The 71,808-nt window shown below is 42.4% G+C and overlaps 2 protein-coding genes across 6 annotated transcripts; both read right to left on the reverse strand.

Annotated features, from left to right (window-relative positions):
• Positions 1-6,287: 6,287 nt before the first annotated feature.
• On the reverse strand, positions 6,288-14,192 carry LOC116242379 (3 beta-hydroxysteroid dehydrogenase/Delta 5-->4-isomerase-like). 4 transcript variants are annotated; one of them, XM_090149850.1, is made up of 4 exons: positions 14,096-14,192; positions 13,657-13,868; positions 9,455-9,619; positions 6,288-7,209 (listed from the first exon to the last, which is right to left on the reverse strand). In XM_090149850.1, exons 2-4 carry the CDS (start codon positions 13,808-13,810, stop codon positions 6,395-6,397), a joined length of 1,134 nt encoding a protein of 377 aa, XP_090005976.1. In that variant the 5' UTR covers positions 13,811-13,868; positions 14,096-14,192; the 3' UTR covers positions 6,288-6,394. The 4 variants fall into 4 exon arrangements, with proteins under 4 accessions (XP_090005976.1, XP_090005993.1, XP_090005971.1 ...); XM_090149867.1 differs by having other exon boundaries at positions 13,657-13,864; positions 14,096-14,156; XM_090149845.1 differs by having other exon boundaries at positions 13,956-14,153.
• A 6,380-nt stretch (positions 14,193-20,572) lies between these two features.
• Positions 20,573-30,563, reverse strand: HAO2 (hydroxyacid oxidase 2). 2 transcript variants are annotated; one of them, XM_090134465.1, is made up of 7 exons: positions 30,418-30,563; positions 29,522-29,673; positions 27,900-28,183; positions 27,324-27,539; positions 25,460-25,618; positions 22,529-22,603; positions 20,573-21,256 (listed from the first exon to the last, which is right to left on the reverse strand). In XM_090134465.1, the coding sequence occupies exons 1-6, from the start codon at positions 30,546-30,548 to the stop codon at positions 22,571-22,573; spliced, it is 975 nt and encodes a 324-aa protein (XP_089990591.1). In that variant the 5' UTR covers positions 30,549-30,563; the 3' UTR covers positions 20,573-21,256; positions 22,529-22,570. The 2 variants fall into 2 exon arrangements, with proteins under 2 accessions (XP_089990591.1, XP_031468950.1); XM_031613090.2 differs by having other exon boundaries at positions 20,574-21,256; positions 22,529-22,598.
• Between the last annotated feature and the right edge of the window lie 41,245 nt (positions 30,564-71,808).

Consider the following 71,808-nt stretch of genomic DNA (forward strand, 5'->3'; position numbering starts at 1 on the left):
CCCCATCTTACCGCCACGCACGGGGTCCCCTCCTCAGGCGGAGGGCACCCCAGCTCCACCCGCACGCAAGGGGAACCCTCGAAAACTCGAGGGCTAAGCCCCATCTGACCGCGACACACGGGGTCCCCTCCTCAGGCGGAGGGCACCCCAGCTCCACCCGCACGCAAGGGGAACCCTCGAAAACTCGAGGGCTAAGCCCCATCTGACCGCCACGCACGGGGTCCCCTCCTCAGGCGGAGGGCACCCCAGCTCCACCCGCACGCAAGGGGAACCCTCGAAAACTCGAGGGCTAAGCCCCATCTCACCGCCACGCACGGGGTCCCCTCCTCAGGCGGAGGGCACCCCAGCTCCACCCGCACGCAAGGGGATCCCTCGAAAACTCGAGGGCTAAGCCCCATCTCACCGCCACGCACGGGGTCCCCTCCTCAGGCGGAGGGCACCCCAGCTCCACCCGCACGCAAGGGGAACCCTCGAAAACTCGAGGGCTAAGCCCCATCTCACCGCCACACACGGGGTCCCCTCCTCAGGCGGAGGGCACCCCAGCTCCACCCGCACGCAAGGGGAACTCTCGAAAACTCGAGGGCTAAGCCCCATCTCACCGCCACGCACGGGGTCCCCTCCTCAGGCGGAGGGCACCCCAGCTCCACCGGCACGCAAGGGGAACCCTCGAAAACTCGAGGGCTAAGCCCCATCTGACCGCCACGCACGGGGTCCCCTCCTCAGGCGGAGGGCACCCCAGCTCCACCCGCACGCAAGGGGAACCCTCGAAAACTCGAGGGCTAAGCCCCATCTGACCGCCACGCACGGGGTCCCCTCCTCAGGCGGAGGGCACCCCAGCTCCACCCGCACGCAAGGGGATCCCTCGAAAACTCGAGGGCTAAGCCCCATCTGACCGCCACGCACGGGGTCCCCTCCACAGGCGGAGGGCACCCCAGCTCCACCCGCAAGCAAGGGGAACCCTCGAAAACTCGAGGGCTAAGCCCCATCTGACCGCCACGCACGGGGTCCCCTCCTCAGGCGGAGGGCACCCCAGCTCCACCCGCACGCAAGGGGAACCCTCGAAAACTCGAGGGCTAAGCCCCATCTCACCGCCACGCACGGGGTCCCCTCCTCAGGCGGAGGGCACCCCAGCTCCACCCGCACGCAAGGGGAACCCTCGAAAACTCGAGGGCTAAGCCCCATCTCACCGCCACGCACGGGGTCCCCTCCACAGGCGGAGGGCACCCCAGCTCCACCCGCAAGCAAGGGGAACCCTCGAAAACTCGAGGGCTAAGCCCCATCTCACCGCCACGCACGGGGTCCCCTCCACAGGCGGAGGGCACCCCAGCTCCACCCGCACGCAAGGGGAACCCTCGAAAACTCGAGGGCTAAGCCCCATCTCACCGCCACGCACGGGGTCCCCTCCTCAGGCGGAGGGCACCCCAGCTCCACCCGCACGCAAGGGGAACTCTCGAAAACTCGAGGGCTAAGCCCCATCTGACCGCCACGCACGGGGTCCCCTCCTCAGGCGGAGGGCACCCCAGCTCCACCCGCACGCAAGGGGAACCCTCGAAAACTCGAGGGCTAAGCCCCATCTGACCGCCACGCACGGGGTCCCCTCCTCAGGCGGAGGGCACCCCAGCTCCACCGGCACGCAAGGGGAACCCTCGAAAACTCGAGGGCTAAGCCCCATCTGACCGCCACGCACGGGGTCCCCTCCTCAGGCGGAGGGCACCCCAGCTCCACCCGCACGCAAGGGGAACCCTCGAAAACTCGAGGGCTAAGCCCCATCTCACCGCCACGCACGGGGTCCCCTCCTCAGGCGGAGGGCACCCCAGCTCCACCCGCACGCAAGGGGATCCCTCGAAAACTCGAGGGCTAAGCCCCATCTCACCGCCACGCACGGGGTCCCCTCCTCAGGCGGAGGGCACCCCAGCTCCACCCGCACGCAAGGGGATCCCTCGAAAACTCGAGGGCTAAGCCCCATCTGACCGCCACGCACGGGGTCCCCTCCTCAGGCAGAGGGCACCCCAGCTCCACCCGCACGCAAGGAGAACCCTCGAAAACTCGAGGGCTAAGCCCCATCTCACCGCCAGGCACGGGGTCCCCTCCTCAGGCGGAGGGCACCCCAGCTCCACCCGCACGCAAGGGGAACCCTCGAAAACTCGAGGGCTAAGCCCCATCTCACCGCCACGCACGGGGTCCCCTCCTCAGGCGGAGGGCACCCCAGCTCCACCCGCACGCAAGGGGAACCCTCGAAAACTCGAGGGCTAAGCCCCATCTCACCGCCACGCACGGGGTCCCCTCCTCAGGCGGAGGGCACCCCAGCTCCACCCGCACGCAAGGGGAACCCTCGAAAACTCGAGGGCTAAGCCCCATCTGACCGCCACGCACGGGGTCCCCTCCTCAGGCGGAGGGCACCCCAGCTCCACCCGCACGCAAGGGGAACCCTCGAAAACTCGAGGGCTAAGCCCCATCTGACCGCCACGCACGGGGTCCCCTCCTCAGGCGGAGGGCACCCCAGCTCCACCCGCACGCAAGGGGAACCCTCGAAAACTCGAGGGCTAAGCCCCATCTCACCGCCACGCACGGGGTCCCCTCCTCAGGCAGAGGGCACCCCAGCTCCACCCGCACGCAAGGGGAACCCTCGAAAACTCGAGGGCTAGGCCCCATCTCACCGCCACGCACGGGGTCCCCTCCTCAGGCGGAGGGCACCCCAGCTCCACCCGCACGCAAGGGGAACCCTCGAAAACTCGAGGGCTAAGCCCCATCTGACCGCCACGCACGGGGTCCCCTCCTCAGGCAAAGGGCACCCCAGCTCCACCCGCACGCAAGGGGAACCCTCGAAAACTCGAGGGCTAAGCCCCATCTCACCGCCACGCTCGGGGTCCCCTCCTCAGGCGGAGGGCACCCCAGCTCCACCCGCACGCAAGGGGAACCCTCGAAAACTCGAGGGCTAAGCCCCATCTGACCGCCACGCACGGGGTCCCCTCCTCAGGCGGAGGGCACCCCAGCTCCACCCGCACGCAAGGGGAACCCTCGAAAACTCGAGGGCTAAGCCCCATCTGACCGCCACGCACGGGGTCCCCTCCTCAGGCGGAGGGCACCCCAGCTCCACCCGCACGCAAGGAGAACCCTCGAAAACTCGAGGGCTAAGCCCCATCTCACCGCCACGCACGGGGTCCCCTCCACAGGCGGAGGGCACCCCAGCTCCACCCGCACGCAAGGGGAACCCTCGAAAACTCGAGGGCTAAGCCCCATCTCACAGCCACGCACGGGGTCCCCTCCTCAGGCGGAGGGCACCCCAGCTCCACCCGCACGCAAGGAGAACCCTCGAAAACTCGAGGGCTAAGCCCCATCTCACCGCCACGCACGGGGTCCCCTCCACAGGCGGAGGGCACCCCAGCTCCACCCGCACGCAAGGGGAACCCTCGAAAACTCGAGGGCTAAGCCCCATCTGACCGCCACGCACGGGGTCCCCTCCTCAGGCGGAGGGCTCCCCTCTTCCCCCATTCTTTTTTTTTCCTCAACAGGGTGCTCCGCGTTATGGTCTGCTGTTTTCTTCGTCGTCCCTTCTTCTTCTCGTATTGAAGGACCTGTCTGAAGACACGCCGAGCACATATCTGCCAGCATATCTGCACGAACACCTGGAAAATAAAAAGTTCTGCTCACCACTGTTGTCCTGCTCTTCTTTGCACCATGGAAATCAGGCTGGATTGGGGAGGGCACTGCAGGTCTCCCTCCCCCTGTGGGAGATTTCAAGCACTCCCAATGTGCAGCCCCCAGCCAAGCAGCTGCACCCTGGGAGGCTTCATCCTCAGCGTCGAGCTGGTGCACAAGCAGGGGCTCAAGATCTGAGCAGGGCCCCAGGGAACAGAGAACTGTTGTGTTTTTTCTGGGGGGTTCCGCCACGTGCCAGGGACCACCGACACTGCGCTTAGCAGAACAGAGCACTTCACACTGTTGGGCAGCTTCTGCCATTTCTTGCTCACAACCTCCAGCAGCTCCCAGCTGCTGCATCACTGCACCTTCACTGCCGCTGGAGGAGGGCAGGCAAGATGCTGCTGCCCCCAGGATGCCCTGTCCCCAGGCAGCCCCTACCCTCGCGGGGGTGGGGAGGGGCCCCACAGCAGGAAGCAGCACCAGGACCCCAACTCCTGTTAGGAAGGAAGTGCTGATGGCACCCCAGCACCCCTGCACCACTGCTCCCCGTACCTCTCCGTTCCCTTCCCAGCCGCTCCATCTTCCTGGAGAGCAGTGGGCGTGTGCCTTCAGCGCTGGAAGACAAGAATAAAGCTGCAGGTTGGGGGCGCAACTTCGGGGGGAACGTGGCACGGCACGGCAGGCCGAGACCAAAAAAGAAGATGGGGAGCCCCCAGCAGCCTCCTGAGATGGATCTAGCAATTGGACAGAGACTGATGCATGCTCATGTGCAGCGGCACAGGCAGGCAGTTCCATCTGTAAGCCTCAGCAAGGGGAAGAGGGAAAACAGGCTTCCAACCCTGAGGACACGGATGGCAAATGCATGTGACATGAGGCAGACTGGACCCTGGTCTCTCTGCAGAGCAGAAGGAAGTGCCTGCCCCTTGCCCCTGAAATTGCTCTAACCAACAGCTATGAAGCGCTGGGGGTACAAGGAGGAGGAGGTGTGGATTCCTTTCTGCACAACCAGAAAGGAATAACCATGGGAAGGCAGTCCAACCAACGAACCAACTCAGATCCAGTGCCACCAAAGAAGGACTCATACAGCCCAAAGTTAAAAATATTAGAAAGATACACATCGTACCCTCTAAAACCAATAGTAAGTGATGAAAAATAAGATTGGTAGTTGTGTAGTGAAGAGAAAATGGAGTAGAAGACAAATTCTCATAGCAGGACGTGTATTGCCAGGGGTTTGGAACAGGAGAAAAATATCGCGCAGATTATCTTGACAATCAAGTTCCTCTGTCCTGAAATCTGTACTCAGCCTCGTGCTGTGGTTTCGGGTAAACTATGCGGCACACAAAGGAAAACAGAGACAAAAAGTGCTACGGCACTTACTAAATTCTGCGTGGTAAAATGAACACAAATTATCACAGAAAACTCAGCGTACTCCAAATAAACTCTAACTGTGTGTATTGATCTGGCTAAATCTCTACAAATCTGTCCCACCTCAAGTTACCAGGGCACTGCACATTGCTGATTACAGCATGTCTTACTTACATCACACCACATCTCTGCATGTTGCTCCAAAGTGAGATATGAATAGAATTTTCCTTTTGAGCATTTCCAACGCAGTTCAAATGCTGAGAGATATGCACTACTTTGGCAAGTTCAAGTACTGTTATAATCTGTAGAACTTCCACAGGATAGTGTGTGTAGGGTGCCCCACCATACAAACTGTGAGAGGAGTACTACCACAGGCATACACGTTCTTATCCAAAATCACAAAGGCCTCACAAAGCTATGTTTGAGCAAAAAAAAAAAAGAAAAGAAACCACAACAAAACAAAATGAACCAGTTGTTTTCTTTCAGAACACAAGCTGCACAGAGCCAGAAGGAAAAAACACAGGAACAGGATACATGCACCTAGCGGCTAATGCTGACCTTTGCTCCCAGGTGAAACCTGAAAATACTGTTACATTTCTTTTCAGCCATGTTTGTCATTTCTCCAGCCTTCTCAAACATCTTTAATCTGCAGTGGAATGTCTCCAGTGACCAAGGCTGTCCTGCAGTATTTTTCTCCTTTCCATCACGTTGCAGCTCTAGTTCTCCTAGGCTGCCATCAAGTTTGATCAATCTTAACTAAGAAAACGAGAAGGAATGAAGAACAGACATAACTTGGTTCCTTTCCCCCTACACAGCTGCCTTCATTAAGGATAATGTTGCACCAAATACTGTTGACTGTTGCCTTACCCTGCCCATATTTCCTCTCAGCTTGTACTGTCAGCACTGCAGAAAGCCGGGCAACAGTTTTGAAAAAGTGAGCAAGATTAGTAACTGCTTTTGCTATCAAGTGGCTTCTGCCTGCTGTGTAATGCTGTGTAATGAATGAGTTGGGGACAGCTCAACAAGGCATGCTGGTAAATTGTAGTCATCGTTCGAGGGCCAACTGTACCTTTATTACTCTAAAAAGCCTTAAAGAGTATGTGGGGTCAAAAGAAGGGCTGTGTGAAGTCTTATTCAACATCCTCATGCTGCCCAAGTGTAGGAGTGCACAATAACATTACCCTGATCAGACTGTTCTTGACAAACAAACGGACATTTCACCTTTATTTATTTTGGTTCTGGGGATGACTGAGGGTGCTGTTGCACTTTCTTTTTCTCTCCTTTCAATTAAACACTGGGTAGACATCTGCCGTTGCTGTTTACCCAGCTGCCCCCTAGCTCATGAGGGGCCAGCCTTGGTGAGGCAGGCCTCAGCTCTTCTTAGCATTTAGGCTTTCTTGCTTTTTAAGTACTCCCTCCTCTGTGGGACAATGGAGGCAATCCACTGGCTGGTGTACCTCTTTGCCTCTTCCCACGTGTAACGGGGCACGTAGCCAAAATCCCTTTGTGCCTTTCTGTAGGAGAAAGTGAAGGGGGTGTTCAGCAGAGTGACCAGGTGGCGGTTGGTTGAGGGGATGTACCTGACAAAGGGCCTGAGCACGAAGCTCACCATCTCCAGCAGCAGTGAGAAGTAATACAGCATTGTCAGAGGCATGGGGAGCCAGGGCTCAATTCCAAAGCCCAGCTCCTTGGTCAGCTCGTAATTTAGGTCTGCGTAGCTCATGTGAGGAGTGTCATCTGAGATGTAGTAGAACTGCCCCCTGATGTGTCTGGCTTTCTGTGGGACCTGCAAAGCTTTGGCCACCTGCACGTGTGCCCAGGCAATGTTCCCCACGTACACAGGGTTTACTAAAGCCTCCTTCCTGGAGAAACGCAGGTAGACGTTTTTATTCAGTAGACACTTATCCAAATGACCTTGAAGAAATGGACATCCTTCTCCAAAAATGTACATGGATCTCAGGGCACAGGTCACGAGCACGCCTCCATCCTTCAACATCTGGCCGTCTGCCTTCAGCACAGATTCCTCGGCCAGCCTCTTGCTCTGAGCATAAGGAAATTGGGATGTACTCTCATAAGGTGTATCTTCATCACCGTTGAAAATTGGGTCACCCTTGCAGTTTGGGCCTGCCACCTCTATGGTGCTGGTGTAGATGAAGTGCTGAACATTACCACGAGCACATGCCTCCAGCAGCATCTGAGTACCTTCAAAAGAGAAACATGGAAGTTAGGAGGCATGTAGCTGAGTCAACTGAAAAAGGCTCCAGCCTGGAGCTTCCCGGGTCAAGAAAGGTGGACCTCTTAGGTCAAGAACAGCACCTCTGGCCCGAGCTCCGCCACATCTCCCCTCTCTGCAGCAGTAGGAATCCTGTCCTGAGCTGGACACGTTCAGTGAAACTAGGCCTGCCCTGAACCTGTTCTTAAGTGGTGTGTCAGCGTAGCTGCAAAAGTTTTACAGGAATGAACATTTCATTTTAATTCTGTGGGTTGCTTCTTTATGCTTGAGTAAAATGTTGCTCTTTCTGGCACCAACACGGACACAAAGTAATTTCACCCACCCTAAAGGCAGGGTCTTGTGCCTGTGGATTGGACTGGCCTGAGGCTGAAAACCCTCACAGCTCTCCATCTCATCAGTTTTCTATGGCGTATGCTGAATACTTTGCTTTCCAGGCTTAAGGATGCTCGTGGGTGGTTTCCTACGCAGGGGCAGAATTAATGTGGGACCTGATGGTTTGCTTCAAAACTTCACCCAATGGGAGTTCATCCATCATTCAACAGGAATTGGAGAGAAAGACCTTATGTCAGAACAACACATGATACCAGGTAGTCAAAAACCACGGACCAATGTGCATGCTTCCATTTCTGGAAGATCCCGGCTTTTGCTTTTAACTTCACTGCAGCTGCTCGTAATGTGACTTTTTGCATAATATTCTCAAAATGTGGGATTTCTTATTTTCAGCATCCTATCCTAACGCTTGTCTCAAGGGTAGGATAGGTAAGAGATATTTTGGTAATTTGTTTAAATTGCAAATTAACTCTTTTTTCTTTGAGTTTTGAGGCAGAAATCACCTTATCTGTTGTGCATGGTGTAATGAGAGACATTATAGATGAAAGAGACAGTGCCTTTGAAACAGAAGATACAGCTCAGAGGCATTTGAAAATCTATGAAAACAAAACAGTAAACCAAAATCAGAAAGGTACTGATAAAAACCCAGGGGACAAAATCCAGGGTTGGCAGTAAGGCACACAGGTACGTTCACAAGTCTTCTCAGTCTATTAGAACAACAACCAAAGGCAGCACAAAGCATTGCAAAGGAAAATATAATGATAAAAGTGGTTCAAAGGAGTGAGAAATGTTGCCAGCAAAATACAGCTCCATTAAGGAAGAAGGAATGGGAAGAATTTAAACTATGAGGGCACAGAAATTCTGTTTTCCAACTTGAACAAGAAGATAAGAGATGTTGAAAGAAATGCAGTGTGAATCTGGGTGAGGCTGTAGGAAAAACTAAAGCGGTACAAAGAAAGAAAAGGTACACAGCCAGGAATAAAATCACATGAAAAGTAATTGCAAGCAAATCACTGTGTTGAGGTAACACACAAGCCAGGCTCTCCTCAAAAAGTAATGAGTAAATTACATTAACTTAAGAATTCACAGTTTAATGAACTATTCCTGCTATCAGCGCTGTTTGAAAAACATAGGAAAGTGGAATGGTACGGATGAGCTGGGTAAAATCAAATGGAAAGCAAGTTAAACAGAACAAACATAGCGTTATCATGGCAGTTGCTATCGTTTTGGGTTCCATTTCACACAAATAAAAGGTGCTTTATTTGAAAATAAAAGTTGCGTGGTCAAACATGAAAAGCTTCTTACAGGAATGAGAATTTAAGCATCTTTCATTTATCATGTAAAAAAGTAAGCCTTCCAGGGACCTGGTCTGCAAATTGGAATTGCGCAAAGTCCTTCTTTCTTCTGAGTCAACACTGCAAGAACAAAGGCTGAACATAGACCTGAAGATCTGATTCACAGAGAGCACATTTTTGGAGTTCGCTTACTTACTTTTTTCATTCCTTGTCTCCTAAAAATTTAATCCTTCTCTTCCTAAAAGGATACTTTATCCTTCAGGCTTTGTGTAAAATGTGAGACTGAGACGATCTCCACATCATGGCAAATTTAACTCACTGCTTACTGATCTTCTCACACCTCGACCTGAGATTGGAATTTGGAGATGCCGCATGGGCTTTCTTTGTTGCATTTCTTTCTTGAGATCCCATTCCAAAAGCCTGTAGTGGGCAGGTTCCCTCTGGAGAATGTGGCTGCCAAAAGAAGGCCAACTTCTCGGAGGGATTGATCCCATCCCTTACATGTTCTCAGGATTTGCCACTTCTTTTAGGGAATATATTGAAATATTGTGACAGGCAGTGGCCTGAGAAAGGCGTTTTGCTCTCTTACCTGTCACGTTGACTTCCCAGAGCAGCTGCTTCTCCACCAGGCCCAGGGTATCAATGATGGATGCTGTGTGGATGACAAGCGAGACCCCCTGACAGGCACGGTGCAGGAACTCCACATCTCGGATGTCCCCTTCCAGGATTTTCACCTCAGTCTTGCCCTGGAACTCTGCAGAGGCAGCAGAAAATAAAGCAAAGCCCTTCCAGGGGTCCTAATGTGAGTGCTGGCAGAAGTGATGAAGGGCTGTGTGCTTGCTGAAGCTGGTGAAACAGAAGGCATTTTCCAATGGCGGTAATGGCAGGGGCGAACTGCAGAGCTATAAGGCCTATGTTGCATCACTTACCATACTTTCAGAGCCATGTTCAACGTAATGCCTTATAGATATATTTAAAAAAAAAAAAGAAAAATAACAACAAGAAACCCTTTCCAGTGCCAGCAGGGACCTTCAGGTATGAAACTGATCTATTTTAAATTTCACAAGGTGAGCAGCTCTAGTTACATACGTTCTAGAAGCTGGCTTCTTATTAAACTATTAACCCAAGCACCAAACAGCCAGACACTGCTGCTCAGGTCTTGAAGGTGAAGAATGATCCCTCTCCACCCACAGGAGGCTAATGGCACAGAGGAACTTACAGACTGAAGCCACGCTGCTCTGCTGGGATTCTGGTGGCCTGCCTGCAGCTTTGTCATGGGAGAAGGTTTTCTCAGTGCAAACTGCGTCTTCTAAGGATGTGGTGTCTTCACAGAAAGTGCTCTCCCAGACTTGCTGTGCATGCACTAGAGGGCTCCCCAGCCACAGACAGGTGCTGTGTCTTCTAGCTTCCGTGAATGTACATAAGGCAAGGACTTGATTAATTTACACAGCTTATCATCAGCCATGGCTAAAATTGTGTGTACTCTACTGTTTTGTCACTGGGTCTGAAGCAGGCAGGATTTCACCCCATATCTTTAATGAAGAAGCACTGACAGACACAGCTGCTAAGTCATGGAACTGAGTGTGAGATACCATTTACAGTGGTTTTCTTTTTCATCTTATAACCTGACAGGATTTAATCCTGCCTAAGTTTAAAAATTGTTCTTACACAGCAAGTCTGAGGGCCTTATTTTTTTCTTTACATCCTCTCGATCTGGAATACGGAACAAGAGCCTAATTGCTTAGGGTTTCCAAAAACTCACTAAATCTAAAGCTGCTGTTCTCCCACCACAATCACTACCATGCACCATCCCGTGCTCCTTTATTTTACAGAGTGCACTTATTAGGAAATAATAGGGCTCTGTTTTTAGGTGGTTTACACTGATCTCTACCTGTATGGATGGAGATAGGGTTTTTGTGAAGCATATGATACATTTGCTAGAACAAATATTGGTCTTTGCACAGTCCATGGAGGGATGCCCTCCACAAGTAATACTTTGTGGGGATGCAGTAATCCAAAGGACTGAACTATGTGATTTTCACAATGTAAATTCTGACATACATGTACTTTAGAGTGGTTACTGTGGCTGGGCAGGAGCTAGGCAAATTGAGGGTTTTACACACGAAAATCAAAGCTTTCAGGAAAAATATAAAAGGAACTGCCTTTTATAAATCTGATCACAGAGATGGAGGGTATCAGTCATTGGAAAGCTGTGGTCCAGCTGCTTTGTGCCTTGCTTGGGCTTGCAATTGAAGTTGTGGTTATAAGAAGCTGAGTTGTAAACAATGCTCTCCACTTGCTACATGGTAGTTTTTGTTTGGAAATGTAATGTTTACTTAGTAAAATACAATGTCCTGTTGTGAGCAGTTTCTGACTCACCAATCCAGTCAGATTATTTGTCCTAAACTCTCTTTCTTTTTTTCTATGATGCCCTGTACAAGAGAGCTTTCCACTTTCCCGGGTAAATGGATGGTTCATTAAAGTGATCGAAATTCACTCATTCACGGGACAAAATTGAAAACTGCATCGTATTTTCATACATAAAATACAAGGCTATTATTTTCTTTAGCCCTTAGGGAGGCTGAGATGTTTATTCTGTTCCCATTTCAGCTGCTGAGTTTTTCCACAACTACTTTACATTTCTTTTTGAATACGGTGAAAAAGGCAAATCTACTACATTAAACTAAAAGCCAGGAGACTTCCCAACTTTCTCCCAACAAAAGTACAGGGGGAAGAAGAAAAAAACAACACCACATCAAGCCAAAACAAAAAAAGAAAAAAAAAAAAAAAAAAAAACCTCCTTCTCCCTCTACTTTTCTTCTACTTTGGAGCAGCTCTGGGTTAGTAGTGCAAAAACCTGAGCTGCACACGTATTTGTAAACAAAAAGAACTGCATAACTGAAACCAGAGAAATGGTGTAATGGAAATGAGAGGTAGAAAACCTGTGGCACCAACTACCTTGTTCCATACCACATTAATTCTCAACCACACAGTACAACTGGGCAGGCCCCAGCTTGCAGCACATTGCATTGAGGGGACTCTGCCAGACTCCCTGTGGGTGTGGAAGACAGCAAATGCCACTGTTCTATACGGACTGAGTGTGATTGTGTAAGTCTCAGCTGGAAACTTGCTTCAGTAAAAGACAAGTGTCCTTGAGTGCCCTCAGCAGAAGCTGGCACAAAGAGCTGCAACTTGCACATGCTCCTGTGTCTTATTAACCATGAACCTGACTCTGCAAAATATTCCAAATATAAGGTACTTGGAGAGCTCAGTCAGACAGAAAATGACTCGGTTCTGCTCCCGGGTGTTCAATATATATCTAAATGTGTGCCAGTAAACCAAAGTCACTGCTGTGAAAATATTGGAGGTGAGAAGACTTCAGCCCCACGTCTGCAGCAGCTTTGCGTTTGGAGCAGGGATTGCTGTGCTGGGGAAGGGCTTGAAGGGGAATAGCAGGAAGCTACATCAGATGTCCTGGGCACAGGCACTTGAAGACATTTAGCTACAGAAGCTGATAGAAACAGAAGGACAAAGTGCAGCAGCGTTCAGCAGTTAAAACAGAGCTGAACTGCATGCCAGCTGTTTGTGGGGGGAAAAGAAGGGGGAAAGAAAGCTCTGATAATTGATTTTTCCCGAGCTGGTCAGATAGGCAGCAGGAATGCAGCAAGAGCAGGAGAAGGCAGTGACTGGGTAATATTCTGGGGAGGGAAGGGGGAGGAGAGGGAAAGAGGGCACGGCTCTTTTCTGTGAACACAAAAGGAACGGTGAAACCTCTGCTGCAGCCCAGCCAGGACTGTGTTCACACACGCTACTGGTGCTGCTGGAACCTGTGCAGCTGCAGGCTTTGTCATTTGTGGGACCTGCCTGGAAATCAGAGCAGAAAGGGCTGCTGCAAAGCTCAAGGGCATCTAGCAAATCCACAGAGAAATGGTGAATGAGATTTAATGAGAAGGAAGTTTCATAAAGGTCATATAAAACCATTCTAAATGCTTGCACAATTTGCACCAGGTTTATGGTGTACTGTTACTACTTTTCAAGGGCACTTAAGCACTTTGTAGAGAGATAGTGGCTCTTAAGCAAATTATATTGGGGTATTCCATAAAGGTTCCCATAAAGGTAATGTCAGCATGGGGGAAGAATAGCTCTGAGGGTACGATGTGATGGAGGAATGCATGTCAATTAAATGTCCTGTCAGATAGGCACTAAAGAATATGATTAGGTACCCATGTGGCTTGTTATAGAAGTGCTCAAGATCCCAGGAAATGGGGTACAGTGAAGTACAAAATAGTTTTCTGAGCTGCTTTCTCTACCACAGACTGCTGCTGACCGTGAATGTACTTCTCTTTTATGCTGTTTCCAGCCCATTCAAAGAAACAAAGCTCTGGCTTGCCCTTTGAAATGGGTCCTGTCTCTTCTGTGCATATCACAAATTTTCTGCCCTCCAAGCAACTGCAATAATAACAACCAAATTTTAAGCTATATCCACAAAAACCTCAGCCAGTGCTGAGAGTGCAAAGGGAAAGCCAGGCTGAAGGCAGTTTGCTTGCTGCACTATCAGCACATTGGTCTTAGCAAATCCTCAGGACCTGGTGAAGAAAACTCTTGCTATCAAGTCTTATGCCTGATTTCTGTGCTGGAGGGAGAGAGAGATAGGAATAAAACAAAACTTCCTTGAAAGAAAATCTGTGCCCACAAAGCTGGGTTTGAGTGAGAGTTAAGGGCTTCCAACCATCCACCTGAGCCAGAACCATGCATACTCATAGCTCACCATGCTCACAAGATGGTACTCACTTCCAAAGCTCCAGAGTGCCTCCCTGCTGAAGGCTTTGTCCAGCAGCCGGATCTCAGCCAGCGCCTCATCTTCTTCCAGCAGTAAGCAAACAATCCTCCGGCCAAGGAACCCTCCCGCGCCGGTCACCAGGCAGCTTACCCCTGCCAGCGACATTGCTTTGGTTGCTTCTCTTTGTCTCTGTAGAGCTTTGAGTGCTCCAGTAACCTCCTGCCTGAGAAAACAAACATGGGGCGTCAATCTCCGGAGACAGATCAAAAAAATAGAAAGAGAGATTATTGGAAAGCAAATTGACCCTCACATTAAACAACAATTTCTAAAGCATTTCTTCCTTTTGCTATTTCTACCCAGTAGTAGCCTATGCTACTTTCCCTTGCAAAGTAAAATCTATTTATGAGCTATTACAAACCGAGGATGTTAACTTATCTGAAAGTGCTTGACCTCAGTGCTAAATAAACCCCACCAGTGTCCACTTCAGTTCCTCCTCTCTAGCATTCAGAAGGCTGTGAAGGAGATTTGCCTGTATTTATGCACCACACCACTTTGATTCCCCTCCCTCTCACACGTCTCCTTTGCTACAAACAAATATGGTACTTCCACCCCTCCTCTTTCAGAGTGGAATGTCCTTGATGCAATGGGGTCTGAACACCCGATTAGACTTGGCCCTATATCCTAGGAGCAAAAATCCTTGTTCTGATCATTCTCTAGCTGTGATTGCTTCTATAATAGCAATAAGGGAGAGAACATTAGATGTAAATAGGAGTAGCTGTTTATACTGTTTGTGGAGTCTTTCTGGATACTGAGCTCCCCCATTATATTAGGGATTTCTCACTCTGTGCAAAACAGGAGATTTTTTTATTTGTTTGGAGTATGTGAGGCTTTTAGAGTGATGAAATGGTCGAAACTATAGAGTGGTTAAATTTAAGCTGCTGGAAAATATTCAACTCTGAAATGTCTGGTGTGGAATGTCTGTTAAAGTAAGGGTGTGGCTGGCTTCACAGTGAACGGTGTCATTATTTTTCTATGTCACCAGAAAAAGGGGAAAACACTCAGTTACTTCTCCCTAGGGTTTCATCCCAGTTTTAGCAAAATTCTTTCCAAGGGTGGGACCAGGGTAAGGCTTAGGTGCCAGCTTGAAGTGCGTAATGTCCTCATTGCCTTCCCAGGTTGTTGTGTCCTAGCAGGATGCTCTGACTTTTCCTCTTTCTCAAACATGGACAGTAAGACTGAAGCAAAATGTTGAACAGGTAGCCATTTAAAATCTGCCAAGGGATATTATAAAGAAGCCCAGCAACACACCTGATTATGCTGAAATTGCTGAAAAGCTGGAGTGGATCTTTAAAAATGCATAATTATGCTTTTGCAACTTAGCACTCCTAAACTCCCTGTTTTATTCTGTGATTGTGATTTTTGTTCACTTACAAAAGAGATTCTTGAAGAAAAGCTATAGAAACTGTGCCTCCAAATAACAACAGAAAAACAAAACCATCTTTGTTCCAGGAGAAGAGAGTTTCTAGCTGACACAGATGATAAAATTTTTGCAACTGTTTCAATGACACTGTCCTTGAAATCTTTTCCTGACCTCAAAAAGGCTTTAAAAAAAAAAAAAAAATTGTTATCTGTGTTTCTTTCCTTTGCTCTTCTATCCTCTCAGACAGGACCTTGATTTTGTGTCTTCTTATCAGAATGTGGTACAAATTAATTTTGTGCAGCAGGCACAATTTGCAAGAAAAATGTACTGTATAAGGACTCAGAAGTGGTATGTCATAAGGTAAACTTTAGAAAGGAAATAAAATGCCCTAAAGGTGTATAATAAAAAAGAGTCAATCCAGTGAAGCCTCTTAGGGTATGAGACATTTTCCTACACCGTGCTTACCTACCAGTATGCCCAAGCTTAGCTGGAACTTATGGAGCAGCTTCCCTGAGCAGTGAGTTCAGAGCACACCAGACTCCTGACCATCAGGAACAACTTGAAAGAATTCAAGGCTATATTGTGGGTTTGGGATTTGTAAACTAAACCATAATTTAACAGCATGTACCAAGTTTGCCAGCACTGGACTTTGTGTCAAGGCATAGTCATTTTTTAACTATGTTGTCTTCCTCCTCCTTGGCTTTATCACAAAACAAGGCCTTCACAATCTGATGTTTTCCTGCTGTACACAGTCTAAGAGTGGATGTCCAAGAGTCATGTTTCAGAAAATTAGAGCTTGTGGATTTTGGTTCTTCTGGGAGAATTGCTGCTCATATAGACCAAGCAACCTATTGTGTCCCATTGCACCCATGTCCCCCAGTATACTGGCCCAGGAACTGTGTTGGTGCTCCAGGTTTTTTGCTGCTTACCATGACAAAAATACTTTGGGGTAACAGTTGGCTGATGGAGAAATTAAGAAAAAAAAATCACATCAGCAATGAGAATGAACTGACTCAAGATACCAGAAGGAAATAAACACAATAAACTTTGAAATGCACAGAAGTTTTAGGTGGCATAAAATAATTACACTTTTACAGGAGGTTAATTTGTTATTGTGCAATCAGGCAAACGGAGCTATGTAGGAGCAGGAAAAGAAGGACAGATCCCATCCCTTTGGGCAGAAATAAAACCTTAAGGGTTGAGCAAGGAGGTCACTAGATTGTGCCAGGGTGTCCAGAGTGATGACAGCTGAAGCAGAGAAAATCAAAGACACGTGTATTATTTTAACTGGACCTTTTACTGTCTAAACATAGAGTAATTGTGGCCAAGAAAAAAAGCCATGAAAAATCCACATGTTTTTCATATCGAGTGAACACATTTCTTAACATGATATGCCTGTATGCTCAAAATGCCTACATGCTGGCAACTCTGGGAAGGAGGGTATACTTTGAGATGTAGATTTACTTAAGGAAAGCTTCTTCCCTTCCAGACAGGGGGCTCTGTTACCTGGAAATATTTTTCATTCTCTCTGATTACAAATTGAGAAGGAGCAACAATACTTAAATAATTAACTTTCGGACAACTATGCTTAAAGAAATTCTGAGTTACCACAACTTCACACAGTGGAGAACAGTTTTAAGACACATCAATCAAAATCTAATGATCACCACCTTAAGAGGCCTCAAAGTTTCTGTGCATTCGGGCCTGACCAAAAAAAAAAAAAAAATCCTATCTCAGTAGTATCAGTTTCTTTTGGCAGAAGGGAGAAAGTGAATGTAAACTTTTCTTACTTAATCTTCAAGATCACAAAGACTTTAGTATTGTTTGTTCATACGTGTTGCAGCAAATTAGTTGAGCAATTAACTAGAAATTAGCATTTAGTCTCATTTTCCCTTTAATTTTAAGCAGAAGTGTATTTTCTCAAGTATAATTGATGAGTAAATTGCACATTTAAAGGTCATAGGAATTTGCAACATATGCCGAAGGAAAATGTTTAATTTGGATCCATTTTGTAGATAAACATTCTTGTAAATAGCCTGACTGCCCATTTCTGCTATAGCCTTCAGGGATGTTGAGAAGCAGCAGGGTTTGAGTAGGTCTTAACGTACATGTTCACAATCTTTCTGGACAGAGCTTTTTTGGAATATTTGATCTTGCTTGAATTTTTATGAGAGATATTCACAACAGTCACATACAGAAAGCAAAAGGACAGAGTGTGTCTTTGGTATGCATTAGCAAAGATTTATTCCAAACCGTAGAAAACTTCCAAAATCTCAGGAAACTTGAGGAATAGGGTTGTACAACAGAGTCTCAGCCTGATGGAATCCCATGAGCTCTTCTTTTAAGCTCATTCACCAAATATTTTTCTTTTTTTCCTGAGAAAATGCGTTCTCACACCTCTTCAGCAGAGATTTATGTGCTGCCTCAGAAGCTCCATGATAGTAAGGCAGGGTACAGATTTGATATGTTGCTCTTATTTTGTGATTAAATTGATGTTCCCCTACAATTTAGATTGGAAGAAGCCTCTGGAGATCTCAAAGCAGCTTCAGGGGTTGTTCAGGGCCTTGGGGAGTTAAGCTCTGAATACCTCTATGGATGAAGATATCTTGAAGCCTCTGGGCTCCTATTGCAGAATGTGACCACTCTCATGACAAATTTTCCTGCACTAATTTCAAATTGGAATTCCTCTCATTGCAACTTGTACCCACTGCCTTTCATTCTTTTTCTGTGCACACGCAAGAAATTGGGCTGCAGATTCTGTGTCCCCACACTTGTGTAGTAAAAGGCAATGGTAAGATTGCCTCCATCAGCTTTAACCTTCCAAAGCTAAGATTAACAAACTCAGTCCATGTGGTCTCTTCTTGTACAGCCTTGAAGTCCATCAAAGGGTGTGATGTGTTATTATTCGTGAGTCATATCTGCCTGGCTGTGAGTCTGCCCACAAGGTTTGTTTTTACTGGAGCAGAGAGAAAGGCCTCCATGTGAAGGCCTCTGCAAGATTACTGCAGCCACTCTTATCTCTGTGAGAAATGCAAGTCTAAACAGCATGAATCAACATCTCTTTTCTGTCTGCGTAAGGACACTTTTAAGTAGGGCAGATGCAGAAGGTCAGTTCTTGGTAGCTTGGCTCCAAGGGAAGTGGGCAATGTAACTGCTACCAGCTGCACAGCTCACTGCTGTGAACTGGATGAATGTGACCAAATGTGCAATTTCCATTTCTTCTTGGCAACTGCTCTGTGTCCCACTGGAATAAACTGGTGCTCACGGCACTATGGGAGAGTACAGCCAGGGCACTCAGATCCCTTTTCTTCACTACTAGTCACTGTTGTGTGACACTAGCACAAGCTTGACAAGGAAAATCTTCCCTTCTCCTTAGACCTGCATTTGTATATTAAAGAATTAACAGTGAAATTATAGTCTTGATTGATGATACTACTCCGTTCTCAAAATCCTCTTGACTGTGGAGGGGAAGGGATGGCAGGGGACAGCATATATAACAGCCCTGAAGTCTGTTGTCTTAAAAAAGAGAGCTGCACAAAAATGGTGTGGCAGGATGTCGGAAGGTCCAGCAGGTTCCATCATTACTCTGTGTTTTTGTTCCCTGGTTGTACAACTCAGAAAAACCTGGAGAACATCTAGCAGAGAAAAAGTAGAAATGTTGGACCTCCTGAGTCCCAGACCAGCACCCTGAGCAGAACTCTACTCACTCTTCCAGAGTTGTCTTTGGACTGCAACTATATTCATATTAAAATGCACGGCTTTTCTGCAATAACAAGCAAAATAATTACAGAATCTGCTCATTCTGTTGGCTTAAAATCTACTACAGACTATGCACAGAAAAGCGTGGTACAATCCTACTTTTACTTCTTATGTATCATGTGAGTCCTTAAATCCCCTTTTATTTCACCATCAGTTCCTAATCCCTGCACAGTGGGTAGAATGCCAGGGAGCAGGCAGAACGATCTCAGTGTGTGGGCATTACCTGCAGCACTTCTATGTACACCAAAGAGGCAGCAGTGGGGCCTGGTGGGATTTTTTTGAGTCCTGCAGGTTGAGGCACCAGCTGGGTGGTGGAGACTTGGGCAGCAGTTCTGGATTCATGTATCTTCACATCAGCTGAGTCCTGTTTGGCATGACTCAGTCTTTCCTATTCTTGCAAAACCAGGTGCTTAGCAGAGAGGAGAAAGAAGAAAATAGCTGCAGGTGTACAAGAAATGCATTCTTGTGTGCATGGGAAAAATGGGAGGTGCATGAAACAGAGAATGTACCCAGAATCTTGGCACCCCTCTGGCACTAAATGACATTTGGTGTTCTCAGCATACTTCAGCCAAAAAAAAAAACAAACAACAAAACAGTGTCTGTCTGGCCTTAAAATTTCCTTTAGAGAAAGCAAGGAGTCAGATGTCTTAGCAGCTGTTTTTAAGATTCCATTGCATTTTTAAAGATGAAACACATTATCAATTGTCATATGTAGTTTACATAGGCTTATTTAAAAGACTTGATTAAGCCCGAGTAGTTAAATCAGCTGAAGTCTTTACAGAGATTAAGCTTTCATTTCCAGTTATACTGGCCTGATTCCCCATTGATTTACACAACATCACAACATATTTATAGGAAAGACCAAATGGCTATACAGCAATTTCAGCTATTTTAGATGAATTTTGTTTATGGCTATACTTGGACAGCGATACACAAAGATTAATTATTGTTGAGCTCCTCCTAGGCAGATGAGCTCAAACACATCTTTAGTGGTAGTATGTTGTAGCTGGAGTATTTGGGAAAGAAAAATGGTGAAAACCACCTTCTTGGTTCTCCAGAGGCTAAAGCTAATTACAAATAGCTCAAAAATAAGTGTCACTGCTATGTATAAAAATGAAACATGCAAACCACTTCCTATCAGAGCCTGATAGGAATGTGTGATTGAGATAGCAAAAACAGACTGGAAGCATGGAGTCAGAGATAGCAGCCAATTTTAGGAGTTTGGAGAGAGGAGGTTGTGGCCACTTTTCAGAGATCTGCAAAGCTGTGTGACACTGGGGACTTGTGATATCTGGCAATATATAAAAATAGTAGCCTAGGTGAGAACTAAAATATTTCTGAAGAAATACAATCAAAATAATGGAGAGGGGGGATTGACAGGGGTAGTGAGATGATGAGAGGAATGGAATGAAGAACAAAGGGAAAGGAAAGACTTGGTGTCACTGAAGATTGCGTTCTAAGGAATGAGACTGAAAAAGAAATATTCATGTGAAAAAGGACATCACCACCAGTGATGTCCAGTGGGTGGCACAGGCCACGATGTGCTTCCTCATGGGAAGGGACAGGGAACTCTGAGCGACAGGGAACCAATGAACATGCATTTCTGCTCCTCAGAGGTGTATGCTTCTTGCATGGCAGCAGATCTGGGACTGAAAAATGTGTACTGCTGAGGTGGTACCAGCAGCTCCTACCTATCTGCAATAGCTCATCCATAGGCAAAAAGACCAGGAAGCCAGGAACATCTGATCCATTTATTTGATACATTTATGCAATGCCACAAACTTATGCTGTACTTGGAAGATGTGTGCATCCACTGTTCTGACAAGTGTACAGACCGTATTAACCATCTGCATAGGAGCAGAGCCCATTGCTTTGGTCACTAATCACTTTGTTTCTCTACATTCAGAAGAAGACAATACCTACTCCACCTTAAAGGGGAGATACAGTGTCTGTTATCTGATTTATCTAGCTTCCGTATCTGCTATGAATTCTTCCAAGAAAACCCAGGCGATGGAAGATACAGCCACAATACTTCCTGGAGTAGAGAAGTATGTAGCTTGAGCTGCAATCTGGCTGCCAGACAGAACCGATTTTGGGAGTAATGCCCAACGCAGATAATGTCAGGGAATAGTCACTTTAAATGATATGTATTTAAACGGGTATCATCTGTCTGAAGTGTTAAAGAACACACTGGTCTCAAAAAAGCAAATAGTGATTGCTGCTAATACAGAGAGCCTTTCCTAATAGCCTCAAGAGTTTCCTGAAGTCCTTCTCAGTCATGTTATATACTCAATATTTTCACTTCTTTCTCTCTCTTCAGTCTGTTGTGGAACCTCAGTCATTGGCTTCTTATGCTCAGGTGTTGCAGGAGACTGTTTACAGCTTTGAAAACTGAACCAGGTCTTGGCCAATTTCTGAGATGCTGGCACAGCCTGAAATAGATGAAGAAATGAAACACATTAGTGAGAGAGAAAGGTCTGCGGATAAAACGTCTCTGACTCATAGCCTATAGGCCTCATCTTGTGTGAACTGTGTGTGGACAGGTTGGCATCTCAACTGCTCAGGACCCTGTCACTCAATGGCATGAGGTTATGCACTGGGCTTCCAACACAAGAAGAGCTGTACATGGTAAAAAAATAAAAATAAAATTAAAAAATCTTCACCCCAATATGGTCAGGGAACTATGTGATTCAGCCAAAAGTGAAAGAAGACAGAAAGGACAGAGGGCTGAGAGTCAAGTGACTGGAAACGGAGATTTACAGTGTTGTTTCATTTGGTCAAATCTGAGTAGAATTGCACAGTCCTTCCAAAAAGCCCCAACCAACCACTCTTCATGAGTTTGGTGCCCATTTGCAAGTATAAAAGCCTTTTGGAAAAAACCTGTAGTAATCTTTACTAGTGAAAAAGTAGCCACCCAAAAAGCAGACTATGAAGAAACCTCCAGTGGGATTTCAATCTCAGTCTTCTAGTCAGCATTGCTGCCCAATTGAGTTTACAGTCACTGAAAAAATGAAATTCTTTAAAACATTATTAGAATTGCAACAGGACCTTTTTGTTGATGTTTAAATACTTCTGCACTGGAACCTATTGCTCTACTTGTTCATGTACATAACTGGAATCCAGACTGTGCAAATTTGCTTTTCAACACGGGGTCAAACATGGCAGATAGAGGTGGGAGCACAGCTGAGAAACTGAATAGGGACAACAGTAAAATCTCTGAGGAGAGACAGAGGATTTTAAGCATGTGGAATGCATAGATTAGAACCTGTATATATAGGCCATATTCTGTAATAGACAGAAAAAAATCCGTTTTTTTCTGAATTTTTCATGTGTCAAAAAAAAAAAAAGAAAGAAAGAAAAAAGAAATACTGGACAACAGTACTGTTCCCATCAAAACAGAAATCCCAACTTTTGCTCAGCTCTATTTAGCAGTTTTACATTTTATTAGTTTAAATTTGACCAGAAATCTGCTTTAATGTACTTCCTTGTAAACATCATTGCTGTGACACCTCAGATGCAAAATAGTTTTGCAGGAGCTAAAGCATCATCTTAAATATAACAACCAGAACCAGCACAATTTCATTTCACATGGATTCCTTTTCTGTGACCATCAGGCTTATGATTTTAGATGCCTTGCACATGGAGCTCCAGTTGTGTGCCAAACTTCTGTGTCACCAATTACAAACCACCTGCCAAATGCTTACCAGCTAAGGCCATTGACAAACGAAACTCATCATGCAGAATCCTCAGAACATCTTGAAGACCTTCTTCACCCTGCTCTAACAAAGAAAACAGTCAGGGCAAAAAGCACTGGCACAGAGCAGTACTGCAGGATGCTTGCACAATGAGAACTGGGACAGTCCCTCAAGGCAGTGCCAATTCCTGTCTCTCAAGCAGATGAATGATTAAAATGATATGCTGGATGTGCTCAGCTCATCATAGATTAATTCAGATTTTTTTCTTTTGGGATACATCTGAACAGGAAAGGAAAACAAAGTTGTTTATCACTTCTGACATTTTCTAGCTGTTAGAGTTTTTTTTAGTTTTCAGCTAACCTCCACCAGTGGGCTTGTTTTAAAATGTCAAGTCTTGCAATGCTGACAGTATTTTATGATGTAATGAGAGTTTCACATATGATAAAGCTTTAAAAAATTTAATTTAGTCAGGTATATTTTTAATTTTTTATTTCTTGCAAAGAATAATGCTTTGGGTGCAGCCTATGTCACAGCTTTCATATGTCCTCTCTCTTTTGTATGCTAGGATAATGCCACTGAAAAACATTTTTAGAAATACTCTAAGGAATATAATAATAAACACTGAACTATAAAAACAAATCCCATCTCTTGCCTGTTTGCATTATTGAAAAATATAGGTAGGCAAATCACAGCAGCATGAGGCTACACCTCAAGTACTGTGCTCAGTTTTGGGCCCATCACTACAAGAAGGACATCAAGGCCCTGGAGTGTGTGCAGAGGACGGCAATGAAGCACAAGTTTTATGGGGAGTGACTGAGGGAGCTGGGATTGTTCAGTCTGGAGAAGAAGAGGCTCAGGGAAGACCTTATTGTTCACTACAGCTACCTGAAGGGAGGTGGTGGTGAGGTGGGGGTCACCCTCTTCTCCCAGGTAACAGTGATAGGACAAGAGAGAATGGCCTTAAGCTGCACCAGGGGAAGTTCATTTTGGTATTAGGAAACATTTGTTCTTGGAAAGTGTGGTGAGGCACTGGCACAGGCTGCTCAGAGAGGTGGTGGAGTTACCGTCTCTGGAGGTGTTCAAGAAATGTGTAGAGGTGGCACTGAGGGACATGATTTAGTGGTCGTGGTGATGATGGGTTGGACATGATGACATTAGAGGTCTTTTCCAACTTTAATGATTCTATGACCATATGACTCAATGACGGGCCATTTTTTCATTGTTTACTGGCAAAAGAAAGAGAGCTGACACCTATTTCAGATTTCTTGCAAGACTCAAGTGATTTCTTACTTAAAGTCACAGTAATCACACTACTGAATGGAAATCTCGTTTCAAAGACACAAAATATATCTAGATCATAAAAATGCTGTTTTTCCTTCTCAAGATAAAGCTTTAAAGCTGCAATTCATAAGCTAAAAAGCCAAAGCTTATCAAAGCAAATAACACCTGTATAGTTACATTTTAAATATTATTTTAACTTTATATTAACTTTGTATTATTTATATTTATATTTCTGTTAATTTTATACTTATAACTCTATGTTAAATATTATGTCAATGTTAACTTTCTGCATCAGAAGCCTGATTCATGATTCTGGATCATAGCAATATGCTAGTAGTTAAGAAGCAACAAAACTGGAACTGAGACAGTAGTGGTACACTTAGTAACCTACAGGACTTAAGCTGTGCTCTGTCTTGTCCAAAATGCTCTAAGTATCAGTGGAAAAAAACGTTCCATGTGTATTTCTAAAGAATCTATAACACCACTATGAAATTTCTGTATCAAAACCATATATTGTTTTTGAGTTAGCTGGCAGCATAAAAAATTTTCATACTCATTTTTATGGCAGATAAGCCTGCCTCCAGCTTTCAAATGGTCCTGATTCCTACAGTATTTTAACATCAATCTTCAATGCCAAGAAATCAAGGCCCAAAGAACGATTCTATCGGCTTCAAAATCATATTTTAAATCATAAAATCCAGTGTGCTTTTAAATGAAACAAAGTGTCTATGTTTGATTCAATTTGTAGCAATGCCACTTAAAATCCAACAAAAACAAAAAAATACATAAGATTGAACTGTTTCTAAATGACCGTCCAATAACACCTATGGAGTCTAGGGAGTTTGAGGATAGTAGACATGCAACCTGGGACTGTTTAGCATAGAGAAGACTCAAGGGAATCTCATCAGTGTATATAAGTGCCTGAGGAGAGGGTTCAGTGCAGGTAGAGCCAGGCTCTTCTCAGTGGTGTCCAGTGCCAGGCGATGGACACAAACTGGTGCCCCTCTGACCACCACAAAGCACTTCTGTGCTGTGCAAATGACTCAAGTACTGAAAGTCTGCAATGAGGTTTCCCCACAGCCTTCTCTTCTCAAAGCTGAATTAGTCCACCTCCCTCAACCTTTCTTCACAGGAGATGTACTCCAGCCTCAGGTCATCTTCCTGGCCTTCCTTTGGAGCTACTTCAACAATGTCACGTCTTTCTAATATTGAGGGCCTCACTTCAGGTAGAGCTTCACAAGGACAGAGCAGAGGGGGACAAACACCTCCCTCCTTCTGCTGGCCACCCCTCTTTAGGTGGATCCCATGTAGTTGGCTTTCTGGGCTGCAAGTACACACTGCTGGCTCACGTCCAGCTTTTTATCCACCAGGATCCCCAAGTCCTCCTCCACAGAGCTGCTCTCAAGGAGTTTTTCTCCCATTCAGTAACCATATTTGGAGTTGTCCTGACCCAAGAGCAACATCTTGCACTTGGTCTTGTTGGATCTCATTAGGTTCAATAAGATCTCCAGAAGCTACCTGGATGTGGCCCTGGGCACCCTGCTCTACATGTTCCTGTTGGAGTAGGGATTAGATCAGATGGACCCAGAGGGACCCGCCAACACCAACTGTTCTATGATTCTGTGATTCCTTGATGCAGACTCAAACCTCCTTACTCACCTTGTAAGCCAGACCCCATAAAGCTGGTCTTCCAATAAAGACGCATTTGGCTCCCAATGCCAGTGCTTTCAATACATCGCTTCCTTTCCGTATACCACCATCTAAATAAACTTCAACTCTGCCTCGTACTGCCTCCACAACTTCAACCAGAGCATCTATCTGGAAAAAAGAAGCCATTTGCAACTTAGGCTCATCTTTTGGGTTCAAGACAAAGACGTGATATCCCACACAGACAGACAGATATACTAGAACAGAATAAGCTCTCAAAATGAAATATGGAAATGCATCATAAATAACTCAGTACCAAAAACTGTACAATACAGTGCTTGTCCTTGCTTATTTGCCAGATAGTTTTGTTTATATGGACATTCTTTGCTAGCACTTCCGATATATGAAAAAGTAACATTTTCACTTGATTTTGATTTTTTTTTTTTTTTGAGATTTAAACAATAAATTTCAATAGAAATAATATTTTTTAGTATCTTAGTTTCATTTGAGACAATGATGAATTATATGACTGTAAAAAGAGTGTTAGACTTCTCTCTACAACTGTCTAAATTGCCAAACTCACATTTCATCCTAATCCTAGTGACCACCTGTAGAAAGCCTCCTGAAAACCCATAAAGCAGCTACGAAGGATTTCATTTGCTATTCAGCACGGTCAATATACTGTTTCCTTCAAGCTACGTCTCTTGATTCCCTGAGGTCTTTTCTGATGTGCTAGGCTAGTAGCACAGAGCAGTACCATGCAGTCCCAAAGGCACTATCACAGTGGCATGACCATGCACAAAACACAACTAGCCCTCCACAGCAAACTCAAAGATCTCTTTTCTTCAGTCTCTTACATTCTCTTCCTTGATTCTCATCTTCTTAATGAAAGCAGCTACATCTAAGATCACCAAATAGATTTTTCCAATTGGTCATCACTTTTCAGAATTTCAAGCTGAAAATTTTGGGGGATGAAATTTTCCAAGAGTAGCTCACCGAGAGCACTGGCAGTAGCCTCTGTTGCCAGATTTGGTACCAGAGGAGTGCTGAACGAAATATCTACTGTTTTGTCTATGAATGTAAGAAACTTGGACATCATTTCCATTATTATGTCTATAACATTTTGAAAATTTATTATTATCACCCTCAACATAAAAGAGAATTTCCTGGCACTAGTTTTCTTTTACAGAGGAAAACAAAACAAAACAAAAACATACAGAGTATGATACTGTGCAATACAGACATGTAAATTAAGAACAGTTGGAAAAATGGAAACCAAATTAAAGCAGTGAAGTATACATAAGTCCAAAAAGTATTATTTCTTTGTATAGATTAAAAAGAGGGAGAATTTTTCTCTGGATAAATTACCCCTTTTTTTTTTCCCTGGCTTCATGAAGTCAGGATTCCTAATTAGACCTGAGTCTGCAAGGATGCAAACAGCTATCTCACTAAATCTAGTTACACTGTTTGTGCATATTTTGGCATATGTGAACAATGAGAGTACATCATTCTCTCATTTACACATTTTTGGTTCCAGAGCTTTGTTTTATTTTTGATGCAGTGTAAGAAGAACATGTATGCGCTGCATCAGCTCATGATGAAAATTTTTATTTAGTTAGGCCAGCAGTTTTGCTACAGTAATGGGAGCTCAGTGATGGTTAAAGAGCCTTCCTGAGACAATAAGGAAATACTTGAGTAGGCAGCCCATGTCAAGGCAAGCACCTCAGTTGTTTAAATCTATAGTACATCTGCATATGTCCACAGATGTGCAACACATGAGTCTACCAGAAGCACATTTAATAAGATTTGTGTGCCAGTAGCCAAGTTAGCACAAACATGCACACAGTACTCACAGGACATCCATTTTCTCACTTACAGTGGCAGGTGCTCCATCCAGTTGCCTTCCACCATGGTTGGACACGATAATTCCCTGAACTCCATGCCTCACTGCGAGCTCTGCATCTTCTTTTGTCAAGATCCCTTTGATGATGATGGGCAGGTGAGTCAGGCTCCGCAGCCAGTAGATATCATCCCAGGTGACCGAAGGATCCAGGCTGTTGGGTGGCAGTCCGTACTCAGATCGGTCATTTCCCTACAGCCGTGAAACAGAACGAAACCTCATCTGAACTGTAACAACACAGAGATTTGAAGTCTTCCCCTGCCCTAGAAGAGATTAGTTAAACCTCTAGCAATCATGTTTAACAGTGTCGTAAAGCGTGCATTACTAGATGACAACAATGAGGATGAAAATCAGTGTCTTTGAGGAAGCTGCACTGGGATCTTAGAGCCAGTAGCCAGGCTGGCAGGAGGTCAAGCTAGAAGGCTGCAGAAAAAGGAGGGGAGAAGATATGTCCAAGACGCAGCAGATACCGAAGCAGCAGTTACCCAGTGGTTTTGTCTCATGTGGTACACACCAGCACAAGGAATGAAAGAAGGAGATCATTTCACAAACCTCAAAGGCTCCCTCCAAGTTCTTCAGTTTCATGTGGGGAGGAAGTTGGAAGCCATTACGGACATCATTGCGCCTTTTGCCAGTGTAGGGCAGATCCGCGGTAAGGACGAGGCCCTGGAAGCCCAAGGCCTCTGCCTGTTGGACCAATTGCCTAGAGACTGCCCTGTTGCGGTGGATATAGAGCTGGAACCACCGAAAGCCACCAGGAGCAGCTGCAGCAATCTCTTCCAGAGAACAGGTAGAGTAGGTGCTGGCAATGTAACAGGTGCCCATCGCTTTGGCCGCTTTGCGAGGTATTGAAAAATAATCAGAATGAAGGTCACTTGAGCATCGCTGCCAGACAATGGCTATGATTTGCTTTTTGTACATTGTTTACAGAGAAAACCTGAACCTGTTGTTTGTATATCCTACCAAAGATAAAGATCTGACAGCTGGCAAATACATCTCAGACATTAAAAACAGCTGACTTTGCCACATGCTGTTGTAGGATCACGGTTAGGGAGTTAAGGTAAATTACCAACTGTTGCTTTCATTTCTCAAACTTAGTAAACTCTCTGCCCTGGAGAGGATCCATCTGCAGTACTGCATCCAGACCTGGGTCTCCCAGTACAGGAAGGATTAGGAGTCATTGGAGCAGGTTCAGAGAAGGGCCATGAAGATGATTAGAGGGTTGGAGCACCTCTCCTATGAGGAAAGGTTAAGGTAGCTGGGCTTGATCATCCTGGAGAATAGAAGGCTGTGGGGAGAGCTCATTGTGACCTGCCAGTACATAAAAGGATGATTTTTACACAAGCTGATAGTGATAGAAAACAAGATAGAAAACAAGAGTAGTATTAAACTAAAAGAGGGGAGATTTAGCTTAGATGTTAGGGAGAAATTCTTTACTCAGAACATTCTGAGGCACTGGCACAGGCTGTCCAGAGAAGCTATGGGTGTTCAAGGCCAGGTTAGATAGAGCCCTGGCCAGCCTGACCAGGTGGGAGGTGTCCATGTCCATAGCAGGGGGAATTGAAAATGGATGATTTTTAAAGATCCCTTCTGACTTAAGACATTCTATGATTCTATGATTTAAGTAATTTTTTAAAAAACAGGGCCTTCATCCTCATGTCTGCTTCCTTGTAGGAATGCACATACAAATGCTCTCAGTGTACACAGAAATGCACACAGGAGAAAAAAAAACACTTGTTGCTCTCTAAACTTAACATATGATTAAACTGAGACACCCTGCTTTTCTCCAAGGCTGACACTGTTCTGATCAGCACTGAGGAATATGCAGGCTGAGTCTTGTCCATCACTTTATGTCCTACCTAAAGCCCCTGACACTGAAGACCTGCGTAGCCCAACAACGTGTCCACAGTCTCTGACTCAGAAGCAATATAGGACTGATCTGTTAACAGTGGCAGCTGAAGAAGTGCAGCAATACATGGCTTCTCATGCACTCTGTGGTCATTCATAAACAAGGGTGAAATAAGGTTTGCCCTTTGGAATCTGAGCACTTTGCTCAGTCATACTTCAAACTATCCTAACAGCTTCTCACCTGTGAAGCTGGAAAAAACAGTATTGTTTTATTTTATTTTTTTATTTTATTTCACAAATTACATAATAGCAAAGCAGAAGAGTACCTCTGGCTGTGCTTTTCTCTCCATCAGGACATGCTAGCTGGTGGAAGCCAGTTGGGGCAATTCCTACTGGAAAGCTGATTTCAGTCCCCAGGATTTTAGTCCTAGTGTCCAGCATAGATACGTCTCGCAGCATACGTGGCCGAAAACGAATCCTTTAAGGCAACAGAAATAAAACACCCTTCAGGATGGTAACTGCCTGGTGGCTTTTCTGCTTCTGAAGCTGTATGGAAACTAGGTCTACATTTACCGATTGAAATGCAGCAATCAGAGCTAATAAAGAAATCAGCATATAAAAAGGCACTTCATCCATTGTCTTGCTTTCAGAGGTCAATTCAGCTAGTACTTCTGCCACTACCACCTGTCATTAATCCCATACTCTTGCCCACTCGTCACAGTACTTCATTTTTACACTCCCACTTCAGACTGCCACGGTTTACCTCCCTTGTTCTCCTATTGTCCATCCCACAGATTATTTCTACTTGCAGCCAAGTCCCAGGTCTCTGTCTTTCACTTAGCAATCATGCCTGTATTCACTGTACGTTCTACTGACTTCAGTGTCCACAGCATGTTTTCCGAATCTCACACTACTTGCATGTAGGCTTCCTGCAATTGGCCACATGCTACACATTGCATCACATTCTGTTGTAGCCACACATTCCCTTTCCTGTCATACCATATCAAGCACACCATGCCACACCATTTGCCTGCATCCTCAGCATCCCTTGTGTCTTATGCAATTTGAGCCTTATGGAGGCTAGCATCATAGCATACAGCATACATTACTCAGATAAGGGCAGGCAAGGCGTTAGGAATCTTTGCGTATGAAATCCAAACACTTGTACACAAACATAGTTTAAAAATTTCAGCACAACAACCCCACTTCTTCCTGCCATTACCTTTTATATGCCAGGATGTTTTCATCTCGGGTGCTACACTCATCTGCTCCCGCTGCAAAGAAATCCCAAGCAATCTTAGGTAAATATTTTTCAGCATAAGCTTCAAAGTCCAACAGACACACCATAGCCATTGCACAGAGATGCTCTGGAAACCCTGGAGTAAAGAATAACATGGAAATTAGATTCTTGAACTGTTGTTCTGTCTTCCAGAAACACCAGTGTCATTTAATGAAAACCTTGGTCCCCTTTGTCTTGTAGCTTTTTCCTTTCTATTTGGCCTTCTGTGCCAAATACATAACTGGCAAGGGACAGACATCACACACCAACCACATGCTGGTCTGCAATATGTTTGGGTGACTAATAAATGCCCTGTTGCCCTAATAGTCAGGAAACATTCCTATTGGGAATAAAGAGGATGACTGAGGCAGCTCTCATGATCAGGATTATCTTGAGGTAGTACTGCTTCACTTGACACTGGCCCCTGGACACATTTAATTCATCTGCATAACATCCTAAATATCCTGTACTTGTGTCCCAAAATACTGATGAGATTGCTCTTATGCAAGTTTAGAGTCTCAAGGCGACATGTTGAGTTTGCTCTGATCTGTTTTGAAAAATAAGCCCCAAATGACATAAACATCTGCTTAGTTGTCACAGAATTGTGGCAGAGTTAGCAAAAATAAGGGACTTAAGTCAGCTAATCCAACCTCCCACACAAAATGATTTTGAAAGATATATCTGAGTCATCAAGATATATCTGCTTGCTGAACTTGGTCTGTGGTATGTTCTGTCTCCCACATACAATCATTTACATGGCTGATACTTATTTGGGCATTTCCTAAAATGTAAAGTCTTAATCTTGCAAGTGTGATGACCTCAAGAAGCTCCACAAAATTACAGGAGCTAAGAGCAGACTCCAGTCCTTAGCCTGTTGAGATTCCTCTTGAATCAGAACTTCTTTCCAACTCCAGTTATCCCTTATTCAGGCTATGATTACCCAGTACAAATAACTATTTTATCTAATTGCAGGCAAATCTTGCTGTCTGTCCTCTGCTATAGAGAAAACTGGCAGATGCAGATGTAAGGGTAGGAAGAAGCTTGCATCTTTATGCCTCTCTTCATTCTGTCTTAATATACACAAGCCTAAAAGAGGACACTTGAAGTCCCTCGCTATTTTAAGACACAGCAGTTATCTAATTTCATCATAAATTCCATCTTAAAGCTATCTGGATTATTTATTCCAGTAATTTTCAAAGGCAGTCCCATAACATCATTTGCTGGATTCCCTCAGGATGGCTGCCTGACCAAACAATTAGTTATGGAGAGCAGTGACTAAGTGCAAGCCCATAAAATTCAGAAGCATGTAAATACAGAGTCTACATCTATCCTGCTCCAGCATGAACACATTGCAAAACTATGTCCATACTCATTGTCAAGGTCATAGCTGGGGAAAAAACACAAAGTATTTTCTACAGATCTTTGGTTCTCTTTTGTAACAAATACCTTCTGGGCTGCATTGCATACTAGAGCACAGATACACACTAGAAAGGAAGCATGCAAAATTCAGACAATCTTAGCACTCACAAAAACCAAATTCCACAACAGGAAAAATAATTCTAAGTATTGCCCTCAATCTTTCAGGGACTAGAAGAGACATTGTGTGGCCCAGATGTCTCAGCAAACTGGCAGAATTATTATGACTATTAAATGCCTGCACTTACATACTTGTGATCTAGCCAGGTCTAAAAACTATGCAAATTCATGTTTTAGCCAACTGTACCCATATGCAAGGAAACATATAAAGAATATAAGACAAAGTCAATCTTCTGTATTGTTTGTTGCAGTTACTTCCATGGCTCTCATTAAATAGGTATTATTCAAGGTATACAAAAGCATGAAGTTTTAAAACACCTGTGTTTTTGATCTGATTTCTCTACAAACGTACAGGAAAAAGTAAATATCCTAGTTTCCAGATTGGCCTCCCACAGCAGATTACCAGGTCTGCAAGCTTCACCAAAACCCATCCCACGATTCTGAGGTTGTGCGCTCCTGACATAGGTATAGTTGTGGATTCATTACATTAACCCAACCTGTAACACTATATACTATATATATATATATATATATATATATATATACACTATATATATATATTCAAGTGTGTACACTTGAAAATTAGGGCTTAATTCTCTGCTAGCAAAAAGTCAAAGATGAGGGAATCCCTGAAAAAAGAAGCCTGACTGATTTCTTCAGTGTTTTGTCTCTCCTGGCAGGTATCTGGTGTCAGGTGGTGAAAGTCTCCCAACCCGTCTCCATAAGTTTTCATGACATTCAACCACATCTGACAGCACTAGATTTCATGTACCATATATCTTGATATACCATAAATCACACATCATGATTTTTGCTCTTCCTGTGCTTAGGAAAGCCAAAATCAGGAAGCACTAAAAGATAAATCAAGCAGAATAAATGGGAATTTTAAGCAACCCAGACCCAATCCTTGCTGGCTCTCATTTAAGACTTACGTTGGGTTTTAGAAAGAGCAGCAGTGAGATCCTCTGTTTCAAGGCAGCTTATGAACAGAATGCAGAGAAGGCCTTTTCACTGATCTTCTAATTTTTCTGTTGTCAATAAGCAACCACAAGAGATTAAAGCTCAATCCTGCAATAAACTTTGTACTGTTTGTATAACACTGATGTTTTGTTATCAGATCATTCCAAAAAAAAAGAGCTTCACCTTGTCTACATAGCAATTGCCTGTGAAGGAGGACTGGAACTGTGCTCTTCAGCAGTGGCTGAGGGCTGTGCATTCCCCTAGGGATGTAACAGTATTTCTGCATAGATTTGTTGTGTTTACCTGTTTGTGGCCAACAAAAGCTTTGTTTTCAAGTCTGCAGGCAGTTTACTCCTATATGTGCTACAAACACCGCTCAAGATGATGATCCACAGACAAGGCAAATGGTTACAGCCTGCAGCTACAGAGCCTTGTATCTTTATCCCAATATGTGGAGGAGACATGTTTTGCTTCCTACAATACAGAATCATAGAATAGTTTGAGTTGATCTGTAAAGATCATCTAGTCCAGCTCCCCTTCAATCAATAGTGAATAAGGAAAGCCTGCCTTCTACCATTTTTACACTCTCGTGACCCTGGGCTTTGTTCCCCCAGCCACCTCCAGGAGTTCTGTTTGCCCTCTCTCTTCCTGTGCCTGGGAACTGGTGAGCCTTCTCTGTGCTTCCCTCCCCCTCTATTGCTGAGCATTACAAACCAGCTCTGAGGTGCCAGCGGATTTATGATATTGACTTAAATTTGCAAGATATGAAAAGTAAACACTGGACAGTTTTATTTGTCCTTCATTGTTTTTTTGTGTTTGGGGTTCATGTTTTCAATTCTTCCATGAAAGCATGAGAGCTTGAAACTTATATTTATAACTAACTGAAAACGGAGGTGCTTTTTTTCCCCGTAAGCATGTGATACCAGGTGCAGAAATTGAAGCAGAGTCTTGTGCAAACATTCCTTCAGTCCTACCAGCCTTATCCTCCCAGCCCAACCAGCACAGCACAGGCAGTGAGTGAGCCAAAGGATGGAGAGAACTGCAGGCTGTGCAGCACTGCAGCCTCAGGGGTTGTTCTCCAAGGGGCTGCTGTGATCCAGAACTGCAGATCTAAATCCAACAACACAGCATTTCTGCAGCTGAAGTGAACATTTATTCTGCTATGAGAATGTGTTCCGGGTGCTCTACCCAAACTCTACTAGGCACGATCATCCAGAGCATTGTCTTTTAAAGCCTTTTTTAAAATCCTGCCGTTGGAGCTTTGGACAGCACTGTGAAGCTTCTGGCATTCAGCTACCAATAGACTTGTTACAAATGAGACAAGATCCACGCTTAGCCGGAGTGCCAATGAGCATCTCGTTTTGCTTTCCTGCCCAGGAAAATCCACTTAGTGTGACATTTAGCATGACTTCTGGGGAAAAAAAATAATAATAATAAAAAAAAAAAAGAGCAAAACACCTCTAAAGTTCCAAGGCACCGAGAAATCCGCGCCTGGGAAGAAAAGTCCTGTGACTTCTTTCCACTAGATGTCAGCCTTGGGTCATATATATATCAAGCCGTGCTGGTAAAAACAAAAAGAGAAGATCAGTATTTCACGGCTTGCCAGGCACTGCGGCCTCAAGACTGATAGAATCATTCCATGAGACTGCCTGCTAATATGCTTGGAAATATCTTTGTTTTATGCTTGGAAATCCTCGTTCTCTTTGTTTTCTTCTTAACATTTTCTGATCCACAGCGCAGCAATAAATGTAGCTACATCTGGTCTGGCCTGATTTTCATTTCAGACTACAAGTGATCTGTGGGGCCCTCAGTTATATTCGTCACCATGCTGATCTCAGTTCCCCTCTCCTCTAGGGATGCAGATTGCAGCCAATTTACCAAACCATAAAGTTTATAGTCTCTTGGTTATCGTAACTTTGCATGAATTAAAGATTGTTTGTAGCCATTGTACTTTGGTTCCGAATCTCTACTTTTGTACTGTGACTTTTAGGAGATGGTACATCTGGACATATTTATTTCTTTCAACAATGGACTCAGTTCAAAATAGCAAAGACTCCTTGTCCCATAAGTAGCATTTTCTGTGATGCTTCTGATTTAGCTGGGAAGCTCTAAAGTTCTAAGGAAATCAAATTTTGCCACAGAGATAATATCTATCATGAGAGCTCTTTCTGTGTAATTGAAAAAAAAAAGTGGACAAGTTTTAAAGTTCTGGAGCCTGTTCACTGAAATGCAATAAAAGATTTTAAAAGACTCTCTACAAATTTTACTGGAAGCCTTCCTTGCTTCCTTCTTCAGAGAAGCAAAGAACATAATATACAAAATACTCACACATCTGGTCCAGCCTTGCAGGTAGAGCGTCAAGCAGTCAACGGCCAATGCTTGTTTTTTCCACAGACCTGCACAGCTGGAGTTTTGCAGCTGCTTACTTTTAATAGTAACAGAATCAAAGGCTTGTGAGCCCAAACACAGAGATCCCATGTAAATCCGTGCTCAAATTCCTGCTACAATCACAATGCTCATTACTCTGGTTGGTGATATTTGTTTGCTTTTCAGACATGGCAAATTGCCATGGCTCAAGCTGACATCTATCTCCCTGACACATCCACCAGTGGTGGGGTCAGCTCGGGACTTTACAACAATTCAGTGAAGGATCTGGGGAAGGATAGAGGAGAAAAATAACTCTAAGTAACATAAACCAGATCACATAGCAGCTTGCATACAGTCACCACTGGTTTTCTTGGGCATATGCCCCATGTTTGGAAGGAAAACTCTTTTTGCGTGCATGTCAGTCAATCAAGGAAGCTCTCCCAAAATTAAATATTTAAATAGCCACCCTTCTATTAGAGGTGGAGATGGCAACAAATGTTGTATTTAGCGTCGCCTAACGCTTTTGATTATAAGATCCAGTTTTTGGTTGCTTTTAATTTGGGCTGAATTTTTTTGGGAACACTTCACTGAAAGCTGGTCAGCAACTTCCAAGAATGAGGTTAGGGAAAAATGGTGATTGGCCTATGCTGAAAATGTCTTGCAGTGATTTCACTGCAAAACATAGGCAGTTCAGTGCTCATGCAGGGAACTGAAATTAGCGGGGGCTGATCCCTGGGGGCATCAGCGTGTACTTGCTGGCCATATGAGAAACCAACCAGATCTGGCCTAGCTGTAAATCACTGTGCTCTGCCCGCACATGCTCAGCAGTTTTTGTCTGAAATCCAGATGTTGTCTTTACTGCAGACTTGTTGAGGGCAGAGCATGCTTCTGCCCAGGGCCAAATAAACTCAAACAGTCTCAAACACAGGCAGAGAATAGAGAGCTGCTTCCCTCACGCCACCTGCGCTGGAATTCATGCTTACTTAACACTGGAGGGAGAAGAGAGAGAAAACGGCTCAAAACTGAGCTGCAGAGCAGCCCATGGGAATAGACTGGATGGGATGGGGCAGAGGTAACCAGATAAGGGATAGAGCAGGTAGTACAGCAAGGTAGGAACAGGGCAGGATGGCAGGATTTCAGGGGGACAGAAGAATCTGGAGAAGGAAAATAATAAGGGGACTAGCAGATGAGGACAGTCTATGACATGCTGAGCATAAAGATGGCTACCAAATATTTGGCTGTTTTTTCTGTAACCACTTCCATCTCCAAAGACCCAAAAGCGAGCTTGATTTATTCTCAGTGTTAATCTGCAGAACAGCATATAACTATGAAGCCCTTTGGGAAAATATGTCTCACCTACCCCCTGTGTTAGAGATTCAAAAAGGAAAAGTGTTTCCTGCTAGTAGATGGCTCCACTATGGGTGTCTGGAAGCCAAACCATATAAAGTCTCATATCTCTGGTGCACTGTTAATGTGGAATAAAATGTAATCTCTGAGCTTTTCTTTCAGGCTTACCTAACTTGCTCTAACAATGAGTTTTCATGTAAGGTATCTGCATCTTACTTTGACAGCAGCAGCCCTGTTACAGAAGGTCTGAAACAAGTCGTGTTTGGTCAGCATGCAGCAGGGAGCATAGAGGAAAGATCAGCTAAACCAGGGAACAACAGGGCACAGCACAGTGAGTAGCAAGTTGAAAAAATAGATTGGGTCTGAAAAGAAAAGGTGGGGGTAGAAGCCACAGCCAGTGCTGTGTCAGCACTGCCTCCTTGCTTTTAACCTGTGAGCACTCAGAGTGTTCCTGCAGTTACAGGTGCCCTGGTCCTATCCTCCGTGCTCTTGGGGAGCCCATCCTTCCTCCCACACCATTTCCCTCTTGCCCTCCTTGGATAAACTCTCCAGGTGACCCTTCTCCATAAAGATACTGGAGTTGCAGTCTGACAGACCTCCTCACCAGCAATGCCAAATCAGGCCAAAATGGCATTATGTTGGATGAGAGATCAGAGCGGAGAGTCATTTCCCAGAGTACAAGGAGTCGTGGGCTATGGGTGGCAGGGAGGGAGTGCATAAGCAGGGTCACAGACAGAATACAGCCATTCAAAATTATTTCAGAAGGTGGTTCAAAAGTCAAGTAAGTGTTGCTGAGAACTGCAAAGGGAAGTAGGACAAGGGCTGTCTGCTCTCAGTATGAACATGTACAGCACTGCTCATATTGGACACGTCTATCTCCAAGTAAATAACCTCACAAATAAAGGCTGGTGAAGTACAACGTGCAGCATGCATGTAAAATAGGGAGAAAGGTGTGAAGTCTGCAAGACAAAACGTAGTGCAGAGGGACTGCAGACTGTTTCCCAAAGCACTCTAGCCCTCAGAAAATGCTGCAAAAGCTGCCTCCAAAAGTGCTGAGCTGACACAAAGTAGGGGAGCAGAGGAGCTCAGGCATGACTCAGTCTTGAGTTTTCCTCCTGATTCACATGAGCAGCTGTCCTTGAAGCCAGAGTCATATGTTATGACATTAACCACGTTACACCCTTAAGTAGGGTTGGTTACAAGTTATTTTATCCAAAACTTTACTTGGCTCAATAGTTCAGTTAGGATTGTGTAGATATCTAAACATTTTCTTTCTCCATCATCTTTTCTTTCTTTTTTTTTTTTTTCCCCAATTGCTGTTGTACTGGAAGTGAAAGAAGCAGCTCTCTCAAATCTACAGATTACCATACAAGTGGAAACAAGAAGCACCATGGAGTTATACCCACATAGGAGGAAGAACACTCTGGGCTTGTTGCTCCATTTCCACCTTATAAACTGGGCAAAGTACTTCCACCTGCAGTGGGAATGATGACCACTACACGGGAATCAGTGAGAACTGAGTCTTCATTTGCTGTGGCATACTCATCATAGAAAAATAGAGAAATAGGGCTGAGAGGAGGCCAGAGATGCCATTTAGTCTGCTTCTTTTCCTGAAATCAGATTCACCCAAATCTGTGCCAGATTCCACATCTTCCAGAGAAAACTTATTTGTTCTTTATTACCCTTAACACAAGGAAAATTTACAGAGGTATCACTTGGATCTCTACTGCCATAGTTTAAGTTATTATCCACTCTCAACAGACACAGAGAAAGACTTGCTGTCTTTCTCTTCATATCTATTTTTAAAATACTTAAAGGTGATTACTGGCTAGCCATTCCTTTTTCTCTTTTTCAGATCAAGCTATGCAAGTTTCTTCAGCCTTTCCTCATGAGCCATGTTTTTTACACTTCTCCCCCACTGAAAGCACCAGAAACTTTATGTGGTTCTCCAGCCAAGTCCTCTGCTGCCCTTATCTGAATTAGAGCATGAAAAGTATGGCAATACTCCTGTTTATTCAGCTGTGATGATAGAAAAATATTTTTGTATTCATTACTCTGCACTATATTCCTTAGTTATTTCTTCAGATGTGCCATTCCATCCAAAGATAAAAGAACCAAACCTTTTTGCTCATCTCTTTGAGACAAAGTAATTTCATTGCTTTTCCAACTCATATCCTTATTAAAGCAAAAATACATGGTACTGCTATTCTCCGTTATCCATAGTTCCTCTCACAGACACATATTAGATGGGTCTGATATGATTTGTTCTTGATAGACTGATACTGGATGTTACTCACTTTGCAGTTAACTTCTGAAGGCTCAGCCATTACTTCCTCTGCCCCCTCATCATTTGAAAAAATGATTCCTCAAAGATAATAACTAATACTTCTAGCATTGCTTCAGATGCTTCAGAGGCTTCTCTTGGTCTTCTACGAGGAATTTCATCAAATCCAGCTGATTTGAAAATATCCAGCATATCTAACTCTCTGCCATGACACTGCTTGGTTTCGGAGAACTTAGAAAGCATTCTCAGACATATTCAGCAAAATAAAGGTCCTAGATAGAATTCTGAAATAAAAATACTCCCTTACCAGATGGAAAAACTGAGTAGTTGGAAAATCTGACAGGTGTGGAAAAGTCCAGATTCTGCAGGAGTTACCCTTATGAAGGAAAAAAATGGACAAGTTCTAAATTCTCAAAGAAAGCACAATTCAGAAGATGCAAGCAATCCAGAAGGGAACTGAAAGCAAATATATTGTTTTTTAATACAAGGCACCAAAAGAGGAAGGAAAGCAAAGCACTCACTTTTTCTCAGTGTTTGAAAGCTATGAAATAAGATGAGGAACAAGAATGCCTAATCAATAGTCAGACATTGCTACACCAGGCGTATTAGAATTTTTAGGGAAAGACAGTGGGACACTAATATCAAGATACAAAATACATAGTAAAGGTAAAACGTTCCAGTGGCAGAACAGTGATCTGCCCTTCAGAAAGCTCGGCATCATGCTGAATTTGTAAGCTAATCAACTCAATGCGTAACATAGTGTCTATACAAATTGATATTCCAGGACTATGTATGAAGAATACAGGTATGATAGATAATGTTACTGACCGAGGACAATAAAATGCCTTGAATTCAATAAGCTGAAGAAGATCAGAGCGGCAGTGTGGTCAGGAAATACAGCAGTAATGAGAGACTTCAAGTGTAGATTGAACAAATATCATGCCAGGAGTTGAAGCAGATGTAATTTTTGGACTCTGTCAGCAATTATTCCACAGAGCACCTGGTTAGAGAGCCTGTAGGAACAAATGCAGTTCTTGGCTTTGTACTGAGAAATGCACGTGATCTGGTTCTAGCCCTTCCACTGGAAAAACCACTGTGACCGTTACCAGAGAGGACTCAGTCAGCAGCTCTGAAGGAGCACCACAGGCCGAATGTTCCACTGCCATTGTGCTAAGCTTCAAAGAAAGCTAGACGAAAATGAAGAAGCTTGTTACAAAGAAACTAGAAAGGTCAACAGAGAGGATTAATTCCTAGCAAGCAGCATGGAAACTGAAGAACACCAGACTAGAAGCATAACACTGCTGTGTATGATCTATTGAGAAAGGCTGGAGAACGGATTAAAAGGAGGCCAGCACATACAAATGGCCAAGTAAGCAAGTTTATTAGCAGTATGAAGGCATTTTTTCAGAAAGATGTCTATTGTATCCAAGCAAATAAAATGAAATGAATCATGCAGTCTGGCAGGTTAAAAGCAAAATCCTAATTAGCAAGGCTAAAAAGGACTTCAAAGAGCACTAGCTAAAAGAATTAGAACTAGTAATAAGCTCTGCAGGGAAGGACTTGCATGTCCTCGTGGACAACAGGTTGGCCATGAGCCAGCAGTGTGACCTTGTGTCCAAGAAGGCCAATGGTGTCCTGGTGTCCATTAAAAAGAATGTGGCCAGCAGGTTGAGGGGGGTTATCCTCCCCCTCTTCTCTGCCCTGGTGAGGCCACATCTGAGAAAGAGAACACAGGGGAGGGATCTTATCAATTCTTATATATATCTTACGTGTGGGAGTCAAGTGGATGAGGTCAGGCTATTTTGGCAGTGCCCAGCAATAAGACAAGGGACCATGGGCATAAACTGTAATACAGGAAGTTCAATCTGAATGTGAGGAAGAACTTCTTTACAGTGAGAGTGGCAGAACATTGGAACAGTCTGCCCAGGATTTGCAGAGTCTCCTTAAAATATTCAAAACCCACCAGCACTCTTTCCTCTGCAGCCTACTCTATGGAACCAGTTTCAAGAGGATGTTTGGACTAGATGATCTCAAGAGGTCCTTTCCAACCACCTGCAATCTGTGATTCTGTGATTTCTCATATGGATTGATGATGTCACAGTGACCATTGTCACTAAGGGATGAAACATGAAGATACAATTCCATGAAGACACCCGTTCTGTGCTCAGGAGCAAATAAAATGCCAGTTAGAAGTTGGGAGTTAGTAAGAAAGTAACAGTGAACAAAACAGTGAACAACATCATGTCCACATATACATGATTAGCCATCTCAAAAACAAAAAACAAAAAACAGAGCTAGAAAGCATTCAAAGAAAAGCTACAGAAATAATCAGAAGTATGGAATGACTTCTGTAGGAGGATTAACTCAGTAAACTGGAACTTTTCTGCCAAGGAAAGAAAAGATGTACATGAGATGTCTACAGAAGCCTTAATGAAGTGGTGATTATGCATTATGATACACATCACTTCCAACTCAAGATCTAGGGACTATAGAATGAAAGTAGCAGGAACCAAGCTCAAAAACAACAAAGAACAGTGTGCTTTCATACACGGAATAAAACCATGGAATACTCTGCCTGAGGAGGTATGGATATGAAAAACATGAGTTCAAGGAGACACCAAGCAAGCGTTTAGAAACACTGCATCAGAGGATATTAAATAGGGAAAAAATATCAGGATCCAGAAATTGCTGGAGCTAAATTTGTTTGAAGATTAGGAGAGACTTATTTGCACTTCATCTGTTCTTTCCCTGCTATGGCCATTGTTGCAGAAAACTACCAGGCAACAAGGATCTTCAGTCAAAAGATTCATGTACCTTTTTTCTGATATTATAGTTTGATTGCTCAGTCTAGGCCGTGCATCATAACTACTTTGAGGCCAAATTCAACAAACTGACATCAACTGGTCCTCTATTTTATCTATAAATTATCAGAGGTCCCTTTGCATTCACCTTCTTCAGTTTGCCTTCATAGTTCAAGTATGAATTAGAAGGTATTGGGCGGTCTTCTTTCCACACAAATTCTGAAGCTCTCTTCTATTCTACATTTTTAAATAAACGGAAACATAAAGATTCTTTACAAACAAGAGCTGCAAAAACTGTTGCCATTTCACATCTTGTTGTTAAACAATGGCAAATGCTTTTAACAGCTTATATAGTTGTCTAGGTGCAACCACACTTCTTTGTTAAGCCTGCATTAGGACCAGATTTGCCGTTGAGCCTGCATTCTAGTTCAGTTTCATCAATTATGAAGATGTCACCAATGCAGTTCCAGTCTTAGACTGTCTTCTAATCACCCATCTCTCTCTTCATCTGAATCTTCCTTCTTTTTCTTCATATTTATGCATAGTGTTTATAAATAATGATATGTCAAATATGTATACTTTCACGCTATTCCTGAATGTTAAATTTACAGCCCTGGAAGAATTCCTTGGTTTCATTTTGTTTGCTTGAATTGATTTGCTTTCTAGAAAGGGCATGAATTTCTCAATTTGGCCAGCTCTTTCATAGATTATTAAAGAAGTCTTTAGCATGTAGTATCTAGTACAATGAGAAATTTGAATTACTGTAGCATTTTGAGTGTGGTTTTGATTTTTTTTTATATGCATCATTTATTTCTCATAATTTTGTTTTAAAACAAATAAAAGTTTGGAGAAAAAAAAGTAATCAGTCTTCCTTAAAGGATATCATGGTGAATTTGTGGAAAGCAGGAACAGAATGAATTTCTTTTCACTTCCTCACTGGGAATATTAAATGCAATGCAGCTAATTTGCCTGTGAGTTAAATTTCCAGCTTTATTTCAGCTCTTCAGTGTTGCTCTTTTCTCTTATTTCACCATAGCAGGGGAAGATGCGGTACTATGCTATCTGATGTACAGTGGAGGGAGAAAAGATTTGCATTATGGTTTCTCTTTCTAGCACTGATTTTCTCTACCAGAGACAAATATATACAGAAAATGGTAGACGTAATTGTTGTAGGAATCAATTGTTTATCGGTCTCCAACGTCTGCTGAAAAAATAATTCTCCCTTAGACAGATAGACATAAGATGAGGCTTTCTGATGGGAATTTCTGCCTTTTTAATGTAGGCTTGTTCCTTCACTTACTGCATTTCACAGATTTCATTTCTGCTGATTCCTGTCAGACAGAAGAGTCTGAAAGAATAGCTTTAAAATCAGCCCTCTGAATGCAGTTCCACCCAGGTCTGGAGCTTCAGGAAGGTTTGTCTGATGGAGCTGTTGGTAGATGGCTGTGGGAGGGATCCTGACTGCCACAAAGGACACCAAAACTTCTTGCTGTGTCTGGATGTGCTCCAGCACCTGCAGCCTTGTTCTCTCTGCAAGCAATGCCAGTACCATCCCACAGGCAAGGAGCAGTCCTCTTGAATGGGGTTGGTTTTTTGTGTGTTTTTTTTTTTTCTTAAGTGAAAACCTTCAAGAGTAAGCAGACCAGCCTATCTGCTTGTACATAAGAACCTGTTGACAGTCCCATACATCCATCTTCTCTGCCTCCCTCTGCTCAGAGGGCTTTTTAACAGTTCAATGACTATTGCAGATGTGCTGCTTTGGAAGCCCAAAATTCTGCTGTTGGCCAGTTAGTTTGGAGTTCGGTTGGAAACACTGCTTATTTGTTGGCTACTGCACTGCTCTCCTGCTTACTTTTCCTTCAGCAAGGCCAATTCGTTCCCCAGTGAAAGCATTATAACCTCAAGTATAGTAAATCATCTCACTAATAATGTCACAGTAAAATTATTATATCTCATTATTCTTAATTATTTTGCAGTGTTTCCACATTTTCCCCCAAGCTCCATGCTGGAGGATATACAGCCTTTCTTTTATCAGAATTAAGGATGCTCTCCAAAGAAGACCCTAAGGTAAATTTTAGTGAAAACAAGATCCATTTTTGTCCCCATATCCCAGGTTGAGGATACATTTCGTATGTGACAGAGTGGACATTTAACACGTTTATACCAAATTTAACAATCTCACAAACACACAAACATTCACACGAAGTCTGCATACATTTGTTACATATACATGTGAATTGATCATGTAAAATAGTCTTGCCCTGTTTAATCCAGAAACTTGTGAAGCATACCACACTGGTATTTCCATAAACAATCTTTCCATGATCTGCTGTTACACTTTTCCCTGACACCCACATCTGCCTGCTAGTGAGATAGTGGAATAGAATAGGAAAAAGATTATTTGTTTGATTGATTATTTGTTTATGTTTTGTGGGTCTATTATTTGAGCTATGTTTCTCCTTTACAGGCTCTCTTAAATAGCTAAGGAAAGTGAGGATGCTGAGGCTAAGAAGCCTGTGAAGGCACATGTTATAATCTGCGTATTCTCCTAAGGCACCAGTAGGCTAGGAGAACTTTAGCAATTCACTTCTCTGGCTGTTCTTTTGCTTGGGACTTCTGTTTTTAGGGGGACAATGTCCCGCAGGATGTGCTACCTATAGATTCTGAAGAATGATGTAGAATACATGATAGAATACAATTGCTATATATTGGCAAGTAATTGCCTACTGCATCAACAGTTTCATTTTCTCTCCTTATCTCTAGGAATTTTTACATATATTAGGGCATCATTTTCTAAAGCACAGTTCTGAGAACCCACAAAAGTCATAACTGGCACTTGAGGTAAAGGTCTAGTGAAGGTATTCCTAGAGCCCCATAGCTAGAACTTATACCCTGAGAAACATCCATCCTCTTCAGCAAGACCATGGTCTGGCAAAGAAAAGCAATCCGTCAGTTCGCTGAGCTCATCTATATGAGCATTTCATATAGAAAGACAATTTTAATAAAATGGTGCATGAGAAGAGGAAAGGAAGAAATTAGCAATGTGCCAAAATAATGAGTAATATGTATATACACAGGGAATTTTCATAGGGACTGGATACAAGATCCCAGCATAAATAGAGCCACAGAGGAGGCAGGAATTCAATTGAAGGCACATCCTGCCAAAATGGGGCACCTGGGGCTTAAATTGCTGCAATACACATGGAGAATTATCCCTCTCAGCATCAGAAATCACGCGGGGATTTGGAAAGGAAAGAAACTTTAATAGTCTGCTGGTTGGCCTGCTCTAGTGCCAACACACCCTAAATTCTAGCCAGCCTATGAGCTGGAAACTGATGTAGTACTGGTGGATGATCTGCTGGAAAAGCAGAAAGAGCACAAGTCCATCCTGAAGTCTCTGGGCATTTCAGCTCTGTTCAGGCCTCTCTTACAGTACCAACCAGTTGAGTGGGTGATTTAAGGTTAGGGGTGCTGCTGCCTCCCGGCAAGAGGCATTCAACAGGATGTGGTGGGAAGCTGAACCTTTACCTGTGGAGTTCAGGAAGCTTAAGTTGGCTATTACAAAAAAATTCTTCATATAGAGGGTTGTGAAACATTGCAACAAGCTGTCCAGGGAAGTAACTGAGTCACCATCACTAGAGGTATTTAAAAGATATGTAGATGTGGTGCTTAGGGACATAATTTAGTGGTAGTCTTGGCAGCACTAGGTTAACAGTTGGACTTCATGATCTTAGAGGTATTTTCCAACATAAATAATTCCATTATTTCTACGATTCTGGGTTTCATCTGCTTTCCAACTATACATCTTAAAGTGCACACATTCAATTAATTCTTAGTTCTTATTGAGCTCACCATCCCAAAGATAATTTGGGGTAAGAAACACAAAGCAGAGTCATGTCAACAAAGTGTCATCCTCAACAGAAAACAGCTCCCAGAGCTTTGTGAAAATGAAGAAAAAAGTGTCTTCATGCATTTCAGAGGAGACAAAGAAATAGTGAAAGGCAAGGCTGGCCAGTAATGTCCTGTTTTGGAGGAACTTCTAGAAATGAAAGTTTGAATGCATCTCGTGCAGCTTAACATCTGGTGGATTAGAAAGTGTGGGTGATAGCTTTGGATCTAAGTCTGAAGAATATCTGCATATATTAGGGTCAAATGTAATTCATGTATTTGATCCTGTTAAGCTCTGTGACTTTGACTGGAAAAAGAGCCAAAAAGAAAAGAAAGGAAAGGAAAGGAAAGGAAAGGAAAGGAAAGGAAAGGAAAGGAAAGGAAAGGAAAGGAAAGGAAAGGAAAGGAAAGGAAAGGAAAGGAAAGGAAAGGAAAGGAAAGGAAAGGAAAGGAAAGGAAAGGAAAGGAAAGGAAAGGAAAGGAAAGGAAAGGAAAGGAAAGGAAAGGAAAGGAAAGGAAAGAAAGGAAAGGAAAAAAAAATTAAAAAATTGGAGCCTGCCTCCATTCTCTGGTATTCTCAGCACAGTTAGAGTAGCTGTTCTTTGTTGTGTTTTTTTTTTTTTTCTTTTTAATGAAAAAACATACATACATGCATTTGAAGTCCTTTTCTCCACCTATCCTTTCCTCAAAGAAGCAGGGTCTGGGTTTATCATTTCCTGCTACAAGCAGGCCTTTAACACAGAAACAGGATCTTAGAAATTTTGTTCAGAAAACAAAATAAAAATGCCTTAACTAATCTACTTTCCGTGCACTACAAGGAATTCACATGGTCTCAGACAAAAAGCCAGCATCTTCCCTTTTCTATGTAGAAAAGATAGAGGCAGTATGCAGCAATATGGCATTTAAAAATAAATAACACAGAATCTGCCCTGCAGAACTAAAAGGCAATCTGGCAGCAATGGTCAGCTTGAGTTTCAAATTTCTTCTGTGAAAACGTGCATGAACTGCATCAAGGTTACAGCAGAGTGATTAGTACTGGCTTAATATTGCACAAGCCTACTCCCAGGATCTGTCGTTCCCTTCACTTAGATCTCTTTCATTTGCAGAGTTTGACAGTATGAGGACAACTGACGCTGGAAGAATATGGACTCAGTATGTTAGCCCAGGAGGAGATGAATAAGTATCACACAGATGGTGTGTGCTTAGAGGAGAGGACAGGACAGAGACACTCTACTCATAGCTGGCCCAAAATGTAATCATCTGTGCACCTGGCTTCAGACAAAGCCAGAGAAGAGATGTGGTTTTAGTTAGCAATGTAAGCTGCATCACAAAGGCAGAATGTCTATTAGTTAATGGCTAGTATCAGTTTTCAGTCCTTTTAAGACCATAAATATTTTAAATATCAAGGCATTTTTCTTTCATGTGTGTATCTATTTCTCTTAAGTGCATTCCAGTGCTGTTCATCCCTTTCTCCTCTCCACTACCCTGCCAAAGATCAAACATGAGTTTGTCTGAGGGCCACCTCCAAGCCCTCAGCCACAAAAGGTGCTCCTGGCTCACTACAGGTCATGTCAGAACATTTTGTGACTATTTCATACTTCCTATTACCTCCTAGAGAAGGCTTCAAATTATAGGACTAGGCAGTTAGTCTCACAAGGATGCTGGAATATCGCAACAATTAATTCAGTGAGAAGCTGTGACTGTTAATAATCCACCTGCCTGTCTGTAGGTGCCTGGGACAGATTCAGGCACCATTAAGGGATTGATACAGAAGCACAAAGCAAGCTTGCCTGACACAGAGCAGATTCTGAGAGCCTCTAAAATGCAGGGTGGAGCCTGACAGCACCATTTGTGTCCGTTTGATATGGAGAGTTACTGTTTGATTTGCCAGATGTGCTTTACCCCGTTCCACTCACCCATCATCTAATTTCCTCTCTGTCAGTGGTAATGGTATGTGGAGCGTGTTTCTACATATGAAGGCTTTCATATTGTACTCTACATGGGCTATATGAGTAAGGCATTCTGTTACTTTTCTGCCATGATGAGCAGTATACCGGTCTCTCCTCTGTTTTGCTTAACTTGGTTCTTTTTTTATTTCTCAGCTGGCATGATTGATATAGCCTAGTCTGTTTAGCAATAGAAGATAAATCCATAAGTGATAGTTCTAAGACTTTCCCTTTCAGCTTTAGTGGATGAATAGTCTTGTTTTCCTGAATAATTTTGCACTGGAGACATAATAGAATACTTTTATCAAAAGGCACAAGGACCCTTTCTTAGGCTTCCACATATATGGTCTTAAAAAGTGGCTCAATATGGCCCAATAAGCAATGGAATTTTTCCAAAGTAGATGAAAGTGTGTCAAGGCCTCAGTGATGAAGCTGATAGCAAAAAATGTGGAAGAAGGAGGTGGGCACTCGACCACCCTAGATATCACTGAGCATGCCCAAAGGGACATTAGTACATATCTATGAGTCTTTGAAAAGAAATAAATGTGTATGCCAATGTACTACATATGTATGTCTTAACTGTTGAAATGTAGAACCTGAGCTCTGGGAGTGTGCACTTATTTGTCAAGTCGCCTGCATATCGTGAGGAATAAAGGAATGTCGCTTTCCATCCACAATGGTGTTAGGGATTTTTCTTCCTGGATTTCAGATGACATGATGAGAACAAATGGACTTGCTTTCTCTTCTATGCCATTTATTCAATGTCAGATCCTGCAATTAACAATGTATTGTTAAAGCACACATCATTATTCTTATGCGAATGTGTGCAACTGGGCAAAGACCAGCCATTCAGTATTAGACTTCAGTATTAGTCACTGATGTCTTTTATTGCTGTCACACACAGCATTCTCCAAGTGAGGAAGCTGACTGCACAGGTGAATTGTAGAGTGGTGGAAAGAATCTGTGCCTTTGAATTGATTCTCTGATTCTACAGGTGAATTGTAGAGCAGTGGAGAGAATCAGTGTCTGTGAACTCACCCTTTGAGAGAACAGTCCAGAACATAGATGAGCTCTGGGGATGAGACAAAATCCTCTGAATTTCCCTCAGAAACACTCATGCAGCTTATTTAGAATAGATAACTCTGTTTTCTCCAACTCCAGCTGTTGTTTGCATAATGCCAGATGTTAAATAATACTAGCAGACCTCATGGTTTCAGAAGTAACAATAGGATCTAAGCAGTAGTAACTCCTGACTGCACAGTGTTGGCATCAGTCAGATGACAGAAGTATAGAAGAAGGGCAGAAGTTTAGGGACAGCAGAGAGGTAGCTCCTATATTGTAATCCTGCTTATGTTATACAAAGATGAATACTCCAGATTTAGTCTCTGGCATCATCTGGTGGCAGCAAAATATGGCAGAAAGTGAAGCTTATAAAGCTTGTCTGTCCTTAATATGAATGCTTTGAGTGCACACTTCTTAAGTTTTGTCATTTTCTGGAAGTGAAAGACACCCTGCAGAACCAGATATATGTTCCCATTCATCTACATGAGCGATTTGGGTTATCCTGGGTCTCTGTTGGTGAAGTGGTTGGATTTTCCCTGCAGGCGTTTCAGCACTAAGACTTCTCTGCATCACGGTAGTGGCAGCATGAAATTCTCTACTTGTACTTCCGAAGTTAATAAACAGGTAATTTTGTAATCACTTGCCTGCTGCTGAATGTCCAAAACCAGTTTAACATTCATAGTCATATGTTCAGCGGTGCTTAGTGTAACTGGCTCCTTTATATATTAATTGTGGCTTTCACATTGTCCTCTATTTGTTAGACCTCCAGCAGCTGGGGTCCAGATTGGAAAGAAGATGCCTGCAGTAACTGAATGTGTCATTTAACATCGTAAGCTTCACAGAAGGTGTTAAAGGGAGCTGGCATGCGAGCTATGCAAGGGACATAGGGATTCAATCACACACGGTGCAGTTTTAGACAACTGAATTGGAAAGAAAGAATGAAGCGAAATTTGTGCTATTATCTAGGAATGGTCCAAAAGACTTTGAAGTCAATTGAAAGATTTTCACTGACTTCCAGAGCTCTGAATCAGGTCCTGGATAGTCTTATGCAGAATGACAAGGAACCTTCGTCTTCAAGAATTCCTTTCAAGGGATGCTGCATTAGATGGCTTTAATTAGCTGTGAATGGAATTAGCAATGAAATGGAAAATGCTAAAATCTTCATGGACACTTCAGCTGTTGTCCCCTAAGCAATTCAAATCTAGACACCTTCTCCGAAATGTATAGATCTATACTTAACAACTACATAACTGAGGTCAGACACACAAAGAGGACAAGCTCTTAGCACTTACCATTGAAGTTAATGACAACTGTGGTGATTAACAGCTGTAAAAATCTTAACTCTTGCTGAGAAGCCTAAATACAGATTAATGACAGAGGTGCATCCAGGAACAGATCCTGCAATTAACAATGTATTGTTAAAGCACACATCATTATCTTATGCAAATGTGTGCAACTGGACAAAGACCAGCCATTCCACTAGCATCCCAAGCAGCTATATACCAAAGGGCATAGCTGCAGTCAAGCCAGACAGCTGTTTGGAATTTGGATAAATGGCATTGTCCCAATATTTGAACATTTTTTCACATATATGTGTGTATATATATATATATACACACACAGACACATATATGTGTCAGCCCTAACAGCTCCCTCATAACTTTTGTTCCTTTGCACTGGATTTTACCAATTTGTCAATAACTGTCTAGTAATAATGCAACCAGAACCAAGCACAATGGGCATGCTCTCAGCTGGTGTTAATTGGCACAGCTCCACTAACTTCAAAGTTATCAAAACTTTCAGGTGTGGTCACACCAGACATGTAGAGAGTAGGGTTTATTACCATGTTCTCTGATGTGGTGCCTTTTTGTATGCAGCCCAAACTGCATTGCTGACACATTGCAAACTCATGTCCAATTTACTGTCTGCTCTCAAACTCAGGTCTGTTTCAGCCTGTCTATTTCCATGGTTCCCTTGGTGAATAATGTGTTTTAGATAGCTTTCCCCATATGTATTAGTTTATATTTTTTTTCCAAGTAAGGTTTCATCTTGCCACACAGTGACCTACTTTCTGGTTCTTTGACTTCTTCAGTTTTGCTCTATTCACATTAGTCTGAGGTCATGCCCTCCCACACCGAGATTGTCAGCAGGCACAACAAAGTTGAGACTTAGCCTTTTTTCTGTTACAAAAATGCTAGAAAACTTCACAATTATTACTCGGTTTGCAAGATGTTCTGCAAACTTCTGGAGAATTATTGATTGTAAGCTGGTATCAGGTAATTTTCAGTTCTATTCATATTGACAAAACATTAAAAATTGTGCTACTGAAATTGAAGAGCCAAGCCTAGAGCTGCAACTGAGATATGAGTGACACAGGCACAAAACAGGGCAAAGCAAATGCCCAGAGCTGGTGGAAGCCAGTCCCTGGAGACATTCAAGGACAGGCTGCACCAGGCTCTGAGCAACCTGGTCGAGTTGAAGATGTTCCTGTTCATTATAGCAGAGCTTGACTAGGAGACATTTAAAGATCCCTTCCAACACAAATATTTACATGATTCTATGATCTTAGAACCATGGTACCTTAGCAGCAAAGCATTCTCAGCACTTCTAAATCTGGCTGCCAGGCCAGTGCCTCCTAAAAGTCAAAAGTGCTTGAAAGCTGCTCTAATTCATCTCACCTCAGGCAGGTGGAAGCCAGGCATAGGTGAACATTGAGAAACAGAAGGGGACATGCCTGTGTTGGAGACATGGAGTAGGGATAGCACAAACAGCTGGTTTACATCCGGGGGTCCATGTAAGACACAAAGGTCCAGTGTCAGGCCCGCTCCACGTACTGCTCACCCATTTCCATTACTCTCAGACACGACTGAAATCTATTGTAAAAAATTTTACCTGACAAGATTTTCCTACTTTCTATCACACTTCTGTGATGTAAATTCTGCTGCTTATTTATCCCTTGGCAGCTGTGATTAGACACACAGGACTGAGGCTCAAAGACAGCCCTGTGTTCAGGCAGTCAAACGATGAACTTACTGTGGAACGTGGGTAAGGAGCTATAGCAGAAAGCAAGAGCTGAAACACAGTTTTTGCCACGAGCTCCTTGGACACAGTGTGGTACCCTCAAATCGCAGGCCCAGATAGAGGAGCTGTGCTCTGTCATCTCAGTACTAAACCACTGAAACTGCCCCTGTTGCAGCCTCCACCCGGGCATTCTCTCAAACATTCTCCAAGGATCGCTCCCAGCTGGCAATCAGGACACAGCCACTCTGCTTAGAGGATTGTATCTCCAAGCTGTGTACAAACGACAGCCACATTATGACAGCCAGATCTATTTGTTTTGCCAGCATAAAAATATCCTTACCCCTGTAAACAGATAAAAATAGGAGCTGAAAACGGAAAATTTCTGAAATGAAAAGAAGGATTCAGCAAGTAGATTCAAACAACGTGAGTCCAACCGGCTCTGTGAATTCTGACATTTTAAAGTAGAGTGAAAGAAGAGAAGAGGAGAGGAGAAAGGGGCAGATAGAGGAACTTGTAGTGGAAGGCAAGATAAAAGCATTTTTACATAAGGGAACACGCAGTATATGGGAAAGTTAAAGTGTCCGAATGAGGGCTACAAAGATGGTGAAGAGTCTGGAGAGCAAGGCACATGAGGAGCTGCTGAGGTCCCGTGTGTGCTCAGCCCAGAGGAGCTGAGGGGAGGCCTGATGGCGGCTGCAGCTCCTCACAGGGAGCAGAGGGGCAGCGCTGAGCTCTGCTCTGTGTGACAGCGACAGGGCCCGAGGGAACGGCATGGAGCTGTGTCAGGGGAGGGCAGATGGGGGTTGGGGACAGGGTCTGCACCACAGGGCGTGGAACAGGTTCAGCAAGGCTATTTCGATATGTAGCTTCTTCTACAAAGAAGGGAATTTTAGCTAGTTCCATTCACGTAAATACACAGTAAATAGAAAAATTATGCTAAACACGCTATATCAATTATTGAAAACTAAGATATGTCGTATTACATAAATACATATCTGACCACTGAAATAGATAAAAAGGCAGCATTCACATGAAAAATATATATATATTGTTAAAGGATGTACAAAACACATACGCAAGCAACTGTTGGTGAGTAAGATCAGCTGTGGTATTGTGTGTTCTCGGTCTGGACCCCTGACACCAGCCTCTGCTGCCTGTAAGCTCTGTTTTCCATCCTCTTCCACCCAGTGAATGGGTACCTCCACATTCATTCTCATTCCTTTTCTCTCTTCATCTGTTCTCTTTTTCCCTTGTACAGCACCCTACCAATCTTTCCCCTCTTCCAGTTTTCTATTGCCTTCTTATTGACAACTCATTTCCTTTCTTTTTGTTCCCAGGCTGTAATTCCCATTCAGGGTATTCATGCCCTCCATTCCCTTTTGACCCATTCCAATCATCCATTTCATTACTGTTCCCTAAATTCTCTCCTACCTTTTACTCTCTCAAGAATTCCCATTCTTTCTCTAGAACACTGGTATTCTGAAGCTGCCACAAGTCTCCCACATAAGCCTTTGCTCTGACAGAGTACTATGAGCCCACCAATAAGGGTTATTGTCTTTCAGAGCTGGCTGCTCTTTGTACTATAGTCCTTCCACCTTTTCTCCCCCTCATCCTTTCCTCTGTTTTTTGCTTTCTGCAATCATCTTCAAGGAGAGTAACTGCCAGCATCTTCTTTCTCTTGTTGCACTTTATGATGTAATTACTTTGGTGCTGTTAATGACCTGCCCAGCCATTAGTCTCTTTCACACACACACTAACTGAGCTGCTTGTAGGGATGGGGAATTGGAAAGAACCAACACAAATGGGAAGTCTTCAGATTTAGGACGAGACAATAACAAAGGGTAAACAGAAAGGTCCAAATGACTTTTCTTCCATATATACACCCCATCGCAACCCAGAGAACATTTCTAAAACCTGATTCCTAACATAAGACCTGTAGCACAAAGAGTAAAAAGACACACATACGACTGGAAAAGAACTGGTGAGATGAAAAATTGTCCCAAACTTTAAGGGAAGCATTTTGTGCAGATTCTGGGATCACCTGACTTCAAGTTAAAAAATAAAATGTTAAGGGCACACTGGACCTGGAAGTGCTCTAAATTCCAGCATATTCTATATTACACTTTGAGGATAGCCAGCACTCAGTAGGGATTTAGGCTGCACACAGGTTATATCCAGTCTTGTAACAGGAAGGCCTTCACTGCCTCTGTCCCCAGTGTTTTTGTCTAACAGCAAAATCAGGAGGGAAGGAGAAACAACACCAAATGCCAGTAGCTCAGCAGGCAGCTGTGGGATGCAAGGTTCTTCAAACAACAGCACTGCCTGGGGTCTATCCCATCTCCACATCAGAAATCATGTCAGAACTGGTGCACGGGTGCCCAGCAAGCAAGAAATTTTAGCAGCTATTTCCACTAGGAAGCTATTTCCTCTCTTCCATCTAGGAAACCCTGGGGATACAGGGCACAACAGGTCAGATGTAGCAGTTGTGCTGAGCAATTTGACCTGGAGAAAGATTCATTTTTGATCTTAAATCTGGAGAATGGTTTAACCTGGACTGTGGAAACAAGCCATATCTCCTGGAACATAGGAGACACTTCAGAACTGCTAGCAGCATAGGATCTAGGGAAAGTGTAGAAGTGTTCACATTTCACATATGCAGGCTTTGAGCATGAGTATGAATATCAGCAGTGTATTCTGCAAAGTCTGAATCTGCAAAATTTTGCCATGTGGATTCACAGTGTGGCATTATTGTGTGCATATGGGTGAATTATCTCTGGTGATAGGAAACTGCCCTTTGAATAAACTAGCGATTCACATATATAGACTTCCACTTCTATATCTCAGCTGTATCGACAGCCACATTACTCCACTGTTGCTCATTGAATTTCTGCAGAAACATCCAAAAACGTTCTGTGAAAATAAAAGCAAAACATCACAAGGCAAGCAACATGCAGATCAATATAGCTTACCTCTGTTTCCCAGATCTCAGGGTGCTGAATATCCTAGAACTGCAATTCCAGCCCTAGGCAAAAGACAATTGTTTTAATTGATTCTTATTGGCAGAATCCCCAACTACAGATTGAAATACCTGCATAACTGTTAAAACAGATCTCTTGGCAAAGCACAGAGAAATTGATTTAGCAATTGGGAGCAAAGGAAGAGGGGAAGAAACTTCCTCTTCAGGGAAGAAAACTGGGAAACAAATCTAAAACTACATTAGAAAATTGTTCTCCACAGGTACCAAAATAAAACCCAGTGAGATGTCCCACCTACATCCTTCCTGTCCCTTCTCCCCTGTTAAGGACTGAGAGGCAGGTATACCCACAGCAATTAGACTTAAACAAACAAAACAAATTGGAGAGGTCATGAGTGTGCTACCCAAGTGTAAAGAACAGGCCTCTTGCATCAGCATTTAGTGGGCCAGTATGTGAGAATGATGGATGGAGAGTTTGGGGGAAGGGAGATAAGGAAGTGTCCTTGCTGTTGAAGCCCCCATTGAGTTTGATGGGAATATGTGAGCAGGAGACTTGCAAGGAATATGGAGCTGATAATCAAAAACATGACAGGGAAACAGATGTTGCCTGCTTTGGAGACTCTCCTTGCACATTCAACACAATAGAAAGGGCTCAGATAATAAAACAGAGAGGATCCCAGCAAGAAATATAGCGTGCTGACACTTTTATGACCTGAGATGCTTACAAAATACAGAAATGGCGTTTTGTTTGCTTTCCATGCGCAGCTTGATATCACATGCTCAGCTCTCTCTGCTGCCACTCGGAGTCAGGAAAGACGATATATTTTCCTTTCCAGATAAACCTAGTGATTCTAGTCAGGTGCAGAAAGCAAATAAATTACATAAGAAGACTTTTTGTATCTATTAATCAAGAGGCTTGTCATTTTCCAGGCCTTGATCCACATGAAAGAAAGTGAAGAGGGGGAGGGGTAGTAAGGATGTGGAAGGGAGCAGAAAGACTGCTCTTGCTGGAGCTGCTTGAGAGTTTTCTCATAGCACAGGACCACAGCTTAGACAAACACATGGAAAAACAACTCTCTGCCCACTCTGTTTGGAGCTTTCTCTGCAATCCAAGGGGGGATGCTCCAAAAAGAGAAAATCATGAACCAGAAATATTCCATTATGCTTTCGGGGCAGTTATTCTTACATTTCCTTTTTCTTTTGAATGTTGAGAGGAAAATATCCCACTGCTGAAAAAAAAAGGAGGCATATTCAACAACCTGTCTTCAAGTATATCCTGACAGGCCAAGTCACAGACCTAGAGGTTCTTTTCCAGTACACAGCTAGATATTTGTGAAGTATAGCAAGGAAGTCATGAAACGACACAGTTAGTTACTTACACAGATAAAGGAGATAGTTATCACTCTAGAGTGCAATAATACCAATATCAAGAAGAAAGATACAATAGACTCAGTAGTTTTCATGAGAAACTGACTCTGTTTCACTCTGCAACTAACTTTATATGCAGCATTAAAACAAGACAGAATAATCTTATTAGGGTCACATTTACTTTCTTCCTTAGATTGCTGTGAATGTAAATCAGAGAATATTCATGGTGTTTTTGAAATCTTCCAAGAAAACAAAATAGAAAAGCATAAAATTACTGTATGGAAGGGTTGAATTATTGCTTCAGATCAAATATGAATCAGAGAAATATCCCACACAGAAAAATGACAGGAAAGTTCTTGAACCAGGAGCCTGGTTCACAGCCAAAGGGTAAATCTGGTTCTCTCTGAATCAACTACCTGAGAAAATCTGTCTGCTCATAGCTTGTATGGTTGTATAGCAACAATGTGGGTGAAGGAAATTTATCTCTGAGGCTAGTTACAAAGGTAAATACTGCCTTAGGGAAGTTGGTTTCTCTAAATTCCTTCTGTCTTTAACAAAAGAATGGCTTTTCCAGAAGGCACCTTGGGGCACTAGAGCTTACACTCTTTTGCACTGATTCCTGGAGGTTTCTATACAAAAGTGAGCTGAAAGGCATCTTTCTAATTTCTGCACAAGAATATGCCGCGGCGAAAGAGTTAATGCTAACAGTTAAAGCATTACTGTGATTAGAGTGATGCTTCTGATTCTGGTGTCCACATTCATGACAGGATGGTAGAAATTGGAATGAATTTGGAAAAAAAAGTTTAATGACTAATAATGAGGTCAGGACTAATAGTGAGGAAGGAAGAAACACAAACCCAGTAGCTTATCCAATAGACATTTGAGATATCATTCTAATATGGATACCATTTTGATCATAGATATCAAATATCTATATGAGGAAAAGGTATCCACAAAGGGAGAGCCTTTTAGTTGGGCAAGAAAAGACAGTGTGAGAATAAAAAATTTCAGTTGGAAGGATTTTCTAATTAAGCACTAAAATTACCTACTGAGAGACATGAAGGATTTTCTGTTCTAAAAAACCTTTACATCAAGACTGAAAAGATTTACAAAGGCTATGTTACGACTCAGGCACAGGCTACTAATCTCACGAAGTGAAAAAAAAGGAAAACCTAAAACCTTTTGTTTTATGACTTTAATCTTGAATTCTCTAGAGGCCTACAGTTTTTTGCAGCTCTTCCAATAAACTCTTAGCTTGTTGGCAGTCTCTACACTGAGGCAATATTATCAACATATTCTGCATCAACCAAAGATGATTCTGTAATTTTTATTCCAACTGTAGCATCTGTTATCAGATAGTAAACTGGAACACTGAAAAGACTGGCTAACAAAGGTTTCTCGAGCGTATCCCTGTTGAAAGCAAATCCACAAGACAGCCATTAAGTCTTTCATAATTAACGGCAATGTGGTAAAGTTTCTTAACTGTCTACTCTAACTCCTAGGACGAGGCATTCATCTCTGTGATTTATACTGTGATTTGCTACATTTATATGATCTGCAAGCCCTAATAGTTATAACAGAATACCAGCTACAAAACTTTCTCCTCACCTGGGTTTCTTGTAGCGATATTTTTCTTGCTTGCTTTTAATTAGAAATGGCGCACACCCTTTCATAACATTTCCTGTTCTGGAAGAATTTAGTTAGTTACTTTACTTAATACAGTTCTCCTTTAATATTTTTTTCTGCTTTGGGAAGGTATTCCTCAAGTACTCTCTGTAATAAAATGTCAAAGTATTTTCAGCATTAAAGCAGTTCTTCTCAGTTCCCTTTCAGTTGGAGTTCATATAATTTTGCCAGGAGGGGAGCTGAGGAGCAGTCCATCACTGCATTGATCTGGATTTTAATACCCTCCACAAGCAGCAACAGTGGTGTTTCAGGGCCAGCAACTGCCAGGTATTCCTCAGAGCTTGTCACCACTCAAGTGTGCAGTTGTCCTTGCCAGGGGGATTCTGGCTTGTAGAGTACAACCAGACTGTGCAGCCTGCGTCACCCAGATTCATCCAAAGCAGACAACAATGATCTGCCTTTCCCTCGATACTTTGGAGATGCTCTGGAAATCTCTGTGGTATGTAGCTTCTCTGTTCTTCATTCATTTATTTTCTGGTGCATCTTGAAGTGTTCATTTCAAAATGACAAATAATAAAACCACTTGGTAGGACTCAGCAAGGTCTTCAATTTACAGATATCCATTTTTCTAATAGTCCCAGCTCTTTAATCAACTTTTTGTCTCTTTTCTCTGTATAACCCTGTTATTCTATTCTAAACACTTTTAGATCATATAGGAGGTGATGGAACGAGAAGATGCGTGATTTGCAGCGTGATGAAAATCACTTTTAAAAAAGGTGTGAGGAATTTAGAGATGAGACCTAATGGAATAGCATCATAATGTGCCAGTACAGTGAACGTCATCTTTCAGCGCTGACCACACATTCTGGAGATTCCTTCTGGTTTAGACTGTATTGTATCACCTCTGTTAACTTTCAGGGGTTAGCAGCAGAGGATGGCTTTGAGGGTGGTTGTGCACATCCATCTTCAGTTCCTGTTTTGTTTTCTGGTTGGACCATCACACATCTGTGGTGCATAACAGATGGGCTGGAATATTCCAGTTCATCTGTGTGTATTTAAAATGGTTGGAAGTTCTGAGGCAAAATGAGCTCTAGGTGGGAAGTTTGTGAGAATTTACGGATGACTGACAGGCATCAGGGCTGCATGCTGCTGAGCCCACACAGCAATTCAAGGTCAGAAACTGATGCAACTACCTGACAGAGGCAAGTTATATTGAGAGTATAAATTACAGTCCCTCATATTGCAGAGATGCCCACCACAATGGACATAGCTGTTTATACCATATATTTCCTCCTTTTATTTGTTTTATACAGTTGATACCCAAAATATTTCTCTCTGCAATGGTTTTAATCCTCACCATTTCCATATGCTGAAAGACCTGACTTAAATCAAATACTGGAAAAATCACCATATCCCTAAATAAATTGCTTCAGTTACTTCACAGGCGTGCACATTTTACAGCAGTTTCAATTTGACCAGACTGAACTTTCAAACACTGCACTTTTGTGTGTCTTTATTACTGAAATTTAAGAGCTGTAGTTTGTCTTGTAACACATAGCTTAAGGTATGCTCCATATTGGTTTTTAAAAAGCTAGATGGTTAGATGGTGTAATCTGATAATAAAAACAAACAAACAAACAAACAAGGCCAACATAGAAATTTCTATAGAAGATTCATTTTGTTAGAGGAAAGGCTCATAGTGTGATTGTCTTGGTGCAGCTCTGGCTGTTAGACACACCATGAACTGTACAGAGGTTTCTGTTCAAAAGAAGAATAGCAGTCAATAGGATTGGTGATTCTGAAATTACCTCTGCTAAAATACGTGAGCTCAGCACTGAGGACTCTTAATCATTCTTGGATTTTGTTTCTGTAACTAATATATATGACATCTTTTTCACCATAATTTTACTAAGTGTAATGAGCCTTTTCCAGCTGTAAACAGATTCATCAAATCCCATTAGCCATAAACCCATAAACCAATGAAAAGGAAGAAAGCACCAGAGTCCCAGAACAAGAGTGCAACTTACACACGTCCAACAGGCAGAATTTGCATAGTCTTCACCCAGCACGTATTCACAGATAAAAAATGTTTCTCCTCTCAGTGAAACTCATTACATCTGCACCCAAATACTCTGCCAGACAGCTACCTGGGCTGAAGGCAACTGTATTTGACTCATTCTGATTTGCTTCTCAGTTACGAAAGCAAGTTCTGTCTGATGTTTAAGATACATTTTGGGAAGACGCTCTAATTTTTTTATAATAGCATTGCATCTTGATGGAAAGATTTCACCTGATGTACTGTCTACCATAAAATTGCAGAAATTCATATTTGAAAAAGAACCTTGAGCATTGCCATAACGTGTCATATGAAATTCCATGATGTGGTATTTTTGCAATGTGATGTGATCATTAAAATACTTAAATAGGGAGGAGACTTCTAGAAAAAGATGGATACAAGCAAAAGGCAATCCCGTGATTGGAAACTGAAGGAAGAGAATTGTGGGGCATTAGTAAAGTATAAATTCTTGTCCATGAAAATAGCTATTGAAACTATTTACATAAGCCTTCCATCAGTTGACACGTCTTGATAAAAAATGAATGTATTTCTAAAAGGTAGTTTAGAGATAAAGCAGAAGGTACTATTCTGCTGATAGAATTACCAATTGCAATGCTTGGCCTATCCTATGGAAAAGCTTGGACTACAGTATTGCATTGGTTCCTCTGGGCTTTAAGATCTCTGGAAACGTCATCAGTTTACAGGAGCTTAGTCTTTGTTTTACCTCTTCTGTTTCTAATAGGCTGATTTTCAGCTTTCAGCCACATGTGGCTTCTTTATATCTAGAAGTGTCTGTGTTGAGCAGCCTCCTTCCTTCTGTGTACAGGGCATCTTCAATGGAAAATTTTGCTCTCTTGAAAAAATACTGATCCAGGCAAAGAACAAAATATGGTTCTATTTAGCCTACGTGATGATGACATTTTCCTCTGAGATAACTTTCTCTGTAAGTGATGTTTCCACGTCTTCCTTTAACAGAAGACTGAAAACAAACATTCAGAGAACCTGCCTCTCACCATTGGCAGACCCTCCCCCCCCATAGGTTGCAGTGTTCACTGTGTCTACCCTGGGCTACAAAAGGAATGGTAGATGTGGAGTGCTGAGTGACTGAGGGCATGTGTGCTGAATGTTCAGAAAACACTGGCTTATAGTATTGGAGATGTGACAAAGGAGCAGGAATCTTTGTTTATGCCTGAGTAGTTTGGACATGAAACACTGAAAGGCGCTGCTTGGGAGATGTAGCCAGCAGAACCAGTGAAATCCAAGTGTGGGCACCACAAATGGCAATCAAAAAGGACTTCTCATCAAGATCTATAATTTTCAGACTAATACGGACTCTTGAGCTTTGCTGGTAAACTCAAGAAGCCTATGCCTACCTTCTTCCCTACTTTGTCCTGCTTTACATCTATTACCAGTATTTACATCCATGTGAAACAAGTGAAATTTCATTCATATCTGATTGCGTATCACATGGTTGGCTTTACCTCCCAGCTCCAAGGTAACAATGGACAGGTCTCCATAATATAGAGAGCTTTCACAAAAATAAAACCATTCTTCTTTCTCCTCACCCATCACCTTCCTAATAGTTTCTCCACTTGAAGACTCAAATAGTAAACATATGCTTTTCTGACTGGGTGAGAAATGTGACATAAAATTTATATTCCATTTTTGTCAAGGTCTGCAGTTTATCTAAATAGTTTGCAATTATCCCCTCAACTTAACACCTCTGGGAAGCTGGAGCTAAGGTTGCATATGTTGCCTGTAATTTAGGAACCTGATAAAAATATAGATAATATTGGTTAAATAAAATGAATCTGAATTGTAAGATATGGGAGGTAAGATTACAGATAAAAATATGCCGGAAAGGACAGAAATGTAGAACCAGCAGAGAATGCAGTTCTCCAGAGTATGTCTTTTAATATGTATTAAATTTAACAGGTACTGTGATCTCCTGCATAGATACACAATATTCAGTCTTGTCATATATTATATATCTGGGCAAATGTAGCATACCTTCATATTTTGCTGGCAGCTTACAATTCCCAGGTTTCAGTTTATGTTACAGAAAGTATGTAGCCAATTCCCAATGAAAATCTGACTCAAAAGTCGCCATTGAGGATTGTAAGGAGATTAAATAATTCTAATACTTTTAATATATGGATGGAGTAATTTAAGTGGGAAGCTGGGAATCTTTGTTTCTTAAATGAAACACAAAAGTCAAGATTTTACCATAGATACAAAAGTTGGAAGATATAGTTTCAGATTGTCCTCTGTGTGTCCTGGGTGGGTGATTTAGGCACTCTTAAATCACATATGTTGCACAGTGATAGTTCATCTTGTCACTATACACCAGGACAGCAAACGTCACTATTTTCATTATTAAAAATTGAAGATGTGGGATGGGACAAAAGCAAAGTAAAAGATGCTGAAATCTCAAACTTTCTGGGGTTTTAGATTTTTTAGTTACCTCACGAAATTTCCCACCAAGCCTACTTATTTTAAACTCTAATCTTTCACCATTGTTTTTCACTTTTCAGACATGAATAGTAATTTTTGTACTTAAAAAAAATTTTTTTTTGTAATGCTGACTTTTCTGTGGACAAATTTTCACACTTTTCTAGACTGAATCCATCTTGTGCAAAAAAAAAAAAACAACAACAACAACAACAACAAAACAACAATAATAACAAACACAGCACAAAGTCTAATGTAAATACCACAGTGGAATGTAAGATCTGTGTTGGACACTTAGTTTATATTCTGTTCTCACTGTCACACTGTCCTCCTAGCAGCACTGCATCCAACTGCCCATCACTGCCATTATAAAAATAAGAAAAATCATGTAATCTTTGCTTTTAGCTTAACCTCCCTCAGAGCTTTAGACATACATGACAAACTACATCCATGCAACTCTGGAATTTTTGGTCTCTTTACGAGAAAAGAGGGAAAAAGGAGCAAAAAAAGTTGGAGGTTTTCCTCTCTACTGGCTCCCAAGATACAGTGAATCATATTTTGTACTATTACTATTTTATGCTTTATTTTTTAGCACAAAATGTACATTCTCAAAGTACCATTTCTTCTACTTCTGGAGATGTTACAGTAGCTGATAGTAATTGACAATACAAAGAATAAAAAAACACACTAATTGCAATCTGACTGCAGAGGGGGAAAGCACCTGTGGCCTTGGATTGATGGTGTTATTGTGAAGCAAAATCAGATATATTTAGTTCCCAGTCACCTGCCCTGTGTTTCTTCATAGCTTGGGTAAATTTCCTCTCACACACTGAGAGCACAGCAAAAATCGACCTGAGAATGGAAGCTACGCAGGCTTTTTAATGCCATAGCTGGCAGGAATGGGATTCTTCAGGCTCATAAAAATCAGCAAGAAAACGTCGTTCAGCATCCATAGATTTTTTTCACCTTAGCCAATAAACTTTCACAAAACTAGTAATAGGTATAACTCATCAGTGGGATCATCAAGGAAAAAAAAAAGATAAAATAGAGCTATGGCAGGTATAGGTGTAAAGAAATAATGTATTTGCCCTCCCAAAAAAAACATTGTGTAGGGTTAATCAAGATGATTCACAAATTCATGCTGAGTTTGGCAAGCTTACAAAGTGTTCTGGAGAGGAGAAAAAAAGTAAATTCAAAATTCTGATAAGTATTTCAAATTCTCCACAAAGTATTTTGTTTTGAAATTTGCCTACAGATAGTGCTCTTCAGAACTAAAAAACAGTTCACAAAATTAAAATTAATGTTCTGCTTTGTTATTAAAGAAAAAAAGGCATCCTGAATTTTTGATTTTGCCATCCGGGAAAAAAAAAAAAAAAAAGTATTATCCAAAAATATATTTATTTCAGTATTTTTCAACTCAGAACTCAAGATGAAAAATCACCTGTTGATAGTGTTAGTATGATGTTTCAACATGCAGTGACCAGCATTCAGTAACCACAGTGAAGCTCAGTACTAAAAGTACATGGACTTGGCTGAAGTTGACCAGTTTCTTGGTGATGCCATTGCTATACCCTGCAAGCTCCCATTTGCAGTAATTTATTCTCATGTCAGCCACCATCACTTCACTCTATCCCTTGGGCTGTGCTTCACACTGAAGGCTGACAGTAGGAGAGGGATTCTTTTTCCATAACTCTTGTTTTGTCAGTTATGTATTTCTATTTACTGAAGGCTGGAGAAGTGAGCAAACGCAGCTTATGAAGTGTTGAAAAGGATTTCCTCCCACAGAAAGATACATTAATTAAATGACAGCTGGGACAAAAAAGCTAGCTGGGAAAGAGTAGGTGAAGCAGTGACAAAACAGAAGCCATGGATGTGAGACCGGGCAGTTTACATACAAAGGCAATCTCTATTGACCTGTTGCACAGAGGCAAAGACAGTGGCAGTTCATGGGGAAGATGAACATCCAGAAGGAGCCTGGCATATGCCAAGAGCTTCATCCTGCTGATGTGAATTGGAAGCAAAGCTCTGGAGAGCCACTGGCTGCCCTTCGTGCCTTCACATACTGTCTCCAGCATACAGGAGCTGAATGGAGAGCAGCTTCTCATCCATCTAAAGAGCTTCGCTCTTCCCCTGGCCTCTGACCCTCCGGTTCTTCAACTGATAGGTAACAGGTTGTGACATGAGAGTTTGCCCTTCAGTATACATCACAGTGCAGCACTCTGTCAGGCAGGGAATGGAGAAGACCAAGCAAAAGGTACTGCCCTTTTCACTGATTTTATGCTGTAGGCCTCTAGAACAACCTGAAAACTAAAGCCTTTGGAGAAAACCCATAGTCTTGGCAGATTTAGAATTTTCCAATTCATGTTGCTTTTGAGTCATGACAAGCCAAAAAAAATAAAGTAAAAAAAGAAATCAGTTTAAAAGAATACTTCAGTTTCTATATTAATCCAAGAATGCCTCATCCAATCTGCCTCAGATTTTCCAGAAAACTTCTACTCTGACATGAGATCATATATATGAAATCTAAGGCAGTCTGGTCCGTAGTTTTCACAAACCTGGGAGAAAGGATAAATTGGATTGTATTTTGAAAAGGAGAAATAGGGTCTCATCTTTGAAATGAATATCACCTATTTAGGCAAGTCCTGCCACTCATAACACTTCTATGATTAGAAAAGTTAAAATGAGTATCAAGTATGTTACTTGGAACTACTTTGCACTGGCAAAGAGAAAATAAAACATGGAGGAGGAGGAGGCAACAAAAAGAAAACAGGGACGTATGGGGAGATCACAGATATTAAAGAGGAAGTGAATACAAAAGCTGTGTGCAAGGAAGAGCTGGCAAGGAGCTCATGGAACTGTATGGTGCAGCAGGATATCAAAAAGTAGGGAACCAAAAATATAGAAAAGAAAGAAGGAAAAAGCTAGGGAGTAGAAGATCCCCCTGACAAAAAAAGGAAGAAAGTAAAGGTCATCTGAGAGAGGATAGAATAATGTGAGCCGTTTCAGATCAAGGAGAAGAAAAAGCCAGTTTATGCCATTGCTAGCATTATTTGTGCGTGTGAGTATGTAGATAAGTAAAAATAGTATGTAGATAAGTAAAAATAGATGAGCTAATCACTTGAGTGGGCTTGGACAAAGTCTGTTGCGAAGGACAGCTCCATCACACCACTGCACAGTTCCTTTTGTACTGTCGAGAAATGACCATTGCTCTCCCAGACTGCACCCACACAGATGCTGTTGAAGAGCAAAGCAGGCATGAAAATGTAATTTGTAACCCGTATTCTCAAGATACTTTAGTAGCAACTTGTAGGGCTTGTAACATGCATTATACCTGAACTGTACAGTGGAGTAAGATCATCCGCTTTTGCTTTCAGCGTTCTGAAGGTTACCACTTTAAAGAAATGAAATACTTCAAAATACATAGTGGTAAATTAAGGGATGTAGTAATATTCTGCAGCAAAATAATTCTGAGCTAGAAATCCCTCCTTAAACTCCTTTGAATATCTCAGGATTATGGTTCTTATTACATTTTGTCATGATTTCGTTTTTCCTTCGCAAGAAAGAAAATCTCTGTTACTCTTGGAAAGACAAAGGAGGGAACTTGAGGTGTCATACAGCTCACTGCCAGAAGCACATATGAATCCAGCCTATTTGGCAGGCAGAAAATGACTGGCCCTGCCTGTCAGCTGCATGTGTTTCCTGGTCTTTATTCTCCCTTAGCATTACCACATGTCACAATGTAAGTTACAAAGCATTAACAGCAATTGCAGGCTTTCCACTCAAAACCATACAAAGCAAATCTGCAATTAAGTATTTGTAACAAATTATGAAACCTTTGGTCCTTCAATTCATGAAAATTTTTGACTTTTCCACTCTTCTGAGGGGGAGCTAATTGCTCGGTCTCTTGAAGGGAGAGGCAGGACTATGGATATTTAGGTGATGCTATGTACTAGATGGCAACCATATGGAGAACAAGAAATAGAAGTTTTCTACCCAGCTCCTGGCAAACCTGCAGCAGATCCCGCATGACCGCAACCAGAAAGAAGTGCTTCACAGAAATGCAACAGCAGCAGTCCTCATCCTTTAAAACACATAGATGGGCGACTGGAACAAACTGTGTAATTGATCCATGGGCAGACTTTTTATCCTAGCACATTGAAGGAAATCTCTTTTAGCTGTTTAAGGGCTGGTGTCCAGAGGACTGTATTGTCTGAAAGGCAACAGAACACAGGATCGTCACCAAAGCAGGTAATCACACCATGTAATTTTTTAAATATAATTCCCAGCCCCATCTTAAAGTTTCTCAGGTCCCAGTTTCCATTTTTCCTGCTGATGCTTTTCCTCACTCTTTTAGTTCTCAGCACACACTTGCTCAGAGCCATCTGTTCTTATGCCAGAGTGGTCACACAGCTTACAGACTGCTCTTCACAAAGAGCAGTTTTTGTTTCTTCACAAATTCACAATCATTCCAGCAGGCATGCATGACAATTGTACTTTCAGTTTATCTTTTGCCAGGTACAAACTGTGTTCTCACTGAGATATCGTGCAATGATAGTAAAAGTCAGACTCCATAAGAAATATTTCAGTACACTGTATGAGCACACTTGTTTTGTCCATGGTCATATCACACTGGCTACTCATGCCCAACCTTCAACCAAGGAGAAGTCTTCCATTCTTATCTTTTTCTCATCAACCTTACACTTTCATATATATGGAGACCATAGCTTTTTCTTGTGTGAGTTATGAACTTTCCTGCAGCTATGATGTCCCCAGGACTGTGCCATCAATGCTGTCTCATTTCTGTGTCAGTTATTCAAAACCATCAGATAAGATCCATCCAAACCCAATACACATCTCCCATACTGGGTACATCATGAAAAGGTGTCCAGCCAGAGAACCTGGTTCCCAAGGGAAATCAGAAATGCAAACTACACTTTAATGCAATCCATTAATAATGGAATATGGCTTTAAAAAAAAAAAAAAAAAAAAAATCAAAAGATAACATGATTCAGGGATGTTGAAATTTTATGTTTTAGGTGAAAATTTCCAAAAAAACCCTACTTTTCTGTGTAAAACTTATTTCTTAAAAAACTATTACCCAGCTATTTATTTCTTTTCATCACTAAAATTCAAGTCTCACACGAGACTCAAAGAATCAAATCTAAGATGAATGTTAACATATTTGTACACTGAATGACACAGGTGACAGTTTGCATAGTTATCAATTAATGAGCAAAAAATCCCCAGCAAAGTTGCAGGCTAGATTGCAACCTTGCTACTTAACAATATTCTCCTTATCAATGATTTGGATTTTGTAACCAGGAACAATATCTACTAAATCTAACTTACAATGGATATTTGAAGTCCAAGGCATACCCTGGGACAAAGGAATGCCCTGCACACACGAAAACATTCTCCAGACAACGGGCTCTATTTTAATGTAAAAATCAGTCTTTCACAACTAAGAGTTTATCCCACCAAAGTACTGTAAAGCCATTCCATTTCAGTATGACACCATTTCATTGTGGAAATAGAAAATATTCTGATAGCAGCTCCTGTTGAGAATCTCCTTATGCACTCAGAACCATTACTGCCACCACTTTCACCCAGCAAAGACAACTGCAAAAGGCACACCTCAGCAGGACAGAAAAGGGTGCAGGCTGATACTGTAGACAAGGAAGGTAGAAAGATCTGAACACTTACCTGTGATGGCACCTACCTGTATGTCCTTGCTTAGGATTATAACCTCATTCTCTGTCAAAGTAAAATTTAACTTTAAACCCGTTGGAAGAAATTAAGAAAAGAGAAAATATCTCTGCGTGTAGCTTTGAGGAGGTTTGGGTGAAGCATCTGAAGACAGCAGTTTTCTATGCTCTATGTGAGTAATTACACATATAGCAGGATCCATGCTATCAAACTCCTTCCATAGGTTTGAGTACCAACACTGTGATTTGAAGAACCAGTTCTGGCCCACACATGTAATACTATCCAAAACCTTTCTCCTCCTCCTCCTCACCCCTCTCTCACACTCAAGTATGCAAAACTCATGGAGTTAAGCAGTTTATCCTCACATGTGCCTGTTTTTTCAGCATGGTATTCTCCACTATTGTTAATCTGATTACCTCACACGGGTGCCTGCAATTGCTGTTAATTCACGATTTCATCTTGAATTCAAAACAAAAACTATTACTTGAAAACACAGACATATAGGAGAAAAAAAATCATAAGTATGTTTTGTCTGTTTAAAAAATGTCAGGATTTTTCATCAAATCTTTTTCTGACTTTGTGGAGTAATCATGCACTGCAAAACACACCAGGCCAGCTTCTGCAAAATAAAAGCCAAAGTATTTTTAAATGAACAGATTGAAAACTAGTTTCAAATGAACAGATTGACTTCTTTTATTTTAATTTCCCATGTTTTGCTTTGTCTTTGCTAGACTATGTCAAAGTGAAAATGCTGTATAAATTATAGACATGATCTATGACGCAGGACAATATTTATAACATGCCTTTAAAGTTATGTAATGTTGAGAACAGAAATGCAATTAAACTAGAGAGGAGAGGAGAGGAAGTTCTGCACGCTGCAGAGCGTGCTGTCTCATCCGTTAAACGATGCAGCATGATGGAAACCAATAAATGTTTCTGCAGAGGTAAATGGTTTCTTGTATGATGTATTGATATGGGAGGGATTGATCTCAGAGATGCATTTTTTCAAAATCTATTTTTCAAATTCATTTGGGGAAAACAATGACATTTTCATTTTCTTTGTAAGTAAAGTATGTGCTATCCTTCCATATGTTCACAGAAGAGTGCAAGCAAAAGAAGGCATTTGGAAGTTATTTTCTAGGTTGTACTCAATTACTTAGTAAGTTTCAAAAAATAAAAATAAAAAAAGAAGTTGTGTTTATACACATGGACATATTTCATAGATAGACAGAGAGTGGTCAGCACTGGAATGGGCTGCCCAGGGAGGTGGTGGACACCGGAGGTGTTCAAGGAACATTTGGATTTTGTGTTGAGGGATATGGTTTAGTGAGAACTATTCGTGATACGTGGGTGGTTGGACTGGATGATCTTGTAGGTCTTTTCCAGCCTTGGTGATTCTATGATACTGTGATTCTCAGAAATGGGAGCCAAAGATGATGGTGGCATCAATCATTCTCAGGATGCACCAGATATAGAGGTCTGTGTTTTCCTCTGAACAATAGCGGTAATTAATTTCATGATTTCACTTTCACTGTAAAAATATATATGTATGTACACAGCACAGTAACTTAAATATTTCTCTCTCACTAGTTTCTGTCATGTTCTGCTTTGTGCAGTTCTTTGTGGTTAGTAAGTACATGAAACATGCCAAATATTCCCCTGTAAAAAATGCCCATAGGATAGCAGCATGTATTCCTTGCCATAAAAGTGACCACAGTATAACTTTGCCTTCTAGAATTCCAAAATGAGGGAAGACATATTAAAAGAGCTGACAAAGGCAGACACACAACCAGGACTGCACAGCACAGCACCTGTAGCAGCCTAGTTTGAAGACCAGCCAGGCTCTCTCCTGCATGAAGAAACCAGGGCAGTAGCAATGTTAATGATGTGTGAGGTTGGTAAGGGATTTGAGAGAGGAGGAATGTGTTTGAGTGCACAGTCTCTCCAACATTAAAACACTGCTATCAGGATAATGCGCCAATCACTCTAAATAAGACTGCACAATGTTTTTATACTCTAAAATATATTTTATAGAGATTCCAAAAGACACATACAGGTTAAACTCAAAGAGCTTACAGCAAGAGAGTAAAACTGAATGTTAAAAATAAAAAAAAAAAAAAAAAACTTTAAATATCTTTTCTTTTTTTTTTTTTTTTGAAACTTAATTTTTTTTACTAGATAGATGAATGTGTTTTTTCTTCAGAGCTCATGTGAAGACCTAAACCCTTTCTAGGGGAAAAACAGCCTTTTCTATTGAGAAATGTTAGCTTGTGTCTTTGAAGAGCTGTTGTTTGTGTAACTCATGCTACTATGCCTCTCTGGAATAGTGTTGTAGATAGCTTCTTAATGTCCTGCCATAGCGATGGACCTGAAGAGACTTACCATGAGAAAGATGCCATATGAGACTGTGAGATACTAATCTGAGAACAGGAGATAAGAAAGGCGTCAAGTAAATAATGCAAATTGGTACCTTTACACTGAACATCTTCACTTTTTTTAGGGCATGCTGATTTTTTACTGAAGAACAATGGAAAATTTTTACTGAATTCCCTGGGTAAATGCCAAAATAAATTAAAAAAAAAAAAAAAAAAGTGACACATTCCATCTAGTTGTAGGATGTAAATAAAAACAGAGTGAAACTAAAGAAAGGACATCCAACTACCATAATTTGGAAGTGCTTTGTGCTCATTATTATTTCATTTACTTGATTTTCTTTAGGGTTCTTTTGGGAATACAAATTTTGTCTTTCTGTGTATTAGAAGAGGGGAATGAATATGAAGGGAAATACAAATCAAAGTGGACAGGAGAGGAGAGAGCACAGAACTAGAGTAGAGGAAAGGAATGGATTAGGGATTTTCCTCAGGGATCAGTAATGTGACTGATTTAACATCTGAAGTATTTAACATCTTTGTAGGCAACATGGACAGTAGGATCATGAAGTTTGCAGATGACACCAAGCTGAGTGGTGCAGTTGACACGCTAGAGGGAAGGGATGCTACTCAAAGGGACCTGAACAGGCTTGAGTGGTGGGCCCATGCCAACCTCATGAAGTTCAACAAAGCCAAGTGCAAGGTCCTGCACCTGGGTCAGGGCAATCCCAAGCACAGATACAAGCTGGGCAGAGAATAACTTGAGAGCAGCCCTGAGGAGAAGTATTTAGGGGTGTCAGATGATGAAAGAATCAGCATGAGCTGGTAATGTGTGTTTGCAGTCCAGAAGGTCAACTGTATCCTGGCATCAATAGAAGTGTGAACGGCAGGTTGAGGGATGTGATTCTGCCCCTCTACTCTGCTCTCCTGAGATCCCACCTGGAGTATTGTGTTCAGTTCTTGGGCCCCCAACATAAGAAGGACATCAAGCTGTTGGAGAGGATTCAGATGAGGGCTGCAAAGGCTGGAGTACCTCCCCTATGAGGACAGGTTGAGAGAGATGGGCCTCTTCAGCCTAGAGAAGAGAAGGCTCCCTGAGGAACTTATAGCAGCCTTCCAGTACCTGAAGGGGGCCTACATGAAAGCTGGGGAGATACTTTTAGAAGGGTATATAGTGACAGATAAAGGGAAATGGAAGAGGGTAGGTTTAGACTAGATATTAGGAAGAAATTCTTTACTGGGAGGGTGGTGAAACACTGGAACAGGTTGCCCAGTGAAACTGTGGATGTCCCTCCCTGGAAACATTCAAGGCCAGGCTGCATGGGCCTTTGAGCAACCTGGTCTAGAGGAAGGTGTCCCTGCCTACAGCAGGGGGATGGAACTAAATGATCTTAAAGGTCTCTTTCAACTGAAACCATTCTATGATATGATTCTATGAAGGAACATGGAGGAAAAGTTGAGAAGGCTTTTCAGAGAAGTTATTAACCTCAAAATAATATCCAGTACAGAGGATTGCAGCCAGAAGGCATCACCAAAGGTGACAGAAAAAGAAGTGAGGATCACAGTTGAATT

Source organism: Phasianus colchicus, chromosome 1, assembly GCF_987193195.1.
Source record: "Phasianus colchicus chromosome 1, bPhaCol1.hap1.1, whole genome shotgun sequence".
NCBI classification, from domain to species: Eukaryota; Metazoa; Chordata; class Aves; order Galliformes; family Phasianidae; genus Phasianus; species Phasianus colchicus.

What these genes read in the sequence shown, in the direction of transcription:
- LOC116242379 (XM_090149845.1), bottom strand. An exon ending in GGCACTCTGGAGCTTTGGAA is followed by an intron (nt 9,620 to 13,656) that starts GTGAGTACCATC and finishes CTGCCTCTGCAG; the next exon opens with AGTTCCAGGGCAAGACTGAG. An exon ending in CTGGGAAGTCAACGTGACAG is followed by an intron (nt 7,210 to 9,454) that starts GTAAGAGAGCAA and finishes TCTCTTTTGAAG; the next exon opens with GTACTCAGATGCTGCTGGAG.
- HAO2 (XM_031613090.2), bottom strand. Translation starts at nt 30,548, where the DNA reads ATGGCTATGGTGTGTCTGTTGGACTTTGAAGCTTATGCTGAAAAATAT. An exon ending in TGGATGGAGCACCTGCCACT is followed by an intron (nt 25,619 to 27,323) that starts GTAAGTGAGAAA and finishes TCTTTTTTCCAG; the next exon opens with ATAGATGCTCTGGTTGAAGT. An exon ending in TTTGTCAATGGCCTTAGCTG is followed by an intron (nt 21,257 to 22,528) that starts GTAAGCATTTGG and finishes CATCTATTTCAG; the next exon opens with GCTGTGCCAGCATCTCAGAA.